Below are 60,948 nucleotides of genomic sequence, written 5' to 3' on the forward strand. Positions count from 1 at the left end.
CTGTGCATGATGACCAAACAAACATCTCCACCTTTGTCTCATCAGTCCAAAGGATATTGTTCCAGAACTTTTTGTGGATTGTTCAGATGCAGTTTTGCAAACAAAGTCATGCACCATATTCTTTTTTTCTTAAGGACGCTGAAAAAGCAATACTTGTTCAGTCTTTTTCTGATTGTGCTGTCATGAACATAAACATTTAATGTGCTAACAAAGGCCTATAGTTCACATGATGTAGCTCTTAGGTTTTTAAACGGTCTGACCTTGGATTGAATTTGCTGGGACACCTACTCCTGGGAAGACTGGCAACTTGAAGGTTCTTCATTTACAAACAATCCTTCTCACTGTAGAATGGTGAATTTCAAATTGTTTGGAGATGGTCTTGTAACCTTTCCCAGATTGATGAGCAGCAACAATTGTTTCTGCGTGGTTATGGCTAGTGTTCCAGAACTTTATAGACATTGTCACACTTTTTGATAATTAACTAAACTTGTGCACTTCATTAGTAACACCTGGCTGCTAATTACTCTCTTAATGATTGTGGAAGTAGGAAGTGTGTTATTTTTTTACCCACCTGGTTTCTGAATGTTGGTGTACATTTTGGAGAAAACAAATGACTACATATTGAAATCTGTTGTGTTTTTTGTTGTCAGCTGAGGTTATCCATCTATCCATCCATCTTCAACCGCTTACTCCTTTTCAGGGTCGCGGGGGAACCTGGAGCCTATCCCAGGAGGCATCGGGCACAAGGCGGGGTACACCCTGGACAGGGTGCCAGTCCATCGCAGGGCAACCTGAGGTTATTTGATTCTTTATAGAAGTTGGTGAGGACCACACAATGGTTATTTATTCCCTGATAAATAAAAACATAGAATTGAAGTATTGTTAGCTGGCTGTGCTCACTGTAGCCTCAGATTCCTGTTCTCGGCTTGCAGGTGTGGAATTTGATCTTCGGCTGTGGTAGCCTACCTGCCTCACGGTTTGACATGTTGTACATTCTGAGGTGTCTTTCTGCTCACCACAGTTATATGAGTAACCTTCCTGTCAGCTAGAACCAGTCTGGCCATTCTCCGGTAACCCCTCTCATCAATACGCAGTTCCAGTAATCAGTTTAATAGGATTTTTATTTTTATTTTTATGAAGAGTACAAAAGAAAAGACCTTCAGAGAAGCTTTGTAAAAAAAAAATTCTGCTTACACACAAACTATGTACTTTATTAATAAAACTGCAGGATTAGTGGTGTAGCCTGCATGTCACTGATGTATTTCATCAGTGGACTCCTTACTCCTTACCCCTCCTAATGCATGGTGCAAGCTTTTTGAATTAATACAATACAAATTATTATTATTATTATTATTATTATTATTATTATTACTACTACTATAATGATTAAATATAGGCTATAATGACTATTTGTAACTAGTTCTAGTCATTTTGAATAAATTACTATGTACCATATATACAGTATAACTATATACTTTACACATATTGTAAGGCTTATATTCTAACTATAATGGTGTTAAAATGAACAGAGCTGATTCAGAGATTTAACACAGGCAGGTAAACAATTACCAAGCAGTAAAACACTGTACAGTTATGGTACCTTACTTAATTCACACCTAATTCCCCATTTCTGTTACGTACCTCCAGATTTTGGCTTTTCCAGGTGCTGTTGCTCTTTTAAATAATATATTTTGACTGGCATAGGTGTAACTCAAAATACCTTATAACTGGTGATTTCCAGGTGGTTGGGATTCATCGACATGCACGAGAGTACAAGGAAAATCAGTGTTTCTGAAATGTTTGTACATCTAGTGGAAATTTTTAGTTTGGTTTCACACATGCAAACATTTACACATAAGGTTTATTAAAAGACTGATATTAGGCCAAATGTATCCAGGAGTTCTACATTGTTTGTCTTTTCCAGAAACAGCTCCACACCCTAACAGTTACAGTACTTGCATTATATGCAACAACAGAAGCACACAGCAGGATGTGAACTAGATACTAGACACTAGATAGGCTTTGTGTCCAAGTAAAGAAAATCTCTGGACTACACAGCTTTCAAAAGGTTTACTTCCAGGGTTTGCTACACTTTTTTTATTTTTTTTTTTATTTTTTATTTTTTTAGTAGCTGACAATGTTTTTCTTTCATTAGGTTTATGAAAAATAAAAAAGTCAAAATATTTAAAATGCCATGAATCACCATTGCATTCACAAAAAAACAACAACAACAACTTGGACTCCTTGGAGGTTGGAAATTGACAGTAAACTATGAAAACTTGCATAACTTGCAGCTTGCCTGTTGCCAAGATAATCAGATCCTTTGCCAGCTTACACCAGGTCCTACTCGGAAGTGCTACTCCCTACCAATAGGAGCTGTTATAACTATGAGCCCTTTCTGGAATGTTTAAATTATGATATATTTATTAACACTCATATGAAGTGTCAGCCAAATTGCATTATGCATAGCGAAATTGTTCAATGCTTTATATCCACACGGTATCATATGTTAATGAATATGTTTTTACATGGTTGTACCATTTAACATACACAATAACATTATACTGTAATTTTGCATCTTGAATGTCTTGAGGCAGCACTATTGAAATGAATGTGAATTTCCTGATTCTTACAAGAGGAGAATATAAAGGAATATTATATAATCTTCACTTTCTTTTTGCTTGTTGGTGGCTCTATGATAAAGGCTTACTAAATTCCTTCACTATTTAGTAATATGAATATAATGATTCCTCAAACAGAAATATTGAGTCATTCAATAAATAAATTACTGCAGTATGTGCATGTGATTATGCCTCATAATTTTACATACATGTGAGATTTGGGCCACATCAATTAATGTACAACAGAATTTTGCCACTCTTTTTGCTTGCACAGTGTAACCCATGAATTGATCACTCGTTCAAGATATCAGCATTTTCACTGCCGTTTATAATCATGAGTAGAATAAATAATGGATAGTGTAATAAAGTGGACTTACACGTGGACTTTGAACTGCATCATGGGTTAATTGATCACATTGTCATGGCAACGCTGTTCATAATATTGCCATTTCTTTTGCAATTTTACACCATGCTGACCAATTTTGATAGTATTCTAATTAATCCTCAACAATGGATCACTAATCCTATGTGTATGTAATTATATCCCTTCATTTAACAGGCATGAAAATAATCTGATGAAACATCTAGGAGGAGAATTGAAAAGTTTGGTTTATAATCCTGTCCAGTTGGTGGCACTATGAGAATGAGTCACTCAGGTCATTTACAGGTATATTTGACTAGTCTCCATCATTTAACATACATATCAACCACATCACACAAGGTAAAGTGGAATTATGCCACAACTTTTCTGTTTGTTCCTTATTTGATCGAGTTGACATAGAAATACCATTTAAGCTATAGAATCAAGGATATCTTGCTGACCAAATTTGGTAGGAATCTGATTAACAGTGTATGAGGAGGATCTAAAAGATTGTTTAATAATGAATCATTGTAATGGGCAATTTGCTTATGCCTCATCACTGAACATACATGAGGATTTTGTGCCACATTGCGTAATGTACAGTAGAGTTAAGCCTCACTTCCTATTTGCGTGGCATGACAACACTGTTTGAGAGACCAAAAATGGTATGACTGGTATGAATCTGATGAGGAACGTTCTAGGAGGATTATTTAAAAGCTTGGATACTGTCAAAATGCACATAATCCAAAGTGGCTGACTTCCTGTTGAGTTAATGAATGTGACGGTGAAATTTGGTTGTCAGCTAATTTCAGTTTGATTGGACATGTGGAGTGTGAGTGTGTGTGTGCGTGTGTGTGTGTGTGTGTGTGTGTGTGTGTGTGTGTGTGTGTGTGTGTGCCTGCTCCTTCCTTCAGATTGTTGAGACCTGATGTCTAAGGTTTTCTTGATTAGTTTCATTCATACTGGTGGTATTTTGTACAGGATTGTGCCTACAGACTTACAATGAAACCACTTGGTAAGAGGCACCAAGAAGAAGAGCTGAACTGTACTGTATTTATTATAATATGAATATGACATCTGTGTTTGTTTGTTTTCTGGGCATATACCATAGTTTTTAGAGAAATGAAACAAAATTACATTTGAAAAGCCATTTACAGTGGGTCTAAGAAAATACAGTGTTTTGATTATATTTAATGCCACTGTAGTAATTTGTTGGTTTCTAATTGCTGTTTATTTACAGAAAATACTTTTTATAGGTTTTGCGCCAGTATTTTACAGTAAAATGGCTGTAGTTATTGAAAAATGCTGATTTTATATAAATATTTATATATGTATATATATATATATTTACATGAATATACCATACTAATTTGATTAACCTACACATTTTATCCATATAAATGTAATTACATATACATTATTAATTATACATTATATATGTATAAAAAAAGATTAATGCTGAAGTCTAGGGGTTAAATACAAATAACAAATAATAATAAAAAAAACACTACTGCATGAGCCTACAGGTGAAATTCTAAGCACAAATAAAATAACAAAATAACAATAAAAATGATGATGATATTAATAATAATAATAATAACACTAATAATAATATTGGACTAATGCTGGAATCTAGGTATTAAATACTTACCAGTGATACTTACTACACATTTTATGACGAATGTGAGGTGATGAACAGAGGTGGTGAGTGTGAGGTGAGGAATACGAGGGGGTGAGTGTGAGGTGAGGAATACGAGGTGGTGAGTGTGAGGTGAGGAATACGAGGTGGTGAGTGTGAGGTGAGGAAAACGAGGGGGTGAGTGTGAGGTGATGAATACGAGGTGGTGAGTTTGAGGTGATGAATACGGGGTGGTGAGTGTGAGGTGAGGAATACGAGGTGGTGAGTGTGAGGTGAGGAAAACGAGGGGGTGAGTGTGAGGTGATGAATACGAGGTGGTGAGTGTGAGGTGAGGAATACGAGGGGGTGAGTGTGAGGTGATGAATACGGGGTGGTGAGTGTGAAGTGAGGAATACGAGGGGGTGAGTGTGAGGTGATGAATATGAGGTGGTGAGTTTGAGGTGATGAATACGAGGTGGTGAGTGTGAGGTGAGGAATACGAGGTGGTGAGTGTGAGGTGAGGAATACGAGGTGGTGAGTGTGAGGTGAGGAATATGAGGTGGTGAGTGTGAGGTGAGGAATACGAGGTGGTGAGTGTGAGGTAATGAATACGAGGTGGTGAGTTTGAGGTGATGAATACGAGGTGGTGAGTGTGAGGTGGTGAGTATGAGGTGTTGAGTGTAAGGTGATGAATACAAGGTTTTTAAGATTATAGCTCTCTCATATATATTGGAATTAAACTAGAACAGATTCGGATGGGCCTCCTGATAAATTCCTCCTCAACAGGATTCACACGCTGCCTTCTATGAAGAATGGCTTCTTTGTTGTCCTCTTCATCCCTCCTCCTCCTCCGGCTTTGGACATGAATCAAAACATGGCCTAAAACATAAGGCTGACCAACCACACAGTCAGTTATGTTGACACTGACGCGAGGACGGGACGCAGGAGTAACAGAAGGGGGTGGGTTCGTCACAGTGGATGGTCTTCTTAAAGGAGACAGCCTCCTCACAGGGGTTGGTCTTATAGGAGATAGCCTCCTCACACCGGTTGGTCTTATAGGAGATAGCCTCTTCACAGGGGTTGGTCTTCTTATAGGGGATGTTCTTCTTAAAAGTTATGAGAATCTCAAAGGAGATGGGCTTCTAAAATGGGGTGTGATTCTCAAAGGGGATGGGCATCTTACTGGAGATTGCCATAGGAAAGGGGATGTGATTCGTAGAGCAGATGGGCCTGGTAAAGGGGATAGGCTTCTCGAAAGTTGTGGGCTTCTAAAAGACACCTCATGCTCATTACGACCATCTTACTCCTCCTCATGCTGGTCAGGCATGTGGACGTCATCCTCATAGTCACTGTCCACGGTGTTGTAGTGGAACTTGTCGGCAGCAAACTGCAGGTCAAATGACATATCCTCCCTCTGGCTTCCTGTGTCGAAAGAGATCGTGAGATAGAAGAGACAGTGAGAAACATCCGGACTTAATCATACATTTACCTCACTGCTCACTTTTTCCCCCCAAAAAACAGAATAAAATACATTTCTGTCTATTACCGTTTTTTTTTTTTTTTTTGCTGATCTCTAATGGTTCTCATCCCTTTTTTTGTCCATCTGTGGCTCCCCAAAAACTCTTCCCACCCTCTTTCTCCTAAATTACACTATACCTAACTTTATCACACACGATGGCTATGAAGAATAAAGCATTGCCAACCAGTTTCAAACCAAGCAACTTTATATTTTTGCCTAAGCTTCACTACACACTGGTCAGATTTATTACTGTTTTTATTTATTTATTGCTCAGTCAGCTGCATTTCCTCACAGCAGTGTGCTCTCTCTCTCTCTCTCTCTCTCTCTCTCTGTAGTGTAGGCTTTAACGCGTTCCACCCGAGTTCAGATCCGCCTTTTACTGAACTCACTCTTCTCCCTTTTCCATCACATATCAGATCGGAAAGGCATTTATCTTTTGAATATTTGAAACGTGGAAATGAAGTGCCTAACAACTTTAATAATAAAGTGTTTATCGGTTAGGGGTAGGTGTAGGAGGGCTTTATTGTCCCAATAAGGTGGCATCCATTTAATAATTTTACTAAATATAGTCATTTACACTCTGTTATTACTGCATCCTGTTAATGTACAACAATACTGAGGTGCAAATAGTATCTGCAATATTTATAAATAGCATCTAACAACTATTTGCACTTGTTGCTAAGAACTGCTACTTTTATATAGTGTAAATAGAATATATCACTATTTATTTTCACTAAGTGTAAAGCGCTGTTTCCTTCAGATAATGACACCATGTATAACCAATAAAAAGCATAGTGGTATTTTTAAAATCTAAACAGAATGATATAATTGGTCAAGGGATGATAGGGGGAATCTTTAATATGACTCAGGAACAACGAGTTGTCTCAGAGAGTGATTTGTTCATTTTTGACCGCGCATGCACTGCAACATCCCCATAGGTTCTGTACAGGAAACAGAAATGATTAGTTCATCTCTCGAGTCTTTGGGTTTGAGTCGTTCATTCATCACATCACAGCTCCACTGCATACAGTTTATTGGTCGGTCACAGGACGAACGAACGACTCGAACCCAAAGACTCAAGAGGTGAACTAATCATTTCTGTTTCCGGGGAACAGATGTGACAAATATGACGTGACAAAAGAATGATCGGATCGGGAGGTGAGGTGAACTAACAGACTGCATAGCCTGAAGAACCAGTTAAGCTAGTAATTAATCATTTCTGTGTCTCATCATTTGGCCTTGGCTGCATTAGCTTATAGTTTATTTTTTATTCCAAATGTGATCAACATTTGCGTAAGTACTAGATGTGTTGGGGGAATTTAACATTTTAATTATATTCTGCTGGATTTAATGAAATGACTCGAAAAAAAGATTTGTTCATTTTGCTGAACGAGATTCAAAGATCTGAGTCAGTAAAATGATCTGAACTTCCCATTACTAGTGTCCAGCAGCCTCTGAATTCTTAATCTGGGCCTGGTAGTCTTAAAGCTTCTTGATTATCTTGAGATCATCCAATGAATCAGTGATAAAAAAAGCACCTTTAGTGCTTGGACCCCTAATAATCCATCCATCTTCTATACCGCTTTATCCTTTTCAGGGTCACGGGGAAACCTGGAGCCTATCCCAGGGAGCATGGGGCACAAGGCGGGGTACACCCTGTACAGGGTGCCAATCCATTGCAGGGCACAATCACTTACACACATTCACACACCCATTCATACACTATGGGCAGTTTGGTCATGCCAATCAGCCTACCATGCATGTATAATAATAATAATAATTCTACCAGACACAATACAGCTCTTCACTTCCTCGGGCCCTAATAACATATAATGGCAAGTTTTTTGGAAAGAAAACACTATACGGTCAAAAGTTTGTGCACACCTGACCATGACACCCATGTGTCCTTGTTGAACATCCCATTCCAAAGTTGGTCTCTGCTTTGCTATTATAATGCACTCCACTCTTCTGGGAAACCTTTCCACTAGATTTTGGAGCGTGGCTGTTGGGATTTGTGTTCATTCAGCTACAAGAGCATTAGTGAGGTTGAGGTCAGGCGCTGATGTTGGGATGTCGAGGAGGCTCCAGTTCATCCCAATGGTGTTCAGTGGGTTAAGGTGCAGGACTCTCGACTTCTTCTTCCTTTACCTTCCTCCAACCTTAACGCACAGGAACATGTTTTTGCTCTTAGTTCCAGTGAACTGTAAGAAAATTGTAATGCTACAGCGTACAAAGACATTCTGTACAGTTGTGTGCTTCCAACTTTGTGGGTACAGTTCAGGGAAGAACCGCATGATGTTCAGGTGTCCACATACTTTTGGCCATGACGTGTAAGTGCTTCTCAAGTGTACAGTATTACAGTGTACCCTCTGATAAAGCAAACCTATCATTACTAGTGGAAAAGACACCATTTTGTCCCTTTGAGGACGCTAAAGCTGGTGTGAGTCCTGTCCCTTTAATTTTCCTACCGGGTTGTGTGTAACATGACTCCAGTTTCTTCTCCTCGGAGCTGCAGCAGCCCCACGGATGTGCTGACGTGTCGGCTTGTGTGTCAGGCACAGCGTGTGCGTTAACCTGACAGAATGACTGGAATCAATTCACCTTTTAATCTTTTTATTCTATTTATCTGCATATGTTTGTCAAAAACGTCGCCAGACCGGCGGTTCTCTGAGTTTAAAAGATGCGCAGATGACGAATGTAGCAGTAAGTACACAGCTAACCGGTGGCGTGTTTGAACTTTTTTTTTTTTTTACCCATTAATGTTAGTCGAGGTGGTGGTACAACATCTCCAAAGCTCCAAATAGAGCGTGTTTTATTTTGTCGTGATATTAATAATAGTCTACAGAACTCAGGCGAGAGTGTATTGTGTTTACAGTTTAGCTCTTTAGCTAACAGCAACAGCTAACTCAGAATTAGAATTTATTAAGGACAGGCTTCTGCTGGAAATAAGCTGCTTGTTTGGCTTTAGTTATTCACCCACATTTTGGTCCAGGTGTTACTCATGATTTGTTAAATTACTGCTCATGTTTACCAGAATTTGGGCTTATTCTAACCATTTGTTACTTTAACCAGCTGATCAGTAACTTATTTTGAAGAGCCACATTAGGTCTTGCAGCTCCTTGTGCAAGCTCAGTGTGTGATATCTGTTAAGTCCTTACAACACATGACTTCTTTTCACTGAATTTGTTTATCAAAAACACCAGTCTGAAATTTTATTTATTTGTGCTGACAGTAACATACTAAGACCATGCATATATATATATATATATATATATATATATATATATATATATATATATATATATATATATATATATATAATATAAAATAAAATAAAATGTCAAAACGATTTTGTTCATCCACCATGCTGCGGGATCGCTCTGAGGTTCTGCTGCCTCCAGAACAACAAAAACAACAGGTTGCTATGTCAAGTACACAGAAGCCGTGATCACGAGAAAACAACTTTTGTTATGTCAAGATCATGAGAAAATTTGTTCGAGTTCACGAAAAAACAACTTATTTTGTGATCACAAGAAAACGATAAAGGAAAATAATAATAACAATAATAATAATGTATGTCCTTTAGGGATTCCATAAAAATACACTTGTGACCCAAAAAATTGTGCTTACCTAAGGCATAAGCTTACCATGTACTTTGTAGAAGTGTCTTTTTCATCCAGAAGTATCTTTTCTTTCTTTCATTCTTTCTTTCTTTCTTCAGTGCTGCTTTGTCGGGGGAAAGCCTCACAGGACTTCGCTGGTCCAGACTGCCGTTTTCTGTCCTTTAAAAAGGGAGAGACTATATATGTGTACTATAAACTCTCGGGACAGAGGTCAGATGTTTGGGCTGGAAGTGTGAGTAAGATGGTTAATCATTCATCACTTGTTGTGTCGTGTGCACACTACGCTGTACGACTGGACAAATCACGCTGACATCGACGCTGACCCATATGCTGGCGATCAGTTGTTTGCTGGACACAAGTGTGAACACTACATGATTGCACATGAGTTGCACACACTTCGCACCTCCAAAACAAAGCATAACCACTTGCTCTGAGGACAGTTAACTTAAACCAAAGTTCGGTGTGAAAGGTGAACCAGCGTGTTAGTCCATTTTCCTTACAGAAAGTGTGCAAATGAATGCTCAATAAGATTGTGCATTTAAGCAAACATAAGGAGCCATTCATGTATAATTTTAATAATAAAATCTTTTTTTTTCTATGTAGACTTCCCTATACTATTTGTTAAATGAAGTCTAGCCCTAAAACTTTGAAATGCTCATTTGTTTATAGAGGTATGTTAATAAAACATATATTTCATACTTTAATTTGTGTCATTAGTAGGCATGGATGAAATGAATTGAACTGTAAAGCTTAGGACAGGCGACATAACAGTAGCAAGAAACTGACACTATTCTGAGACCTGTAAACAGATGTATGATTACACAACTGCATATTATTGTACTTTAGTAAGAACAAAAACTGCCGTTTGTGTTTTATTTATTTATTTATTTATTTACTTATTTATGTATTTATTTTAGGTTGGTAACAGCTTTGGCTATTTCCCAAAGGATTTTCTGAACATTAATCACGTATATACAGAAAAAGAAATAGAAGTACGTGCTGAGGTAGGTGTATTGTGTATTGCTGACCACCATTCATACACTAACATACAGTATGTACTATATGCAAGCTTGTTTCACATACACACTGTCAGTTAGTTTAATGTGCTGTATGAAAATTTGTAATAACCAATCACCCTTTTCTTCTGTGTCATTGCGATAGTTACTTAATATTTCCTGTTTATCATTTCAGTACATCAACATGGTATGAAATGGTTTTCGTAATAGCTTTCATGAAGAGATTTATGTTCTCCATGTTTTTATATGATATTATATTTTTCATATTATTAAACAATTTCGTAGAACTGGAGTTCATTTGGAAACAATGTTTTTCAGGAAACGGACTTTGTCTGCTTTGACACTGGACTAGATAAATTTAAAAGCTATGATATTGATGTCCTGTTAAGAAACTCGTTCTTAAATGAGGTTGATGAACCGAGCGACCAAACGGAAAACGTTCTGGACACCCTCAGTGAGGATGCCGATAAAGGCGGAGAGACGGAAAACGCTAGCGGGGACGTTGTAAATTCGGATTCGTTGCATACAGAAAGTGAAGCTGAACACAGAGTTGACACAGAAGATGATGGGGAATTGCCTGCTTCTGAAGCTGCTCAACTGCGATTGGAAACAGCAGCTTCATATGAAAGGGATAAAGACAGTTATGTTTTCAGTGACACTGGTGAAGATGTTAAAAAGAGTGTTGTGGATGATTCTGATCCAGAGCAAGCAATAGACAAAGACATGCCAGATGAGCCTTCACCTAAGGATGTTGGCGTTTTACAGGAAAGTGACCATACAACACGAGTAGAAGCCTTTTCCAAGTTAGAAACTACTTTAGGCAGAACTTTTGACGCTGTTACCTCAGATGATGAAAACACACAGAAGGTAACCCCCTATGATGATGAAGATCAGAGCAATGACTTGGTCGAGCAACCAGGTGAAATAGAAGAGGAAAGTGTGAAAGAGCCTTCACTGATATCTTTTGACGAGAAGCCCCAATATATTGAGGACAATGTTCCTGATGCAGCTGAGTCAGAAGATGAACACGCTCCATTTCAGAAAGAAGAAATATCTCTCAGTGAGGATGCTGCTAAGGATGGAGAGACGGAAGAAACTATCAGGGACGTTGTAAATGCAGACTCGTTTCCTACAGGAAGTGAAGCTGAACACAGAGTTGACACAGAAGATGATGGTGATTTGCGAGATTCTGAAACTGCCCAACTGCCATTGGAAACAACGACTTCATATGAAAAGGATAAATACAGTTATGACGTTAAAAAGATTGCTGATGGTGATTCTGATCCAGAGCAAGCAATAGACAAAGACATGCCAGATGAGCCTTCACTTAAGGATGTTGGCGTTTTACAGGAAAGTGACCATACAACACGAGTAGAAGCCTTTTCCAAGTTAAAAACTACTTTAGGCACAACTTTTGACGCTGTTACCTCAGATGATGAAAACACACAGAAGGTAACCCCCTATGATGATGAAGATCAGAGCAATGACTTGGTCAAGCAACCAGGTGAAGTAGAAGAGGAAAGTGTGAAAGAGCCTTCTCTGATATCTTTTGACGAGAAGCCCCGATATTTTGAGGACAACATTCCTGATGCAACCGAGTCAGAAGATGAACACGCTCCATTTCAGCCTTCGGCCTCAGTTGAGGCAACAACGGATGACAACATGTGGTCTACTTTAGGGGACAAGGTTTTTAAAATTGTAAGTGGAGGTGAGAGGACGGGTGTATCTGATGGCGGCGATGACGACGATGACGACGATGATGATGATGATGATGATGACGACGACGATGATGATGAGGAGGAGGAGGATGAAACTCACTCTAAAACAACTGAAAAAGGTTCAGATGAGCTTCAGTCCAGTTTGGTTCCTGACTCAGATACAAGTGAAGTAGCAGATGAAATGAAACCCTCCATTAACGACTCTGTAATGAATTCATTAAGTGACAACAAATATGCTGAAGTACAGGAACAAAATGAGGATAAAGAATTAGAAGAGATTAAGGACAAGTTTTTAGATCCGGATGAGACCTTTATTGATGCTGTTGAATCTGAATATGATCCTCCAGCATCACCGTTAGAAGATGTAAAGCCAGTGTTCGACAAACCCATCGAAAAAAATATTTTGAAGCCAATCCCCAGTGAAATAGAGCCAGACAAATCTGAGGTTCTCTTCAAGGAAGGTGCTCAGAGTGTACCTGAGCTTGATAAACAGACAGATGAACAAATAGACACAGTTAAAAAAGAGATTATCAATTTATTTAAAGAGACACTGAGAACAGAAACAAGTCAACCTGACATTGATGAGGAGGTAGAGGAAGAGGAAGTTGAGCAGCTGCTAGAGGATGAAAATGCTATATTGTCCACTAAAACAGAGTTCACTGATAAAGCTGAGGAGCTAGAAGAATCCATTCAAAACACCAACCTTGAAACACAGTTAGAAAAAAATGAATTAACCACGCCTAAACAGCCACATGACAACAACACACTCGAACAAACAAATGAGAACACATCAGAACAGATAAACCATGATGAGAAAACTGGCATGGAGACATTGTTGGACATCTCAGTCTCCTCACCTGATAATGAAATCGACAGTAATGGTGCAGATAAACTTCGGAAGGATTCTGCCCTCAGTGACGAGCTGGAGTACAGTGACAGTGTGCGGAGACTCACGCTTTTAAGAGAGCACTTTAAGGACAAAGAGATCAAGCGCATTTTGCGGCACCTTAGCATTAAAGACCTTTACAAGGTTGAAGCGATGTTCACTCATTTGGATGATCAACTGAAGTCTGCCAGGCAGTCTTACTCAGAGAATACTGAGGGCCTGGAGCATGCACTGGAGAGTATCGTAGAGGTTACAGAAAATGCCATACTTGATGAGGTTGACAAAATGCTGGATGCTCGGGAGCAGAGGGCACAGGTCCTTGGACACAAGATTGACCAAGTCATGATTGACGAGGAAGCTGCTGTTTTGGATGACTTTCAGGAGTTTGCTTTTTATCTGCATCAGAAATACAGTACCAGCATCATGTTAGAGAAGGAGAGCCAGTCACACTTTGAAATGGGTAAGTCTTATCCTTGCAGGTAATTTGCAAGTCATTCTAGTCCATGTTGTCCACCAGGGGCACAACAGTGCAAAAAGTATAACCGTGTGTTCTCCTAACATCTATGCAGTATACATCAGAACAAAATATGTGGTTTACAGAAATAAGTAGTTTAGCCATCCTTATATCTAAAAAAGAGAAAAGCATAGGTGGGATGACAAACCAAATTTAAAAAATTAACATTAAATTAAAAAAAAAAAACCCTCTTTTTGTTACTAAACTGTTAATACGTACAGCAGCCTAATGAGGTTTTCAGCTGCTCACTTGGTGTGCTTTTGTGCTCTACGTTTATGTATTTTTCAATATTAGACCTCTAGTCATGGACCATGAATTACCTGAAATGTAAACTTGACAAAAATGTGCTTTGTGAGCTCATGGTTCAAAAAGACCATCATACCGACGCTTGTTGTGTAGCAGAGAACGTGTCCGAAGAGGTGGAAAATCCAGTGGAAACCATCCCATTGACCGAGGTAACTGAAACTCCAGAGGTTCATCAAGAAGCCAGTGAATTGTTCAATGCGAACAGTCAGGAAGACGAATCCCGTAGCAAGGACGTGGGGCCTGGTGAAGATGGTGGGCATTTCAATAAAAATGAAGACATTCAAGCAGCCTTTCAAGACACATCAGAGATTCAGAGAGGACCACAAGCTATTCTGGAGAATCCTTCAGATATATTAGGATTTGAAATTGATCCATCTTCAGGTTGGTGTTTTTTTTTGTTTGTTTGTTTTTTAAAAAAATTGTTTTTATTTTTATTTGTTGCTTAAGGTGGAATAACTCTTTAATTGTTTAGATAACATTTTATTGTTTCACTTATCAGATTCTTTGGACTCTTCACGGGCTTCTGATTTTACTGACAATAACGCAAACTATGACCAAGCGAGCACATCGACCTCGGATCATGCTAGGGACTTCTTTCTTCTTGCATCTGAATTTCTTGGCGTGTATGCAGAAATAGTAAGTAACTTTTTTTTTTATTTATTTATTTTTTTTAATTATGCTGCTTTGTAGTTTAACATCAGCAGTTTTAATATGTTGGGCATCGTTTGAAATTGGGGATAATTCCCTTTATCACGTAGAAAATGATGCAAAGGGAATGTGTTTACCTACGTTCGTCCAGAAAGGCCACGTGTTATTTATTTATTTTCTTATTTCTCTTGTGATCTCGCAGTAACAAAAGTGATTTTCTGAGATATCGCATCGGTAGCATACTAGTATTTTAGCGTTGAGGCCAGCGAATATATACACTGTCATATATTGGTATTATGGCGATTCTGAAGTAATTAAATCCTATTTCTAAAGATTTTGCTCACTGTTGGTTTTGTGAACCACAAACCATTCAGGCGGCATCTCATAAACATCATGCGGTAACCATGGAGACATGCCAGTCCCTCAAGCTGGCTGGCAAATGAGACTGGTCACCTGTTCAGGATCACTGTAGATTTGCATTCTCAAGTGACAGACATTAATTTGGAAATTTTCTGCCACTGACAAACACACAGCTAGCTTGATTGATTGATTTTATTGATCCGGAAGGGGACATTTGGGGAAAAAATACAATCGGACGCCAGATAATCACCTAAGCTCAGGCTCGAACCCTGGAACTGTAAATCAGCCGCTCTACCACTGCCAGCTCTACAGGGTGGGTCTCATGTCAGTCGCGTATAAATATATACTGTCCCTGCTGGGAAAATCAAACAATAAAATTAATGGTTTAAAGTCCAAATACCATGACAATCCATCAGCTATCCATTAAAACCATTGCCATTAACATTATTGGTCCTTAATGGTATCCAGTAGACATGACATGCCACTAATAGAAGGCACCAAATTACCAGTAGAGACCCACAGGGACCGTTAGTTTCCATTAATACCAATACAATTCCCATTAAAACCGTTACAAATTCTATGAGGGTTTCTATAGGTTTTTTTTCTTCAGCAGTCATTATCGCGAGATCACAAAAACAACAACCACCTATGGGCTTCCGTAGTTTACTGCTGAGCGCGCCGCCATGTTGTTTTGACGTCATGTGTGTTTATATCCGAGAGATCGTGCGTGTTATATGTGCACGTTTCTAGAGTTCCAGACTTGCAATTCCGACCTGAATGACCGTTTTCATTGCACTTTTTTAAACCTGTCGGAGGCGTGTTTTTATTATTCATTTATTTTTTTGGGTCCGAGTTCGACTCGTTTTAGACAGTACTTTTTTTCCGGCTGTATTGCGTGACGTAATGATGAGGTTTTCGGATGTCGACGTGTTGTAGAGTGTAGGGTTGAAGTACAGACTTTAGTTGTGGCTTTCCAGACAGTGTTTGAGCTTTCCAGGGCGGAAATAAACACGTTATATTCAGAATATAAAGCTCGTAAAGACTCGTGGTTTGAGCTGCATTAGTTACAGCACAATCCCGCTTATGCTCATGTTCAGTTTCAGTTTCAGGAGCTGACAGGTTTTGATATACAGACTGGCGGCTTAGCGGTATGAAGTTAGCTTAGCCGGAAATTTAGCGTGCTGTGTTCGCGAATGTCTGTGAGAGCCGAAACAGAAATGGAGTCGGATATAAGCTACACTTCTTCTGATCAGTCCGGAGTGCTGGACCTGTGGACGACTGTTTCTGTCGTGTTTCTGTCGGGATTTCAGGAAGTACGTGTTCTCTCTCTCTCACTCTCACTGCTGCGGTTCACAACACCTAGCTAGCTATACATGAACTGAGCTGCGTGTCCGGGGTTTATAACAACGAGTGATCTCAGTCAGAAGCTCATTTTTAAACATTGCTCAAAGTTAATCTGCCGAGAGCTTCATGTGAAGAAAGGCAGCAGTCTAAAACCTCTAACTGTGATGTGATATGCTAGTCAGAGCAGAAGTGTTACTAGCGTGTATGTTTACAGTTACAGCTGTAGTGTTTACTGTCGTGTAGCAACTACGTGTTTCATCTATAATCTATATCATTATAATGTACTGCATTAGGGCTGAAAGTCCACTGAACCTGGTGTGTGTGTGTGTTGCTGAGTGTTTGCTTAGGTGAAATGGTTCTCAAAGGCATTTGTCCTTTTTAAAGTCCCCATGAAACCAAAATGTAAAACTTTAGTGGCTTTTAGTATGAATATTTTCACCTTAAGGTTATCTATAAGCTGGTGAGCTCCAAAACAATGACAGAATCCGCATTTAGAAGATGCACGCATTCAAAACGTACAGTCTCTGCCTACCACTGATACGGCTCAACAGTTTTGACGACGTCATTCTGCACTTTAGTGTCACGGCAGACTTTCTATCCAATCACATGCTCTCTAGAATCTGGGGGGGCATGATATGTCCCGCCCTGACTTTCTGTTTCAGTGGAAATTACGTGAACATGTCGAATAACATGGCACGTTTCAAGTCACTTCATATGGACTTTTAAATAATATCTATTATCACGTGTTTTTAATTGCGTCGGTCAAGGGTCCTTTCCAGAACCTTCACACTAACTGTTCCTCAGAGGTGGAATGAACTTCTAACCAAAGTTCGGAACCGCAGAATCTGTCACTATTTAAAAAAAACAAAAAACAAACAGTTAAAGTTCCAGCTCTTCCGTGAACACTTAACTAAGCCCTAAAATACCAACCCCTACATTATTTTATTTTATTTATTTATATTTATATATTTTATATATATTTTATATATATATATATATATATATATATATATATATATATATATATATAAAATATTAAACTTCCTCTGGCTCTTGCACCTCTACTCTGTGCACTTTGCTTTTCTAGAACTCAATTATAAATCTTGTATGGTAGCACTACTTGTATTGTTCTCCACTTGATATATCGCGTAGCTTGTATTTCCTCATTTGTAAGTCGCTTTGGATAAAATCATCTGCTAAATGAATGAATGTAAATGAATATATTTTGTTAACACTAGCCAAATGAAAGCGACCAGTTTTTGAAGTGAAATGAAATAACAAACCAGCACTTTTGTGGTACACAAGACCAAAGAGAGAGAATATATTTCCACTAACATATGTACAGTAAAAGTCTCCATTTTAATTCCCTAAACTATGATTGATACGAGTCTGGACCTCTGCTCCACAGTGCGTTTAATTTTACATACCAGTACTGCTGTCATGTTTCACTATCGCGGATAGCTGAATATTATTCGTTCATTAACTCTTACAGGTATTGAAATATTAACGTTAGACAGAAGGCACCCTGCTGGGGGAAAAAAACAAACAAAAAAAAAACAATAGAAACCAACACTTAAATTCTAATGGTTTCCACTAAAATCCCATTATAAACCATCAGCTAACCATTAAAACCATTATTATTATTGGTACTTAATGGTAACCACTAGACATGACATGCAATCATGATGCAATAGAAGGCAACAAATTATCAGTAGAGACCCGCATGGACCGTTAGCGTTTCCATTGAAACCAAAACAATTTCCCATTATAGCCATTCAAAACATTACAAATTCTATGAGGGTTTCTGTTTTTTTTTTTTTTTTCAGCAGGGTAGTAATCAGAAATGGTTAGTTACAGAATATCTAATTTCAGATAACTAGTGATTGTGAGTGATGAACAGTCTGGTTTGATGTATTGGGTTGAGGATATTCCGAAAATTGAGATGTGTGAGATACGACCCGGAAGTTAGTTTACTAGAGTAGGATACCCAAACATCAGCCACTCCAGCTGAAAACCCTTGTCTTCTTTCAGGGTGCATTTGTGTATATTTATATCTTAAACTCACTGAATGTTGTATGCTTACCATTGCGTTTAGCCCTGACCTGAAACAAACGTACAGAAGGTTATGCTTTGATGCTTTTGCTACACAGACATGCCACATGTGTTGCATCTGGTGCGAATTGTAGATAACTACTTTGACCATTTACGACACTATGATGAGATGGAAGCACAATTTCCTAATCCTGAGGTCAAAGTTAATAATACTACTCTGAAGAAGAAAAGCAAATCGATCTCAGTGTTTCAGCTGTTTATCATATTTAAAAGTAAAAAATCATAACCATTTCAGGGTATGGCCAACTTTACAGATTGAAACGTCAAAGTTTTTGTTGGGGGAGGTGACTTTAAATGCAGATATTATAAATATTTATCCAGGATTGTCTCTTCTGCCGGACTGTAATAGCGTGAGCATGCATTATGTAAGGATTACACATTGCATTTATACATTTGAGTGCAAGAATTCAGAGCTAAAAAACATAAACAAATTTCTAATTCAACATTAATGAGTCAATTTTGAATGGTTTATTCTCATCCTTTAGTGGTTTCATCGTGCTGGTTATTTCTAACCTGTGTCCTAATACTTGCGTTCCGTTTAATGCAGTGTATGATATTTAAAGTGACTTGACCTGTCTGATGTGTGTCTTCTAGCTGTTGGCTGCTTTGCCTGAGGAATGGCAGCCGGGTCCTACGTTCCATGGGCTGCCCTGGAAGCCTGTGGTGGTTACAGCTGTGGTGGGAGTTCTCACTGTGCTCGTGTTCATGTGGAGGACCGTTCTCGCTGTAAGATATTTCCTTTTGATCGTTAATAGTTAGAAGGGGTGGGCAGTATAATATCGTTCACAGTAATACCGGTATAACCGATATGATTTCGCCGTATTGCGATATTCTGAAGCCAAGTTTAGAGTGTTTTGATTGTGTTGGAAGTTGAAGTTAGAAGAGCAAGACCAAAGTGCAGTCTACCACATTGAGTTAATATAACAATTTATTTTTTAAACAAAACTATACACATTACACGTTAACTGTACGGACATTACACGCCATCGAAGGAAACATGAATGGAGAGGTGTAGCGGGACATGTTTGAGGAGGATTAATTTCATCTGCCAATAAACTGAATCTGTTGTTTCAGCAAGATAACTACCCCAAACCTACAGCCAGTGGTTTATATATAATATAAAAACCCAAGAAGGCCTTACTAGCCTGATCTGAATCCCACTGAAAATTTGTGGAGGATTTTGAAATTGTCCATTAGTGTGACCCTTGTAACCATGGGGCATTTAAAGCTGATTTTGCCGAGAGGAACAGGCCAAAACGGAACCAAGATGCTGCGAAAAAGATAATTACATCTTACTGCAAACTTCACAAAGCTGCAGTTGCCAACAGCGGCTTTGCATCGGAGTACTAATGTTGGTAATTTGTGGTATCCTAATACTTTTTCCCCCATCAATTCAGTTGAAAATTTATATATATAAAATATTTTTATACTTATTTTCTTCAAGTACAAAGTAAAAATACATTATTTGTGTAAATCTGAAAGTGAAATTATAGATTTTCAAAGCATTTTTCCATATTGTTACAGAACGTCATTAACGCAATGATATCCCAAAACCTGTGACGTTTCACGAAGGCCATATTGCCCATCCCTAATAATTATTAATAATGAAATTTCATTATTTTGTTTGCCATTAATTGACATTGCGTTCTGATTTAACCTGAATCTAACCTGGTCCATCTCCTCAGGTCAAAAACAGGATGTATCTCTGTAAGTATTTTCTTTTATCATAGTCTATCTATGGCTGTTTGGATCATAGTTATTTTTGTGTCCCTTTCACCACATTGTGCCTGGTTTACCAGAGTCGTACTTTTTTTATTTTTATGTTTACCAGTAACTGAAAAGCAACTTGCAGAGAGGATTCAGCAGCTTATCAGTGAGAAATCGGATGTCCTCAACAAAGTAACTGAACTGAACAATGCGGTAAATATATGTATATATTTTGTAATTTAAAAACAGAAGGTTTTTAGTAGTAGTTCAGCACTGATCAGTGTCTGCTCTCTGTATTTATTTAGATCAAGCAATATGAGGAAAAGCTGAATAATTCAGAAGAGTCACGATGTTCACTACAGAAGGAGTTTAGTGAACTCAAGGCAAGTCTCGAAATAATTCTGTTACTTGTGATATTAATGTTAACGTTGGTTAAAATCTAACGATTTTAGCTAACTTTTGCATTGTGTGCTTTAGACACATTACCAACATCTCAACAACCAGAAGGAGAAACTGAGCGTTAATTTTGCTAATATCTGTGAAAAAATTGCAAATACACAGGAACAGAACAAATCCCTGAATGAGAAGGTAACCTTTTTGTCTGTCAGAACTTTCCTTTTTAATCTATCTATGATTGCTGCCCGCTGAAGCATTTTCTTTTTGTTGCAGATATCCACAATGCATGAGGGAATTAAGAAGTATCAGAAAACCCTGAAAGTATATGACGAGGAGCGCTCAAAGGTGTTCTTCATATTTAAAAAAATAAAACCAAAATCTTAAATGTGTTTATTTTGTGCATTTCACCATTATCCCTCTACTGCATGAATTATTACAAAAATCTTTTTATGGATTTTTATTACTTAGAATTAGTTCAAGTAATAAACATATTTGTAAAATATAGCTGCAAGCAGCAACAGCGGATTCCTCCTCAATATTGCAGACCATTTGAAAATTGACATGGTAGAGAAATGTATCCCACAGATTTCAACGCGTTTGGATCAATGGCAGATTTGAAGCTCATTTTTGTAGGTTTCCACAAGTGATCATTGTAAAGAAAAATCAGGAGTCAGTGAGAATTTTGGAGAATTACTTAGTGCTGATACAATACTACTTTAACATTATTTTGAATTTATTTCTGCTGCTATAACATTAATTTGATTTACTCTGTGCTGCTATATATATCTGAATTAAGTCTACTTTGGCTGGATTCAAGACATCTAGTGGACGATAAAGATAGTGTTAAACATAATAAAACTGATAATAACAAAGTTATTAACAAAGATAAAAATAATAATCATTCTTTTAATATCATTGTTTTTGGAGTTATGAGGTTACCATGACACATGTTCTCTTTGTGTGTGGCACAGATCAAGTCCATAGGTTAATGTTCCATTGTTTTATATACACAAGAAATATGTGCAACAGTTGTCAATTCACCAATATGTAAATAGTTCAGTAAATTTATTTTGATTCCATATTGCTTATCACCCTATAGAAAGACATGTATCCCACTCATATGTACCACAGTTCAAGTCAATCGGACCTATGGTTCATGAAAAGATTTTTGTAATTTTCAATGTACTGGAAAATCTATCATCATCATATCTATCATGGTGGACTTTATGGTCCCGAAAGCTTGTTTGTTCCCCATGAGAAATAAGGCATGTATACCAATTTTCAGACATTTTGGACTTATGGGGTGGAGGGTAAATCACACAGACTTTGGGCATGGCCTGTAGAATTAGTAGAATGAGAGCGTGTAGAATGTGACTATGGGCTCATATAGGCCATTTGTGGTGTGGGAGTTACTTGTGGCCTGTATTATCAATGTGCCCGATTTCAGAACTTCTTACCAGTCAGATCTTGAGTTGTTGGGCACTTTAGGGTGGTAAGGAGAATAATAATAAGAATACTAACAATAACAATAGGTTTCCTCCTGATGCAGGAATCCTAAAAATTAGAAAAACAAAATTTAGGAGGGGTAGTTGGTAAATTGTTGCCATATGGCAACAATGTGCAATGGTGGAAAGTGAATCATAAATAACACAAATGTATGAGATTACATTCCAATTACTGCATTTTTCCAGACTATAAATTGCCACCTAGTAAGCATGTAAAGGATATATCTTCAAGAAAGGAATTACAGTTGTAAACAGTATGTGGATGGAATTACTCATTCAAAATACATACAAAAATTAGATACAATCTTTTGGGTGATGTATCTTTTTAATTGTTTTTCCTGAAACATAAAATTTAGAAAATAAGTCTGAAATGTCTGAAATTACTACAGTTTTTCTTACTTGGAATGTGAAAAAATTTAAATATACTATTAGAGAAGCTTGGTTTTGTTTAGTTTTTTGTTTTGGGTTTTTTTTTTTGCTATGTAGACCTGTTTCAGTTCATGAATGCACATACTGTACCACAGTTCCATTATCGCATGTTGTTGCCATATGGCAACAATTAGATTTTACCATTTAACAGAATACTAAAAATATATAAACTTGTTTAAATGACATAACATGAATCTTAACTTCTCAGATAATGTATCCCCCCCCCCCCCCCCAATAGGTTTGTCCTTTTCTTGTTTTATAATCAAGCACAAGTACTCAAGCATACACCCTTTCACATACACGTATTCAATTTACATTTCTTAAAAGAAAAAATGCATAAAAAAACTGATAGTTTTTTTCCCCTTTTAAGTAGTTTTGCTTAAATATTGAAAAATTAATCAAATATTGAGATCCCTCCAATGATGTTCATGTGACTGCAGAAAAGGAAGTGCAAACAGCACTTCCTGGTCATGTGACACATTATTTTTGTTATGTCAAAGTTAAAGCCTCCTTTTTCCAGTTACATAGGAAACTAGTCATTTTGTATGTTGCATATCAAAAAACTGGAGATAAATTAATTATTGCCATATGGCAACACCATGCAGTAAAGGGTTGTAGTCATATCCGGGTCACTTTGTATGTATAAATCATGGGTTCCTTTCCCTTGTTACTACAAACCGCAAGTACCAATTTTCTTATTTCTGTAATAATGATTTAGGTTCATGTCCTCATGGATGAAGCTAAACTCAGAGAAGATGCCTTGAAAGCTCAGGTGCTGTCATTTGAAAAGGACAATTGTGCCTTGAAAGAGCAGAAGAAATCTGTAAGTTATGACACTTGATTTGATCTTGTAAGCAAAGATATTTTTTTTTCCATATATTAATTCTTTTGTGCTGCTGTGTCCCTCACAACAGCTGTTGCAAGATGCCAAAGACTGGCAGGAGAAGCATGAAAAATTGAGTGAGGAAATCAAAGTTTACCATAAAACACAAACGGAGCTGGAGAATGCCCTCGTGCACAAAGAAAACGAAATCGATGTGAGCTAAACGTTGTGCTTCAACCGCACAACATTCATCCACTTGTTTAATAGCACAGCCGAACCATGATGGAACATTACAGACTGTCTTCTCTGCTAATAGGTTCTCTCTGGATGCATTGCTGAATTGAAGAGCCTTGAGTCATTTAATGATACAGAGCTGGAGAATGGTAAGATGACGAGCGTTCTCTGATTCTGGTTTTTAAAAACTGAATTTTGGTTTTGTTAAACTGGTCTGGATATTCAAACTCTGTTCTTTTCAGACAAGAATGGTGATCCACTGAAGTCGCACCTCAAACAGATGATGGATGTCTCAAGGGTATGAAATGATTGCTATATGAATGCACGATTAGTGCACGATTATTTATTATTATTTATTAAATATTGTGGGTGTTTATTCAGATCAAGGCTACGCTTTCAGTCATCGAGGATGAGCGAAATCGCTGGTTTGAAAACTTCATGGGTGAACAGAAAGCAAGACAAGAACTTGAAGGTATTTACCTGACCTTTACACTTAATGTAGAACCTGGGTTTTCAAGCGTTTTTCAAAAGACATTGGTTTGATTTTAATTTTTTATTCCCTCCCCCACAGAGAAATTTCAGAAGGTTGTTCATGACCAAACGAATCTGAAAAGTGAGAAAACCCATCTGGAAAACCAGTACAAGAACCTCCAACAGAGACTAGAAATTACAACTGAATTGTACCACCAGAAAGAAAATATCTTACACCAGTATGTATCATTTGTCCATCTTCATGTTTGTTGACTATTCTACAAGGGTTATCACACTTCATGTGGATTTAGTTTTAGTCTTAGTATTTCTACAAACACATCATAGTGTGCCAACATCTATACTTTAGCTGGAGCATCTAAAAATTTTTTAGAGAATACAGTTGAGGCCAAACGTTTACATTCACACTAGTTTTTTTTTCCACAAAACAATCAAGACAGATTTATTTCAGCTTTAATACACTACATCAGAATTCCACTGAGTCAAAGCTTACCTACACCATCTCTTTAAATAATCTGGAAGATTCCACAAATTGATATTATGACTTTTATAAGCTTCTGATTGGCCAGTTGTCATAATTAGGAGTTAACCAGGAGCGCACTTGTGGCTGTAAAAGGGCCTACCTTTACAGTCAGTGGCTTTTTACCCTTGAGACCCTTGAAAATCCAAGCAATTCAGCCAAAACCTCCAAGTCTGGTTCCTCAATTTCCAAATACAGTGAGGGAAAGAAGTATTTGATCCCCTGCTGATTTTGTACGTTTGCCCACTGACAAAGAAATGATCAGTCTATCATTTTAATGGTAGATTTATTTGAACAGTGAGAGACAGAATAACAACAAAAAAATCCAGAAAAACGCATGTCAAAAATGTTATAAATTGATTTGCATTTTAATGAGGGAAATAAGTATGTGACCCCTCTCAATCAGAAAGATTTCTGGCTCCCACGTGTCTTTTATACAGGTAACGAGCTGAGATTAGGAGCACACTCTTAAAGGGAGTGCTCCTAATCTCAGCTTGTTACCTGTATAAAAGACACCTGCCCACAGAAGCAATCAATCAATCAGATTCCAAACTCTCCATCATGGCCAAGACCAAAGAGCACTCCAAGGATGTCAGGGACAAGATTGTAGACCTACATAAGTCTGGAATGGGCTACAAGACCATTGCCAAGCAGCTTGGTGAGAATGTGACAACAGTTGGTACGATTATTTGCAAATGGAAGAAGCACAAAAGAACTGTCGATCTCCCTCCGCCTGGGGCTCCATGCAAGATTTCACCTCGTGGAGTTGCAATGATCATGAGAACAGTGAGGAATCAGCCCAGAACTACACGGGAGGATCTTGTCAATGATCTCAAGGCAGCTGGGACCATAGTCACCAAGAAAACAATTGGGAACACACTACGCCGTGAAGGACTGAAATCCTGCAGTGCCCACAAGATCCCCCTGCTCAAGAAAGCACATATACATGCCCGCTGAAGTTTGCCAATGAACATCTGAATGATTCAGAGGACAACTGGGAGAAAATGTTGTGGTCAGATGAGACCAAAATAGAGCTCTTTGGCATCATCTCAACTCGCCGTGTTTGGAGGAGGAGGAATGCTGCCTATGACCCCAAGAACACCATCCCCACCGTCAAACATGGAGGTGGAAACATTATGATTTGGGGGTGTTTTTCTGCTAAGGGGACAGGACAACTTCACCGCATCAAAGGGACGATGGATGGGGCCATGTACCGTCAAATCTTGGGTGAGAACCTCCTTCCCTCAGCCAGGGCATTGAAAATGCGTCGTGGATGGGTATTCCACCATGACAATGACCCAAAACACACGGCCAAGGCAACAAAGGAGTGGCTCAAGAAGAAGCACATTAAGGTCCTGGAGTGGCCTAGCCAGTCTCCAGACCTTAATCCCATAGAAAATCTGTGGAGGGAGCTGAAGGTTCGAGTTGCCAAACGTCAGCCTTGAAACCTTAATGATTTGGAGAAGATCTGCATAGAGGAGTGGGACAAAATCCCTCCTGAGATGTGTGCAAACTTGGTGGCCAACTACAAGAAACGTCTGACCTCTGTGATTGCCAACAAGGGTTTTTAAACCAAGTACTAAGTCATGTTTTGCAGAGGGGTCAAATACTTATTTCCCTCATTAAAATGCAAATCAATTTATAACATTTTTGACATGCGTTTTTCTGGATTTTTTTGTTGTTATTCTGTCTCTCACTGTACAAATAAATCTACCATTAAAATTATAGACTTTTCATCTATCATTTCAAGATCATTTCTTTGTCAGTGGGCAAACGGACAAAATCAGCAGGGGATCAAATACTTTTTCCCCTCACTGTAACTCAAGGTACTATGAACATCTGTACAAACAACCGTATGCAAATGCAAAACACTGTGTGTGGAGGAAAAAGGGGTGAGGCTTTTAATCTGAAGAATGCTATCCCAGCTGTGAAGCATGGGGGTGGTAGCATCTGGCTGACCAAATCTAATGCCTTCTGTATGTTAATTATTTAACTTTAGACTTTTATTAGAACTTTTCTTAAGATTTCTTTTTATACTGCGCTGATGCTCAGCTCTACACTCTCTCTCTCTCTCTCTCTCTCTCTCTCTCTCTCTCTCTCTATATATATATATATATATATATATATATATATATATATATATACAACAATTTTTCCTTGCATTTATAGACAGTTTATCGTTAAATGTGACGTGATGCAGCCTGCTGTGTTAACTTTATTACAGTTGTATAAAGGAAGCTTATATGCTCAGCTGGTTGTTGGTTATAATTCCAAACATTTCAGCAGATAGCTGTTAAACATTTTATTTTTTATTATCCTGTTAAACATTATAAACTTATTATCTAATTTTGTAGAGCTCCTAATCAAAATTCTTAATGGTTAACAGTTCTGGTAATATAATTTAATTTTTTTTTAGCAATATGGACACCACTGCTGTTAGCTATCCAACCTATTGTTTTTTTAAAAAAAAAATTTATACGTAGTTCACATTTTAATATCTACATATAGATTTTCAATGATGTTCAACTCGGTGGACTGTAAGGGCCATTCCAAAAGCATCGTTATATCATCAGATATCATTTCTCACAAACCAAGCTTGATGCTTATGCCCATCTCGCAGGAAGTTGACTCAGGAAGAGCTGGAGCGCCACGAAAAGGAAACCAAGCTGTCTGAGGTGGATGGCCGAGCCTTGCAAGCTGAAGAGGAACTGAACCGCCTCAGGCAGAAAGTGAAGGACATGCAGGAAGAATTGCAGCAAAATGAGAGATCTCTTAAGGCTGAGGTCAGGCACTTGCCTGTATTAAATGTGCTTTGATATGTTTGGAAAGTACTTTTGCCACCCATGTATTCATGATTTTCTTTTATCCAATGTGTCTATTTTTAGATTGCTGTTCAGGAAAAGAAAGCCCATGAGAACTGGGTAAGAAGTATAGCGTTGTGGATGCATGTCTTCTCTACTGTATACTGTGTCCTCTATGCACTGCTGGTACTGAACACAAGCTTCTTTTGTGTGTTTCAGTTAAAGGCCCGTGCTTCTGAACGAGCCTTGATAGAAGAGAAGAGAGAGTGTGCTAATCTGCGTCAGAAGTGAGTGGAGTTTGACTTGACGTGGTCTTGCGAAATATCGACGTGGCGTGTTCGGTCTGATCTCATGAGCTTCTTTTGCTTCTCAGGATTGTGGAATGTAGTGACAAAATGTCCGATTTAGAGCACGCACTGTACAAGTCTGGTCCTCTAGACCGTCACATGCCTCCTCTACAGAGAGGTGAGCTCTACTCCCCAAACCCCCGCCCCCATCTCGTCGTTTCCTTGTCATTACTCTTATTGTAATGTTTTTAGTTTTAATCATTGTTTTAATTCAATTTTACTGATGTTTATATTGTTTAAACAGGGGATTCATACGGGCCTTCTCCTGTGAGTGGTGGTGCTCCTTCCCCTCCTTTAATGATAGAAGATCCTTCACGTCCTCCGTCTGGTCCTGTGGGACGAAGGGGTGAGCCTTTTGGTGAGTTGCTTCCCGTCTTTTCCTGTTCCAGTTTCAGTCTTATCCCAGCCAGCACTTTTTTCTTTTTTTTTAATCTTGTTCTTTATAATGCGGTGACATCTTCATTTCATCCCTTTTTTAATTCCCACATCAAATTTCAATATGATGGCTTTAAATGGTGAACGCCTCCAACATCTTCATTCAAATGTTTTTACAGAGAGATTGTGTGTACTGTAATACATTTCATCGCTTGCAATTTAAAAAAATTTACACAGACGCACACAAAAATCAAACAATAGTAACAAAGAGTAGGCAGTTTCTTAGCTTACATTTCCTCCTCAGTTTGTTTAGCAACGCATGAAGTAGTTTATATTTTATTATAGGACTTGAAACGAAAAAGATCGCTTAATGTGTAAAATGTTAAGAGATGCAGGTTGAGTTAATTCACAGGCTGAAGGCACTGACAAGGGCGAGCCTGAGCAAGATGGTGAAAACACCTGTGAGGAAGCTAGTTTCACACACGATGCTGTAACTGATATTGTTGATAGTGTCTGCTCTGCTTGATGCACAAACTGTAGAAGCTTCAGAAGCCAGATCCTAACATGTCTAGGCAAAACACTGATGTGTTAATATGGAGAATTGGTGAAGCAGAGCAGTCAGATTCTGATCTTGAAGACCAGTGCAAGTCTACACACCTGTGTTGCAAGTCTTGGAGGATTTTGCGAGGGGAAGCCGCCGATTTGAGTTGCGGGACTAAAAGAAGGCATGAAAAGGGTTCTATCCTGTAAAGTTCTTCGAGGGCTGGATTCCAGACGTGAACATGAAGGACACTTGGGACGAGCTAGAGCTGCTCATCACACCTCGAGACAACAGTGAGCTTTAAGACACGGAGCATTTTCCGAGCTCTACCAAACCATCAGTGGGCATCAGGACATTTCCTTAATGAACTGTTGTCCTAGCTTTCACTATTCACCCCACCCCCTTTCCACAATTTACGGAAATAACGGACAGTTTTGAAGAAGCAGCTTCACCTGCCACTGAAGGCAGGGAGTGTCAGCTTGCCGCCCCCTTTTCTGGAGTGGTGTAATCATAGCGATGGCATTGTGACCTACTCTTTCAGTGTTCGGTTTACCTCCCTGCCTATAGGCTTACTTTATCAGATGGCTCTTACCCAGTTCTTATTTACCGAGTATACTGCTTTGCAGAAGTATTCTTAACTGATGATTTTGGTTGAAGTGAGAACACTGACTGCGAAGAGCGCTGGCACAGCTTGGCACATGGACTACGTTTTCTTTAAGATGCACCATTCAAATCCGTGAACCTTTCTGCTTTGTGACTCCTCCCAAAAGTCCATAAAATCTGGACTCGCATGCACAGAACAATGCTGACACAGTATTATGTTGGTGTGGTGATTGTAGTGGTCAGCATGTGTAACAAAACACACCTTCACTTTTCCAGGGCCGAGACTGCTCATGGATGGCCATAGCCGTTCGGCTGACCTCGGACATCCGCTGCCGTTTCGACCAGGTATGCATTATTACGTGTTCAGAATTCTTTTCATAAACACTGTAAGAAGGAAAATACCATAAAATCATTGTTGTTGTTTTTTTTCTTTTAGAACTGTCTGTCCCCCGTACCTCATCTCCTTGCACACAGGATGGATCTGTAAGTATCCATCATCCTTACCTGTGCTGATAATTTTGACTTTTCTACATTTTGAACAGTTGTTAAAGAAACTGTAGTCATGCCGTAGTCTCCATAGTCACTGTATGTGTTTCTTCATAAAAAAGCAAATAGCTCCAATAGATGCAAAGGCTGAGGTCACAATGCAGGCCTCCACTGATCCTACAGAGGCAGTGAGTACTTTGGCCGAGTGCTGGGATATATATTAAAAAAAGGGGGTGTGTGTGAATGATCATCATGTTATGCAGATTCAAAAGCTCCCAGTGCTGATTTTTGTGGAACATGTTTGTGGATCCCTAACCGATTGCTTTTTTCTCTCATTAATAAAAAAAAAAAAAGGGTGAATTCAGATAAATTAGGACAGATTTTGAATTTACAAAATTTCTAAGCTTTTTTTGACACACATAAAAACAAAATCCCCAACGCATGATATGTTTCTGAAATCTGCAAGGTGTTGACTAACTAACTACATGTGAAGGAATTCTATTTTAAAAAAGCATGGATAACACTGAGGAAAAACTGATTGAAAACAACATTTTCTTAATGGCATGATTGGTAATTTTCAGTTAATTAGGCTTTTACTTTCATCCTCAATGACATTATTTAATAAAACATTATTTATTTGTATCATACTTATCGATAAATCAAATTTACATTATAGGAATCTTCTCCATGTTCATAAGCAGACTATGTAAAGATTTGGAAGGGTTTAGAAGTTCTTCTTAGTATTTTCCAAATGTATATCCAATCTTTTCTTTTCCTATATGATGCTACATTTTATGAAGTTTCATTTATCAGGCCATAAAAATAAAAATGCTGCTAAGTTAAACTGTTCCAATTGACCTGCCATCCAAATATACCTGAATTCACCCAACAATGCTGATTCTGACTGCTCTATGTGTTAAGAAAATCAGTAAATTCTTTGAAATCACTGGTGTGAGATTTTAATACTGAGGCTTGTGGGACGTCTAACACACTGCTCACTGGTGGTTATCTGCTAAGGGGTTTTTAATTGCATGGCTGAAGTTATAATGTGCTTAGTTTAGTTTATAGACGGCTATAAATTGGGTATAATCTGAGAAGAATCCTACTGTTCGATTCTTTTTCAGATCTCCAAGTCCCAGAGACAGGGATCATTTCTCCCATCTCCTATCAGGGAATCTCCTGTCACAGCTTCAAATCCTCTTCCAAAGGCTTATGCTCCCCAACCAATGGGTGGACCATTTCCTCCACTGAATGGACCACTTCCTCCAATGATGCGACCGCCCAATGGCCATTCACCCATGATTCCTCCTGGGCCTCCATTTGGACCCGACACCTGTTTCAGGCCACCCCACATGGACTCCTACAGACCCCCTCTTCCTTTGCGCCCATATGGACCCATCCCTCCACCCTTTGGTAAAATGTGTTCATATACTCGATGCTTAAGGATAAAACCAAGAGTAGACATTCAGACGCTATTCATTCTTTAAACAACCGATTTAACATGACACACCTGGGCAGTAAGAAACACCTGTCAAAACATCACTTGACAAAATGGGTGGGTTCAAATAAAATGTGCCATGTTCTAAGTTGTTTAACACATCTAGATGTAAATATGAGGAAGTGAAAGCTGAAATTCTGATCCATCATCTCATATTCTTTTGATCTCAAACCCAAATGTCTGCAAGGACAACAATAGAATCGGCTTTGCCGTTCCAATACTTTCAGAGGGGACTGTATGCATATTAAAACACTGAGAACTCAAGAGCGTAGTGGTTGAATGTTTTTAGGATTTATATGGAATTATGGGTGTAACCAGTAGATAAACTGATTAGATTTTTGAATTGATCCAAACAGGGTCAAGGTCACAACTAGGCTTGTTTATATTTCTGAGTCAATAATCTGTTGCAATGTTAGTCTGTGAGACAACAATCCCTATCCCAAATTTATAGTCGTGAAAATAAATAAACCCTCACCTGATTCTTCTTTTTGTCTTTAGTTCATGGTCCACCTCTGAGGGACTTCCCTTCCATGGGTCCACGTCCAACACCGCACGGCATGCATGACTTCCCGCCTAATTTTGCCGGACCTCAAGACTTGCCTTTCCCACCCCGGCTCTTCCCTTCTGGGCCTTTGCCACCCCCTGGCGCCATGGTTCCACCCACAGCTGGTGCCCATGGACCAGCTCCACCTACACCTCTGCAGAATAGGGATGGCCAAGAGATGCCACATGCCACAGATGTACCACCCGAGCAGAGGGTTGCACAGGATGCTCCAACACCTGCAGTAACACAATGTTGAACCAATAAATAAGCCCACCGTGCTCAGTGCTGAACTTGATGACGTTCTGTTATTTTCCTATGCTTCACATTTCAAAATGCATAAATAATTATCATTTACACATTTTTTTTAATCATCAAGAAAGAAAAGGTTCACTTGTGCCAGTGTTTTCTGTAGGTCTGTATAAAGAAACACCTTTCCTGTGGAAATTTTCAAAACTTTGGAGGGTATAAAAACAAATTCGGCTGTGTTGTTGAATTAATGACCACTACTTAACCCAAACAGATGTTTCTTAGTGAACTGTGAGATTTTAGAGACTGAACTATTGTGCTTTTTAACTTGAAATTAAGAGAGAGTAGAGTATTGTGTTTGTTTAGCCAAAGGATTAAAATCTCAGGCGGTTTTACCCCATTAACGAACAAATGCTTCGCTGATATGTTGCTTTTGTTGCTAAGAAATGCATGAAATTTAAATCAAAATGCCTTGAATTGTTAACTCAGCACATTATGCTCATCAAAAGTCCTTTATTTAGTGTGTTTTTATGATTTCTTTTCCTAGTGAAAAGACTCGCTTGCTGTCATATTGACAAACTATTTGTGCATTTCCCTTCATATGTGTTCAATAAAACTGCCATGAATCAAATGAACAGGAATGATATCCGTGATGGGAACTATTCATTAGAGCAGTACTGTCAATTTCCATTTACTACGTCGTTTTTTGCTGGTACATGGTTAACTCCATAAATCACATCAAATGTCAGAATGAAGAAAATGTGTGACTTTAACTGTGGCATGGTGGTTGTTGTTACAAGTAGTTTGTGTTAGCATTGTTCTAGCCAAGATGGGCTGGTTTGAGTTTATCAGAAATGGCTGATCTTCTGGGATTTCCACACACAACAGTCTCTAGAGTTTACACAGAACCGTGTGAAAAACAAAAAAACATCCTGTGAGCGGAGAGTCTCTGGGTTGAAACACTTTGCTGATGAGAGAGATCTGAGGAGAATGACCAGACTGGTCTGGAGCTGAGAGGAAGTATATAGTAACTCAAATATGCACTCTTTATAACTGTATGGAGCAGAAAAGCATCTCATCCAACACATCAAACCTTGAGGTGAATGAGCTACAACAGCAGAAGAAGACCTCAGGTTCCACTCCAGTCCCCCCTCCATGTGCAACTATCCAGTTTGGGTGGGTTTGTGCCCTTGATAGCCTCAGATTCCTGTTCCTTACTGACAGGAGTGGAACCCAACGTGGTCTTCTGCTGTTGTAGCTCATCCACTTCAAGGTTCAGTGTTTTGTGCGTGCTGAGATGCTTTTCTGCTCACCATGGTTATAAAAAGTGATCGAGTTACTGTATCCTTCCTGGCAGCTTGAACCAATCTGGCCGTTTTCCTCTGATCTCTCTCAACAGGACATTTCCACCCACAGAACTTGTGCTCACTCGATGTTTTTTGTTTTTCACACCAGTCTGTGTAAACTCTAGAGACTGTTGTGTGTGAAAACCAGCCTATCTGTTCCCATCAACCATACCAAGGTTAAAGTCTCACTTTAGCTATCACACTTTTCCCCCATGCTGATGTTTGATTAACTGAAGCTCTTGTCCTGTATCTGCATGATTTTATGCATTGTTCTGCAGCCACGTGATTGGCTGATTGGATAACTGCATAAATGAGCAGGTGTTCGTATTAAAGTGGATTCCTATTAGAGTGTATGTAACTAGCATTCCGTCCATCGATGCCATTGATCTATCTATGTCTTAGGAAATCCACTGTTCTATTGGGAATATGTGATGTGAAGGCTCATGTTATCAGTGGCTTGTGAGTAAGAGTATCCAGATACAGTCAGGGGAGGAGATGAAAAGACAGTAAAGTCAGACAGCGATGTTTCATGTTGTTTGCTGCCACTGTTTGCGAGCTTGAGTAATGTTAGATATTGTTGTAAAAAGATACATAAGCAACTAATAAAAAAATATATATTTCTTGAATATATTTATGGTGCAGATTAAAATAATAAAAAATTGTTGAAATTGTGACCAAAGAGAGAGAAGTGTTCCAGAGCCTCATAAACTAGCTATTAACCACAAATACACCTGTTAGGCTACATGCTGTTCTCTATACACATCGTGTCAGTCTGAAGGGATAGATATTCTGATATGATTATGATTAAATGAAAAGAGATTGTTGTGTATAACATGACTACTATACATATTAATCACACTGGATCCAGTCTACAGGCATTTATTAGAGACAACTGGGGAGGTTAGAATTTTTTAATAGTATCATAGAAACAATATTCTGTACATGTCCTCCAAAAACACAGCAAAATCATATCTCTTAAACTTTTATGAAGAGACTTGAGATGTAGGGATACATAGTACATATTTAGATCATTTTGAAATGCTGGAAAACAAGGATAGTGTTGAAAGATTCTGTCTTTATGAATGTACGCTATATGGCCTAAAGTACATTTTGTGGACACCTGACCATCACACCCATATGTGGTTCTTCAACAAACTATTGCCAGACAGTTGGGAACAAAGCAAGCCGTGAAGAAGTGCATAGTGTGTTAAGGTTTGAAGAAGGTGGAAGAACTCGAGTGTCCTGCACAGGGCCCTGACCTCAACCCCACTGAACACCTTTGGGATGAACTGGAACTTCCTCAACCAACATTAGTGTCTCATCTCAACCTCACTAATGCTCTTGTAGCTGAATGAACATAAATCCCCACAGCCACATTACAAAATCTAGTGGAAATCCTTCCCAGAAGAGTTGAGCGCATTATAACAGCAAAATCTGGAATAGGATGTTCAATAAGCACATATGGGTGTGATGGTCAAGGGTGCACCACAAACTTCTGGCCTTGTAGTGAAGTTTGGATAAAAGTGTCTGCCAAATGAATACATGCATTTTTAAAGAAATTACATCAACCATTCTAATGCTACCCTTTGGACTATGATCATCCACCAGTTCAATAGTAGAAAATCTTGTTTTTGCACAGAGAATAAAGGTCAAAGTGTGTCACTCCCTACTAAGCTATAGACGTCTTGCAATGCAGATTCATATATCACAATCAGTTCTCACTAAATTTCAGACACCTGGGAGCTAAACATATGAGTGCTGGCCATTACCATCAAGCCCGAATTCACACACTTTAGAAAACTTCACTAAAAATCTATTTGGGCCACATTTTCAGCGTAACATCAGTAAAATAGGGAGGTGTGACAAATGAAAGGAAAAGGCACTATAACCTGACTTAATCAGGTGTTGGGCCAGCACTGGAACAGTTTATCTTAGTATACAGTGGAGGAAATAAGTATTGAACGCATCAACCTTTTTTTCAGTAAATATATTTCCAATGAGGTTATTCACCTGAAATTTTCACCAGATATCAGTATTAACTCATGAAATCCACAGATTAAAGTCCATAAATTAAGGTGAGGTGGAAGCATCATGGTGTGGGGCTGTTTTTCATCACATGGTACTGGCAGACTTCATATAATTGAAGGAACGATGAATGGAGCCCTTTACCAGGAGATACTTGAGAAGAATCTGGTGCCATCCACCAGAATAGTGAAGATGAGGCGTGGGAGGATCTTCCAGCAAGACAACGATCCAAAACATACAGCAAAGGAAACTCTCAATTAGTTTCAGAGAAAAAAAAATCAAGGTGTTAGAAAAGCCCAGTCAATCTCCTGACTTGAATCCAATTGAACAAGATTTAAAGACAATGTGTTTAGAAGAATGGGCCAAAATCACACCTGAATACAGCGGCCGATTAATTTCTTCATTCAGGAAGTGTCTTGAAGCGGTCATTACAAACAAAGGCTTCTCTACTAAGTATTAAATAAATTTTAGTTAGTATGTTCAATACTTATTTCCTGTGTCATTCCACTTTATTACACATTACTTCATTTATGGATTTAATGTTGTGAATTCTTTATATTTGCAGAATTCTTAAGTTAATACTGATGTCTGATGAAAGTTTCATGTGAATAGCCTCATTGGAAATATATTTACTGAAAAAAATGTTGACGCATTCAATACTTATTGCCCACACTGTAGCTTGTAAAATTGTCTGGAAATGTATTGGAGGGAGGAGCACCATTCTACCAAAAGATATTCTCCTACTGATCACGGTAGTAAAGAGCACTGAGATCTGAGGAGATCATAGCATATGATTACATGCTCATTTCCAACCGTTCAGTGACTTCTCATACCCCAGTGGATTGGTGCATTTTCATTCTGAAAGAGATCATTCTGTGGTATCTCATTTATTTGATTTTTTTATACACTTTCTTTGAAAGTTCCCCAATGAAAGACAGCATGAGGATTTAGTGATGAGAACAATAACAAAATTTTAAAGTTTGTTCTTTAATAGCTACATCATACAGTAAACTGGAGTTTGCTCATGCCATTATCACAGGCAGGGCCGATCACAACACCTGAAGATGTGCAGAGAAGGAGATAGGGAAAACGTGCGACTAAATGGTAAACAGTAAATGGTCTGCAATTGTATAATGCCTTTTAACCTTAGCAGTTCTACAAAGTGGTTCTTCTCATTCACACACACAAGCAAGGTGCTACCCTGCCATCAGAAACAGCTTGGGGTTCAGTGTCTTGCCTAAGCACACTTCAGCATGTGGGCTGGGGATTGAACCACCAACCCTGCGATTAGTGGACAACCCGCTCTACCACCTGAGCCACAGCCGCTCTAAGACTTTAAGACTAAAGACAGTCTTTAAATAGCCGCCTAGACTTCATTATGAAAGCAAGAAGATATACAGTACTTGCAGACACCCCACATGGAAAATGGAAAATCCCCTGAGTGAAATTGAAGTGGAGGGCCCGGTTTCATCACTTAGTATTCCATGTATTTCCTTAGCTGGAAACACCTTAAACTGACAGAGATCAAGACTCTCTTCACTGATGCCTGGAATTTGTTTTTATTTCACTATGGGGAATTAAGAGTAGTCCGCTACTTATTTCAATAACTAGTTGACTAGTATGACTTAGGTCATGAGTCCATATTGTGCAACAGTTAAAGTAAAAATATTTATGAACACCAACTAATAAGGTCATGCATATGTTCATAAATTCTTGACTATTTTAGATTTTTACTATTTTTGAATTTTCCAAATGGTACTCTGAGGAAAACAAGAGTCCATCTGCTATGAAGGTTGCAATTGCAGTAGTAGAGAAGTAGCATTCTGAGTGGTGTCCTGAGGGCACCAAAGCCACAGGCAACCAGGCTACGTGTGCAGTTCTGATCAGTGGTTTCAACCACGAGTGAAAGTAGAAGTGGGAAACAAGGCCTTGTTGGCTAATTATGTTTCTGAGTTGCTGAATTTACTACATCATGCAAAATATCAGCAGAAAGGCTTACAGTACATGGCCAGCTGGGGATTAGTGCATTTTCTTCCAGGATGCTCTCTTGCGCTTTGTGGGAGAACCACAATCATAATAAATTGAGTTGGCATTGATGAAAAGGTTGATTTGCTCCTTTACCAATCTTGTCCACATGTGGTACACCAATTCTGTGTGCTGATGCCACTCTCCTGGGCATGTGTGATGTTTTGACTGCTGCACCATTGTTAAGTCGCAGTAGTTCAGACACTCTTAGTGAGGCTAAACATGGATAGGCCTAGTTGAGCAGCTTCAGTGCAAGGTAAACAGAGGCATTCATCCTTGTGCTGTGGTGATGCTTGGGGTAACACATGACGACACACCTCTCTGTGGTACCACACCACACCTTAACTGATGAGGGAGGCATCTCTCACAAACTATAGTCTGTCCCGCTCGGATTGATAACCCACTTGTGAAAGTCTCACAGTATCAACATGGCCAGTAGAAATACCACTATGGCCGCCTTCAGCAGTCCTAGCATCTGCAGAAGAACCCGATAGCAAATGTAGCAGCCTAACTGAATCAGACTGGTGAGTGCAATGATATCTGCTATGTGTTGAATTGACAGGGTACTCTTCTAAGTTCACTGTGAGACCGAGCACAGTAATGCGAGCAAGGAGGGTAAGACATATCCTGAATGGTGGGGCCGGTTGTCCAAATACAACAGTAGCCTGATACCTTTAGTCATTTCAGGAGACAATTCCATTTGTATACATTAAAAAAAGACACCTAGTGAAAGAGAGAGCCTGAAGGGTAAAAACCTTTAACTGGCAGTTAGAAGGGGTGAAACTGAACATTATTTAAAGAGGCCTAATTTTGTGATCTCTCACTTTTGTTGGAGTTAATGTCCGTGACATATAAACCAGCACAAGACTGCATTTTGACAGAATGAGAATTAAATAAGCCTGCACTTATTTCAGAACCAGCTGATGTCATGGTTAGAAATTTGTGACACTTTAATTGCACACAAGAGGCATCCATTCATCTGTACATGGTGGAAAAGTGGAGTGGGAGTGAATACTTGTGCAAGGCATTGTAATGCTATAATATCTCAAAAGCCAAACCATGTCATTTTATGGCATAAAACAGCACAGCAGAAGTTAATGTAAATGGTTTTAGTTAAATTTTTTGTTTAAATCAAACGCCATTTATTCACCTCTTCTTCTTCTTATTATTATTATGACATATTAGGTGTCAATTTGAGAGTGCATGAATTGAGGTGAGCTAGGTGACTGATTAGTTAGCTAGATTAGTTAGGTTAGACAATATGTCTAGCTACATAAACAACTTAGATGCCATCAAATAACTGTAGCCTGTTGAATGTGTTAATGCATAGTTACTTCATATTTTCCAGTTGTAATGGCAAGTCAAGAACTGTCATTAAGAATAACAATTCCAGAGTGTAATAAAGTCAAAAATTTCAAACATCTCCCTCTAAAGAGCTGACTGAGGATCTGAAAATGAATCTAATTGAAGCCTACAAAGCAACTGTGGAAGTCAAAAGACCAAGAACACTCTCAGACTGAACTGCATGTATGCAAGACAGAAAGGCAACACAAACCCCCATATGATACTGGAACTGCAGGAAGGTTTATCAGACACAGGTTTGGGGTGCTCTGGTCCACTTTGCAGTGCTGCCTGCACAAACATTATCTGCATGGAACCTTTAGTCATCAGAAGGAACCCTTACCTGCATTACAAAAGTGACTTTCTGATGTACGCAAAACATTATCTAGATAACCCCAAGGTATTTTGGAAATAAGTGCTCTGGACTGATGAAATAAAAATGGAACTCTTTGGCAACAATTACCAATGGTATGTTTAGCGGTGGGAAAAAGAAGCAGCATTTGATGAAAAGAACACCTTGCCAACTATTAAGCTTAGGTGGATCCGTTATGCTTTGGGGTTGTGTGGCAGCCAGTGGCACAGGAAACATTGCACACGTAGATAGAAGCATGGTAAATATCAGCAAATGTTACACAGTCAGTCAAGAAACTGAAGCTATTGACTTCTACAACAGGACAATGATTAAAACGTGCCTCAAAATCCACCATGAACTACTTTAACAAACAGAAGCTGGAGCTTTTGGACTGGTCATCACAACCCCCTGACTTGAACATTACTGTGAATATGTAGATCTTAAACATGCTGTGCATGCAAGACGGCCCACAGAAAAGTGGATGAAAACAAGAATAGACTTCTTACTACCTGTGATGTTATTAAGTACTGATTAAGTAAGGAGTCCAAACTTGTGTTTACTTCTTTTCACTTAAAAAATCAACATTCAGGAGCAAATCTCTTTCATAGTGATAATTAACAATGGACCAGCGTTATTAGGTCATGAAGACACACACTGTGGGTGCTTGGCCATCACACTGCCTGGGCAGAGCAAAGCCAGTGTCAATGTCTTCCTTGATCAGTGATGACTTTGAAGGACCAAAGATGAACTAGTGAGAAAACATGCAGATTACATACTCAGTGTTTCCAAGAGTGTTGCTCACCCTTTTACAAATGTTTGGAAACACTTGACAGACACTTGAAGTAGTCTTATGAAACCTCAAGGCTGAAGTCTAGGGTCATAATGTTATATTCTAATAAAGGTGATGGACCAAACTTTAGTCAAATAACCAAAAATGCTGGCAGGTGTGGAAAAGTGCTGTTCCTTATGATCAGTTTTATGCTGACCCATGTGTCGCTCAGTCTTTATGTAGAGTTTGATGGAGGTGAAGGTAGAGTGGCTTCTTCGTAAGGAGATTGAGTTTCTTCCTCTTGAAATCAGTTGGCTTCTTGTACCTAAGATCACGGTCGCACACGTTAGACAATCCCATATCCAAGACTGTGCTACATGTTCAGTATCCACACAACTTTTGATATAACTTTCACTGGATGGAATCTCAGCTATACAAGCATTGCCCCACCATGCCATTAAAACTACCACAGGACAAACTTTATATTAGTATAAAGAAACAATTTTAAAATAAATACAATGTACAAATTACAATGTTAACATTCAGAGGAATCCTTTTACTTTTATATGTACGTACTGTATTACAAACCCACCATCACTGTCTGATTTGTATATATATTTTTATATATATTACTCACAGCTCGATCACAATGGGGCCAGGTTTGATTTCATCCATCTCCATGAAGGCAAAACACTTGGTACTGGTGAACTTCTTCTTGGGCTTGTAGTGTTTGAATTCAAAGAAAATAGCAGCACCTACAAATACAGTAAAACTCAATGTTTTTTACGCAAGATGTTTCTCAAGTGGCCCAGTAGTTTGGTTGGTTTAATGCAATCTGCTCAGCATAACACTGAATCACAAAGGAAAAGGCAAATGAACCGATTAGGAGTGTAATGAATTATGAACTGTAATACGATTAGGAATGTAATGAATGATGAACTGTAATACAAGGTGTCTCAAAATTCTCCATACATAGGAGACTTGTACACCAGCAGCAAGTCAGTTGTGCAGTTGGTCAGCAGATGTTCATGTCCTGGATGTCCACTTCTTCTCAACTGGTCTGCAACACTTCCAGTCTTTTTGAATTTGTTAATAAGTTTGGTGACAGTGTGGTGTGTGATGTGCTTGCCGTGTTTCCTGTTAAAGTCCACCGCAACCTTACGACAGCTTCCCGATCCAGCCATGAGAATGATTTCAAAACGTTCTTTTTATGTCAAAGGACGGCAAAACTAGTCCTGGTATCCATAGTTTGCACGATTTATAGAAAATACTGAAAATGGTTGAATATTTTAACAAAGAAATTTTACTAAAGCAGTTTTTAGAGAAACACAGTATGTCTACGGATTATTTTTAGCATTTGAATGAACAATGGTATAACAAAATTAAAGAAGAGAAGAAGAAAAAGAAAACAAACAAACAAACAAACAAACAAAAAAAACACAAAAGAGCAAAAATATCATTATTTTGACCTTTTGGTAGCTTCTCAAGATGTTTCTGGATCTCCACATCTACATCGAAATGAATGTATGTATCTTCTTTATGTGTTGACACTGGAGTGTCCTGAACAGGGTTTAAATCAACACCATCCAAGTCTGTAGTAGAGGAAAAACATAATGTATATCATATGAGGCAAGTGCTCTACTATTTTTAAGTTCTATACTGTTATGAGGCTTCATATAAACAAACAACAAATTTAGGAAAATCTGTGTCATACCTCGGACACTAATTGTCATGTAAGGTTCAATGCATTGTCCTGCATCTTTTAAACCAATCTTCTCGATTTTCAGAGTGAGCAGCGTCATTCCTGGCTCTGAGGGAAGGCGTGGTAATAAAGTACCTGTTGAAAACAATAAAACCAAAATTCCAAATTTATAAGGGCTATATAACTTCAGGTCTGTGGTGTAGCCTTGGCACAACTTTATATATAGTAGTTAAGGACAATGAGATATGTAAATCATGCAAAAATCATTTAAAATGACGAAAAAAAAAAAAAAGTCCTTGTATTATACTTATATTGTATCCTTTTGAGAGAATCACTTTGAAGCGCTGTTTTTTTATCTTTGGATGTAATGTTAGCTAAGCTATTAAAACAGCTAAATTAGGAATAGCTAAATCAGCAGTGTTCAGTGATGTTATAATATTTGTTATATTCCAAACTGATAAATGTGATTATGTCAACATTAATCAGGCAGCTACTCAAATTAAGCTAGCTCTAGCTACATAAAAAGTATACTAGCTACTATATGAGTGGTCGGCAACCCTTTTCATTGGAGATCTACCTTCCTGCAGGTTTCATCTCCAACCAAAATCTAACACACCTCTTTTAGCTGATCTAGAACTTCTTAAGGAAATGATTAGATGGTCAGGTGGGCACGATTATGGTTGCTGTTAAAGTCTTCAGGAAGGTAGATCTCCAGGAACAGGGATGGTGACCACTGCTCTAGAGGTAAACAAAGTCTAATAGTGAAGCCTAATATTACTCATGTACTTTGTCATTTCCTGCATGTATGCTGGTCTGGTGTAGCAATAGGAAAACAGGCAAACAAATTATGAACATTTGCAATATTTCAAGATTGTGTCACATACAGTATATAACTTGCAGTGAAATGAAAACCTTGCCTACTCCTCTCGGTGGTATGGTTGGCAGCATCATAGCATAAGACAAATGACATGCATGTAAGGGCTCTGTGTTACATTTCACACCAACAAGTCATCCTGAAATTGTATGACCCTTGATTGTGAAGCACAGATCATACCTGGAAATCCTAGTCAGACCAATACTGTCCAACATGGAAACATGTTAGTTAGATAAAAGTATTTTTAGGACTACTGGCTGGATCACCTTACATTTAGCAACCGATATATGGTAAACCTAAGTCAATAAGTAAACTAAAACAACTGCTATCAACTTGAGGCTCAAACATATAGGGCTCTAGATGGCCTGCCATGTTGCCTATTGCTAATGCGAACATGTTTTTTCATCTATTATTACCCCTGCATATACACAGAATCTTTACACCTCTTTAGACAAAGTGCTTCTGAAGCTGTAGGCGATGAAACCAGTTGATATTTGAAATGGTTGATGATGTAATGGTTGTTGTAGTCATCAACAGGGGTTCCAAGAGTTTAGATGAGCTATTTCCCCCCCCCCTACTCCATTGTTCACTCCATTTAATTTCATGAAACATGTAACAAAAGTATTAACAAGCTGTATTACATCTTATTTTGATCATTTCAAACCTTAATAATAATAATAATAATAATAATAATAATAATGTTCCATTACTAGCATATTTTGCCAATAAAAAAAACTAATAAATAATGGTGGTTGGCGTTAGAGAATCAGCTCAGCCATGGAGCAGGAATGGACTGTGAAAAAGACTGATCTTCCAAAACCCCAAATCAGTCATTGTATAGTTGTAAAGGTCAGGTAGTGGTACCAGTATTTTTGGTACCAATTTCAGCAGCAGTAGTGCTCCTTCACCTTCTCCTTCACCTTGACTGCTACTTGTCGCATGAAATCTTTCCCACAAATGGTGTCGTCTTTTACAACGACCCCAGCTGCAATCTACACAAGAACGTCTTTCATGCAACATTTACTGTATATCTAGAACTTGATTTATGTTATGTAACTTTTACGCATTTTATTATTTTTTATAAAGTGTCCAAATACTTTTTCCCCCTCATATTTATAAGTACAAAGTCAAAAGACATTGTGTGAAAAAAAATTGTGGATATACTGTATGCACTGGAGGTATAAATAACAAAATTGTCCAAATACTTATTTCCCCTCACTGTATAAACATTCTAAAGTTTATTATCCTGACTAAAACATGTGTGAATCCACTTCCCACTCATTGGGTTTTACACTGAGCATTTATTAAATTAGAATGCTTCAATGAGCTTTGGACTACTTTTCACCACTTCATGGCTCACAATTAAACACATGCACGAGAAAGACACAAGAGAGAAACTTTGTGCTCTATGCTTACTACTACTACTACTACTACTACTATTATATACACTGTATTTTTCATATATTTATGTGAATGTGAGAAAGGGTATGTTTCTTTATGATCGTCTCATCTAATAACTAATACATTATCACTACAGTAGGAACTAGTTTAAATTAATTGAGTATTGAAGAATCACTTAGTTAAGTAGGGAAAGCAATACCTGGCACCCTTGTAGGGAAGGACTGTATTAAGCCCGTCCCTGTAGCCGTGTCCAGCTCCTCTTCGACATCTAGGTTCTCTTCCTCCCCTGGTGCAAAGATTTTTCTAAGGGCAGTATTCCGAATTAATATCATTTACCATGCTCTCTACCCCACAGCTTAAGAATAACTGGAGAAAATAATGAACATGTCTTATATTTACCTCAAAGGCACTGGTTGGACATCAAAGGGGAAATCTTTGTTGTAAGTAAGAATATTTTTGATGACTGCTCAAAAGAAAAACAATAAAAACCCACCATAAACACAGTGTGAAAAAAAATCCCCCAGAAGTAAGCAATCTTTTGTTCTGCACCTGGATTGCGATCATGTTTTATCCAAGCATGGACTTGTATGTATTTACTACATTTGATGAGATATATAATTTGTAAGCCCCCGTTCCTTGTCCACTGACAAATAATCTGAATACTGGATCATTCTCAGAATCTCGGATGGACGCACAGACAATCAAGCGTGGACTGTGTATTTAAAAATTTAATAATGGAAAAAAAAATTTTTTAAATGGAAAAAATCACCTCTACTAAAGTCTTCAATATAAGTGGTAATACATGGAAAGATGACTGACAGGCGAGTGAGGATTTTGTGTTAAAATGTTAGATTTTTATTAAACATTTCTTGTATAAATTTTGTATACATACTGGGTTCCAGTTTCTTCAGATCCTGTAAGGTAAATTCCTCTTGGGACTGTGTGCTCTAACAAAATAAAAAGGAGGAGAAAGATGCTGAAATGGTTGTGGGGGTTTGAGGTGTACCAGCCCTATGCATAAAATAGACGTTGTCAACTTTTTTTTTTTTTTTTAATTAAGATGGTATGTGATAAGATTGAATATGCAGTACTCAAAGTTTCTATAGAACAGAATTAGGTTTATACCTAAACCTTGGTGTAAATACATGTATTAATTAATTCACTGCTGAGGATGACAATGAAGATTTTTTTTTTGCTCTCTGCAAAACTCCTCATGCATCACCACACGAGTAGTTTATTGTGTTTCCCATAAGAGACGGGGGGAAAAACCAAGAGAAGACTGGCTAATCATTTTGTCAGTGTGTTGCACGTGCTAAACACTTCAGCAGCAATGGACACAGCATTTATGAAATCTGTTTGCATTGCTAGTTGTTGTAATGGGATCAGAAAAGTGAAGAAACAGCTTGATAGAACTTAAGATTTTCATGAAATTTAAAAGTGAGCTCAAACATTTGATAGAACATTTGAATAATACATTTGATAATTGAACATTTGAACCCTTTGGAATGAACAAAAATGTTTGCATGGTCAACCAATTTGAATATCAACTGGCTTTTACAGCCTTTAGCCTCTAAAGCTGCAGCAAGTTGGTGCTTGTGTGATTGTTTGTTGGGTGGTGGTGGAAGCACTTGGAAGTGGGACTCAAGGGGACAAAATCTGAAGATGCCATAGAGTTTTTCACAGAATGGTGCAACAATTATTTACTTATTTATTTTAAATCTAGTGAGCGGCAGGACTCCAGGTGGAAACGCCTTGATGAGAGAGGGGAAGAACAGCAAGGCTGCAGTAGCTCAAATAACCTCTCTATACCATCACAGTGAGCAAAAAAAAAAAAAAAAAAAAAGCATCTTAGAATTCAAAACACTGGCAATGTTATTCCAATCATCAAATGATCATTTTCAGTGAACCTTACAGCCTCAGATTCCTCAGGCCACACTTACACTTACATTAATGTCAAATGGCCCAGACCAAAACAATCAATTTAGTGACCAATAACACAATAGGACAAACTAACCATCATAAATTCAATGGTCATTTTTACTTGCTTGCAAATTCTGTGCAGTCACTGACTCAAGTCTAAAATCCATAGACATCACCACATGCTGGGTTTCTTCCCCAGTGATGATCTGCCCCGATGATTACTGCAGCTGTCTTCACTTCCTGCTTGTTCCTGGGGTGTTTTGCCTTCATGCAGTGAAATGCAGCTCAACTGAATTCAAGTCAGGCGATTGACTTTGCATTGCACGAAGATTGCACTTTTTTTGCCTTAAAAACATTTTGGGTTGCTTTCAAAGTAAGCTTCAGGTCATTGTCCATCTGCACTGTGAAGCTCTATCCAAGGAGTTTTTAAGCATTTGGCTGAACTTGATCAGGTAATACAACCCTGAACACGTCATAATTCACCTAATGCGTTTGTCAGCAATCACATCAATAAATACAAGAGAACCATTCCACTGGCAGCTGTTCACACCCACGCCATAAGATGAAGTGATATGCTTTGAATCATGAGCAGTTCCTTCCTTTCTCTTCCCAACATTCTGGTAATCTTTGTTTAAATCAAAGTTGAACTTTGTCTTATCTGGATGTTGGTCCAGAACTGTATGGGATTTTTTTGTAGATGTTTTTGGCAAACTCTAATTTAGTCTTTCTGTTTTTGAGGCTAATCAATGGTTTATATCTTATGTTAAATCCTCTGTATTTGCTCAGGTGAAGTCTTATCTTGATTGTTGACTTTAAAACATATACGCCAACCTCCTGGAAGGTGTTCCTGAGTTCACCAGTGTGCTGTTTCATTTTAAGAATGTACCAAATAATTGATTTGGCCACATTTCATGTTTTTGCTTTTTCTCTGATGGGTTTGATTTGATTTTCCAGCCTAATGATGGTTTGCTTCACTGGTAGTGACAGCTCTTTGGACTTTGTATTGCGAGTTAACGGCAAGAGATTCCTAATGCAAATGCCACACTTAAAAACCCTAGACCTTTTATCTGTTTGCTTCTAAATGAACAGCTGAACAGCCAAGTATCCAATTAATTTGGTCAATTAAAAAGTTGGGGAACAACATATACAAATACATACATACATTTTATATACAAGTAATTCCTACAACAGTTACTTGACTTGAATGTAAATGCTCTCAAATTAAAGCTGAGGGTCCTCTCATTGCATGATCTCTTTGAATATTGTATATACTGTGACAGACAGCTAAAAAAAACCCAAACATAACTTTATGTCCAAATACTGTATTTATGGATCCGACAGTATTTAATATAAAGGTTATAACTCTGCAAGTTACAGTACACTTTATTTAAAAAAATTTTTTTTTTTTTATTATGTCTTTTATACTGTTTTTTGTTTGATACACACAAATTTGCTATATTAGTTGTAGCCCATTTTCACAGATTGTTTTACCTGTAGTGTACTTTGGGGCATAACAATAAGTGCTAGCATTTTTTTGTGTACATTTTCATTGCTTTCCAGAGGGGGGGGGGGGGGGGGGGGGGGGGGGGCATTAAGACATTTGCGGCAGCACTGAGGGCCATTCCGTTAATAGTGTTTAATCTGGTTTTTGAGGGCGAATGATGGCAGTAAAGAAAAACTACCATTTCTCGGAGAATGAAAGCATAGCCGAAACTATAGCCCAGGAATCTAAGCAATAATATTTTATGACCTTTCTTTAACAGGTTTTTTCTTTTTCCTTTCTGTAAATCAGCAGAACTTTATCATCTTGAGCATTGACCGTCATGAATTTGTCATGCCAAAATCTTTGCTGCTTACAGAAAAAAATTATGTCTGTATTCTCCGATAAATATTTTGTATGTAATGCAGAAGAAAATGGTTTTCTTCACTGCAAGCCACAACTCATTTATCTACTAATTACAATTTGGTGTTTTGGGGGGTTTTTTTTGGAACTGACAAATCTGCAGGTCAGGGATTTGACTAAGTAAACTCAGTTTAAGATTTAGTTTAAGATTAAGTTTAATACTTTTCTACCTCTCTTTGTGAATTGGAGCCAAGCATACAAGTTTGGTTTTCCACAGTGTTTTACCCAACACTAGCTGGCTATCTCACTTCCATTGGCATTGGAAGAGTGAATGACTTCAGACTCCAGCACTACAAACCTTTCACCTTCAAAGAAGGCTCATGTTTTAGGTAGGTAACATTAAACTGCTAGCTCTCTCTGCAGGTAATGTGCTGTGTTCTGATCCCTCAGAGCAAAAACAGTGACACTACAATGCTGATGGGTCATTTTTCTAACACAGAGAGCTTAAATCATCACCAACCTGTAAAGACGCACTTCTCATTTCAAGACATGCTGAAATTTTCCCCAGGGTTTTCTAGTAAAGAAAAAGAGTTTGATAAGATTGACTAACTATACTGTATTAAATATGACAAAATGCATTAGTATGTTACTATGCACATTTCACCTTTTATTTACTCTTACTATATATGTGACAGAAATAAATACCTTTTGTTCCTCTGTGAAATCCTGAGAATTTGAGGACTGGACCTCTTTCTGCAGCTGCCGTGCAAGTCTGTCAAAAAAAAAAAAAAAAAAAAAAAAATTTATACTCAACATACGGTACGCATAAATGAAGCCTAATTAATAATTCATTAACTAATTGAACTAATACATTACATTAAAAGAACAACTTCCAAATATACACCTAATGAACCCTTTAAAGAACAAACTTTTCTTTTCGACCATACACCTCAAAAACAACTTCAATAAATTCCTGGTGAAATACTTGGGTGTATTCCCTGGCCAAATCACATATTTTGCTGATTTTCAAAGTGAAAAGAAGTAAACATCTGCAGCAAATAGTTTTTTAAAATACATTTTCTGCTCATTTTAATGTGCAATTTATATTTGTTGATTCATCATTATTACGGCAACAACCTGGAATATCATAGCAACAGCCTAGCAACGCTCTTGCAACCACCAGGAATACCATAGCAACCACATAGCAATGCCTTAGCAGCCATCGGGAATACCACAGCAACCACATAACCCACAAAACATTTGGTATACCATAGCAACAGCAAAGAAATGCCCTTGCAACCACCAGGAATACCATAGTAACCAACACTCTAGCAGCCACCTTGTATACCAATGCAACAGACTAACAATACCCTAGTAACCCCTTGGAATACCACAACAACCACCTAACAACACCCTAACAACCAGATGGAATACCTATGTGCAGCATAGTCGTAAGTCAGCAGTGTAAACAGCAGTGGAATGAGCACACAACTCTGGGGTTTTGGTGTTCAGTGTGGTGCTGCTGACGATCCCGAGGTGTGAAATCAAATGAAAGTGCTCCATTCATTGTTCCTTCAATGATATGAAGTCTGCCAGTACCATGCAATGAAAAACAGCCCCACACCATGATGCTTCCACCTCCAAACTTCACTGTTGTTATAGTGTAATTAAGGTGATGTGCAGTGCCATTTCTTCGCCAAACATGGTGTGTAGTACGACAGCCAGAATGTTAAATTTTGCTCTCGTCTGACCAGACTACACAAAGTTGTAGCAAACTTTAAACGAGCTTAGTAATGGAGTCTTGGAGGGTGAGCGTGAACAGTAGAGTGCATTGCCTATTGTTTTCTCTGTGACGATAGCACCTGCTGTGGTTCTTGGCTCTTGGGCTACTCTTATGACTCCCTAGTCAGAAATCTTGCGAGGAGCTTCTGTCCATAGCCGGTTGATGGCAGAGTGATGTTGCTTCCACTTGTGGATAATGATGCCAATGGTGCTTACTGGAAGATTAAGAGGTTTTGAAATTCGTCTGTATCCAACTCCATCAGTATGTTTCACAACCATAAGGTTCTGAAGGTCTTAGAGAGCTCTTTGCTTTTACCCATCATTAGTTGTTTCTTGTGTGACACCTTGGTAGCGAAAAGCCTTTTTATAGACCATCAATTTACAAACCCAGCTGATAGTAATTTGCACAGATAGGAGGTATAATTACTTACGGATTTCAGTTGGTTCCTTGCCTTGGAGAACTGCTTTTTCTTTGTGTGTTCAGTACATTTTCCCCTGTGTCATTCCACTTCATTACACATAACTTTATTTATGTACGTTATTGTTGTGAATTCTTTATACTTCCAGATTTCTTGAGTTAATACTGATGTCTGATGAAAATTTCATGTTTATAGCCTCATTGGAAATATATTTACTGAAAGAAATGTTGACACGTTCAAAACTTTTCCCCACTGTAATATGTAGTGGTAAAGTTTACAGTGGCTCAATAAATTGATTAAAAAAAAACACCACCACCACCTTATGTGCATTCTTTGTTCTTCATTTTTTTCAGAAGCAGAGTTGAAAAAAAAAACAAGCTGTATTTTTTTTTTTTTTTTTGTAGTTAAGAGAAGGTAAACATCAGATGTTTTGATTGTTTAACTGGGTGATCATTTGTGTTAATGCATCTGTATTTTTAACCTTTGTAGTTGTGCATGTATGATAAACCATACAATCTGAAGTCTTTGTCCAGCTTGCTATTTAAAAAACAAACAAAACAAAACAAAAAAACACAGGCTTTACAAATGTTCAATTTAAGGACTCTTGCAGTGTAGTGAAAGAACCGGAAACGCTGGAGCAGTAAATACAGAAGAATGCGGAAGTGGTCGTGCAACAAGCCTATTACGAGTTTTAATTTACAGCGTGGATTAGATGCTTTCTCAGGCCGGGTGTCAGGCTGCTTTCGAGGAATCAGACTCTAACTCTTCTGGGTATCTGACACCGGGTTAGAATTTAAAGCACCACAACTGAAATGCTGTCATTTGTTTAAAGCAAAAGAAAAAACAAAACAAAGCATTATTAGCCCCATGCCAACCTGCTGAAGGTAACTTACATCTGGTACTCATCAATTGCCTCCACCAGCTGCCCCCATGAATCAAAGTCCGTGCCCTTTTTTAAACTTGCATGCCATTTCAGGACGGTCTTGGTGACATCTGACATCTTCTCCAGCTGCAGGAGCCCGCCTCAGATTTAACATCGCGGGTCACAGGCTATTGCTGGTCGGTGTTAGTTAAATATGAGCATGAGCTGATGCTCGCACGCGCTGCACCCGAACGGACCAAGCCCTTGTGCGCGTGCAACCGAACTTAACCGAATGCTGCACTCGGCTTTCTTCGTCAGTGGCAGGTCACAGATCGGAATTTCTCGGAAATCAGTGTCATTCAGCCAAGAATTACACGTTTAAAAATCATTTTCTTTCACCCTGGTTTGTTCAGACGCACCCCATGTGAACTACTGTCTTCACTACTGGTTAATTTTCAAAACGGTGTCTTTGTGGCCTGAAGTGGCTTAACATTTAAAAATAAAAGTCCCTAAGTGCTAAGCAAAAAAAAAAAAAAAAAAAAAGTTTCATTATGTAATTCAGTTTCAACTCGTTAACTAATTTCTAAATCCTTTGTGAAAGCCAGTGTGTTCGATATATTTGCGTTTAAAAACAACAACAAAATCAGACCAACTAGGAAAGTTTTCATCACTGCATCTGAATACTAAAAGGATATCAGTATCTAGGTACTTACTAAGTATTTACATTCTTACTGTATATACTCTGAAAAGAATATCTTCCCATCTTGGAGATTATTAGAACAGTAATTGCTGTTTATAATGACGAATACAGAATTAAACACTGTCATTAAAAGCCCTGCTGAAAAAACCCCAGCAACAACAGAAACCCTCATAGAATTTGTAATGGTTATAATGGGAATTGTATTGGTTTTAATGGAAACTGTAATGGAACCCTCTGAGTCTCTACTGGTAATTTCTTGCCTTCTATTGTTGGCATGTTATATCTAGTGGATACCATTAAGGACCGGTAATGGTAATTGTAATGGTTTTAATGGTTAACTGATGGTTTTTAATAGTATTTGTGATGGAAACCAGTAGAATTTCTGTGATGGTTTCTATTTTCTTTTCAGAATGGAATTTTCTGTAAGCAATATCAAAACGGTGGAAACATTTAACACGCTGAGAGAACACAGTATAAAGGTCAGAGTAGAGAATATGCTGATGATAAAAGATTCATTAATTTCATAATAATAATAATAATAAGATGGAGAAGTGTGTGTGTGTAAAACTGCTCTTTAATCACCACCATGGGGCGCAAATGTGTTCATATTATTGAAATAAAACACAATACTAAACAATCTTAAATCAGTCATATTCTGTACAATTAAACCAATTTTTGTTTATATTAAAATACTGAGTACCACAAAATTCAATTACTTCGATAGTTACAGTTGGAAAATAACATGGCGGCCTCGTACATTTGTCTGTTTTTAGCAATATGCTAACCCGCTAACTGTGATAACATGTATATTTTACTCAGACCAGTGAACTATATAGTCAGTGTCATAGATTTAACAAGAGAATATATCTGTATGCTCATTAATATAAAGATACTATTTGTGTATATACAGTGTAACTCATTTAAAGGCAAAGAAGGGCTGCTTCGTTTCCTGTTCACGCTGTGATCCGCCATGTTGAAATGACGTCACTTGATGAACTTGTTTCTGAGTGGGAATTCCGAGTTGAGGGAATGTTTTTTTAAAATTATTATTATTATTGGGGGAATTACGAGTTACGACATTTACGTCAGTGTTTACGTAGACACCAGGAAGAACGTTCCCTATTTTATGTTAGCTGTGTTTATTTTTCTTGGAAGCGGTTCCGATAAAAAATAAAAAAATAAGAGAGAAGAAGGAGAGGTTTGACAGTTCAGTAGCTACTTTTCGCGTTACAGGTGAATTCAGTAGTTAATTCTTAATGAATTGGTTGTTTTTTGTTAGCTTGGTGTTTAAAGGGATGTCTGTGTTTGGCTAAATACGCGGTTGTTCATGTTGCGTAGTTAACCCTAGCTACATTTCATGTGAATGTATAGTATACAATAGGTATACACATCATATATACATGCTTGTCAGTGGATAAATAAGATAGGTATATCATTTTGTAAGAATATGAAAGCATTTATTCGGTTCAATCAACAGTTATAATCTGTGACAAAGAAGAAGAAAAAAAAAACTACTTAGTACTGAACTGCCTGACTATCACATAAGTACATCAGCAATGGCCATGAAGACCTCCTCTAACTTGACAGTTTTATCAGCACAGGTGTGAAAGGCGCTCCACTATGACCCACTGGTTTCACCGGAATCCTCTGAAGGCCACAGCGCCTGTCTCGTTTAATCTGTACGGAGTGGCATCCAGTCCTGCTGCCAATAAAATCTGCAAGTAAGTTCCCTGACTGAGCTGATGTGACCTTAGGTGATGGAATTGATACGACGTTTTGTCCACAAACCAGCTGATGTTGATTTTGTTTGCGCTACAGCGATTTGAGGACGACAAGGGCCAGGCTTCTGGACATGTTCACAGATGCTACGTGCACTCCGGAGATCATGAAGAAAGCCACTGATGAATACTTCTCTCTTTTACAGGGTTCGTTTTGTCTCCTTGTATAATATCTTAAACCAGGTGCTACCAGGTACACGATACGGCCAAAAGTATGTGCACATCTGACCTTCACACCCATAAGTGCTTGTTGAACATCCCATTCCAGATTAATTTGCTGTTATAATTAGCTCCAGTCTTCTGGCAAGTCTTCCCACTAGATTTTGGAGTGTGGCAATGGGGATTTCTGTTCATTCAACTACAAGAGAATTAGTGAGGGCTGACGTTGATGTCGGGCCACTCGAGATCTTCCACTCCAACCTTACACCATGTCCTTCTTCATGGAGCTCGTTTTTTCCAGAGGAGCACTGTCATGCTGGAACAGGTTCCAGTGAAGGGAAATTGTAATCCTACAGCATGGTGAACATATTGGTGTGATGGAAGGGTGTCCACATACATTTTGCCTTAAAGTTTAACCCGGTTTGAACAGCAGACATAAATAAAAACTTGTGCTTGACGGAATTTCTTACCTTATTTACACGACGCAAGAATATGGCGACAATGTGCAAGTCGGCACCCAATTGAAAAGTGAAACACGAGAACAAGCTACTTATAGACATTTACATCAGTTCCCTCATGTATAAGGTTTAATGAATATCAAGACATTTCTGTTCTTGTACCACTTGACCTGTGTAGGGTTCATTGTCTCTCTGGATGGTACTACACAAGAGAACAAACTGCGCTTCATTCAGAACTTTAAGTGGACTGACACTTTGCAAGGAAACACACCAAGGTAACATAACCTACAGAGAACGAAATATAACAAAATAGTACCTCAGTAAATCTCTCTGTCTGTGCCACATGGAAGCTTTTCTTAAATAAGTGTTATTACATTTATCGTTGATTTCCTGTCATGTGTAAAAGTGTTTGCTAGTCAATCATTTAAGGAAATATATTTAATGCAGTATGTAAATTGTATTGCAATGCAGCAATAATATAGAATTGTATTTCTTTTATTTTTCTTATTCAGTTCTCAACAAGATGCTGTGTTTGAGCTGGTATCCATGGGGTTTAACATTGCTGTTTGGCATACCAAATTTGCATCAAGGCTCGCAGGAAAGGAAAAGTGGGTACATTAGTTCTTATATATCCTTTACAACAGAGAATGAAAGTGGGGCTTCATGATTGCTGATGAAATAGGAATTATTGTTTTTTGTTGTTGTTTTTTTTAAATGTGGCCACCACTCAGTGGTAGAGGCATTATGCTTTTGGGGTGTCTGTGCGTTTATCTAAGTTGCAGCAAGGTCAAATGTTTAAAGTAATTTTTCTTCAGTAGCTTCCTTCATGTTCGATGTGAATTTTCAGGGTATTTCAGTGTAGTGGAAGCAACCCCATCAACGCCAAAGGCTACTTGAACTAGAGGTTGACCTATTGATCGGTTTTGCTGATTAATCGGCACTGCTAACTGATTGCTGGAAGTATTGGTTATTGGCAAGAATCCACACCGATAGCGGCCTCTAGAGGCGATCAATCATCAACCAATTTTGTTGTGTTATTTGAAGTGTTTTTTCATTCTCTATTTTTATTTGTTATTTGGATTGTTACTTTTTGGTTCAGTTTGGATGAATATATTTTAATTTATGGGGCAGTGTTGGCTTAGTGGTTAAGGCTCTGGGATACTGATCAGAAGGTCGGGGGTTCATGCCCTAGCACTGCCAGACTGCCACTGTTGGGCCCTTGAGCATGGCCCTTAACCCTCTCTGCTCTAGGGGCACTGTATCATGGCTGACCCTGCGCTCTGACCCCAACTTCCTAACATGCTGGGGTATGCGAAGAAAAGAATTTCACTGTGCTGTTATGTATACGTGATCAATAAAGACTCATCATCATTATTATTTACTTTAATATTCATTCATAGTTAATATATATTCATATTTATAGATTTATTTCATTAAAAAAAAAAGTACACTACATATTCATGGTACAGTTAGTACTGTTTATTTTTGTAATAAAGTTTCTTTGAGTGTTAGGATTTCGTTCAGTATCAATTTTAAAAACTATCGGTTGATTTAATCAGTTATTGGCAGGTAGGTACTGCCCAACTTAGTTATCGGTATCGGTAAAATCCACCATCGGTCGAATTTGAACTTGGGCATTTTTATAATACTTAGATGCACCAGTTTTAAGGAACAGTGTGTATATGACATTATTACATACTTTATACTGACCAGCTCCTTTACTGTAGCAGACAGTGGTTGTTTGTGAATTATAGCATTTGTGCATTTTGAATTACTGAATTCTGGCAAACATTTACTTCACAAGCCATTAAAAAAATCCATACGAGAGCTCCACGAGTGCAATGGATACTAGAAATAGCAGGTCACATGGAACCATGACAATGAGTTCATTGGTTAGAGTGAATAAAGGGGAATAGTACCACTCTTTGTTTTATGTAAAATGGGTGCTCAAGTGCAAATATTGCAGAATTGATGCTTTTATTTTAATCTTATTGCATTGAGGGAAAAAAAACAGGATATGAACATTTTATCTTCTTTTTTTTTTTGTACAGCCCTAATATGAAGTCATGTATGATAAGTGCATGTAATTGTTAACACCATCTACGTAACCGTTTAATCATAGCATCACTGAGGATGAGGCAAAAGATGTTCATAAGAATCTGAAAATTGCGGCTGGAATTTTCAAGTACCTCAAGGTAAATTTTTCTCTGGACAAAAAAATTAATAAATCATGCTTCGATGTTTAGTGTATATATTTCATACCTGCTACTTTTCTAGTAGTAGTTTAATAGTCGATGATGTTTCTCCACTGTAGATGCTTGACTGATTTCTTCCTTTCTTCCTAACAGGAGGTTCAGATACCACGCCTCATCACGCCAGTGGAGAAAGGCAGAGACATGGAGCCCAGGGTGATTGACACATACATTGTGCAGAGTCAAGCAGAGGCTCAAGAAGGTGTAGAAAGAACATTGTTTGTTTGTTTGTTTGTTTGTTTGTTTGTTTTTTTACATTCCCTGTTTACTTTCTCCACCCCCACTGGTGTATTGCAAGAACAAATAAATCATTTTGGGCATTGTATTTCTCCCTTTCTGTTTAGTGACCATTGCTCGTGCCATTGAACTGAAGCATAATGCTGGCCTTATTGCAGCTTTGGCACTTGAGACAGCAAACTACTATCAAAAGGCTGGTACGTTTCAGATAACACAAACAAAGAAGCATAGTAATGTGTAACCCATGTGTTATTTGCATATTGACATGTTCCAGTGAATAAACTCTCACTCTTACTAGATCATACTCTGAACACTCTGAATCCAGAGTGCAGCAATAAATGGAGAAAGTACCTGCAGTTGAAGCAGCACTTTTACATGGCTTATGTAAGTCTTTATTAACATCAGTGCCGATGTGTTACAATAGGGTGACAACAATTAAGCCTAAAATAGCAGAAAGACCAGGGTTCCTTAATCTCATCTGCAAGAGCCTGGCGTGGCTACAGGTTTTCACACAAAAGATTACATCATGAGAGCAGTACTGATGTGTGTGTCATGCACTATAATTTCCCAATCCCTTAATCTCTTTAACTAGAGCCCTTTACAATGTGTTCACAAGGTGAAAAGAGTATTCTCATGATTCTCCGTCTTGGCGTTGATATTTATAGATTGTATTTAAGCTTCAATTCACACCTAAATGTGGCAAATCACTTTTTTTTTTTATCATAGGCTCACTGCTACTATGGACAGACTCTCCTTGCTAGTGATAAGTGTGGTGAAGCCATTAGATCCCTACAAGAGGCTGAAAAATGTGAGTACTTTCAGATTAAAAGCAGGCTATTCCAAGTATATGTTTATTATCATTTTTACATACGACTCTGTACTTCAGATATGTGGAATTATAACTTGGCCCCACATATTGTAAATGGCTCATTTGGGTTGTAATGTAATCGTTTCTGTTTTTGTTTTTTGTTTTCTTTCTTGAGATTATTTACGTGCAGAGGCACTGTGTAAAGAATACCGTCAGACCAAAGGTCCAGGCAGCACTGCCAAGCCGTCTGAACAGCTCTTCTTCACGAAGCTCGGTGGCCAGATCAAAAACACTTTGGAGAAATGTCAGCGGGAAAATGGTTTCATGTGAGTACGGGGACATACATGCTGTACACCATAACACACCCATTCCCACATTCCTATAGAGTTATTATTGCACCTAGTGGTCAGAAATGGGAACTGCAGCAAGTGCTGATAGACATCCATACATCCATAGGGGCAAGTTTTTGTGTGCCCCAAGCTCGCACTATGAACATTTTCAGTGGAGCCAGATTGGGCTAGTTTAAAAATCTTTAAACCTAATAATAATGATGTACAGGACCATTTCCATTGTAAGATATATTGCAAATATTGAGAGAGTGCAAAGAGGAGTATGGAGTGAATAATGGCTATACATCAAAAATTAAAAGGGGAAAAAAAAGTTAATTTTCCAATGCCCAAAATTTTTAAGATTAGTTTAAGATATTTTGTGTGCTTATTGAGATATAGTTGTACTGGACATTTTCCTCAAACCCTGCAACCCTGGTTAATGATATGACCTCAAACATAGGTGAACAAAGGTACGTTTAAAGCTAAAACCACTCAAAGCGAGCTGCTAGACTGTACGGCGGATGACTGCATGTTGTCGAGTCGCAACTGCCGATTACGGGATTTACTAGATAATAATCTATAGCATAAGTCAAATGGGAGAGCTTTTCGACTTGAATTTGTTTGAGGCTATGTCGTTATTAACCAAAATATATGGTCAAGTGCAGCTGCTGCTCATCGACTCTGATTTTATGTAACCTGATTATGTATTTGTAATCAGGATATGTAATTCACTTTACATCTAGCCTATTAATACCCCAAAATTCATAACTAATACCAGCACTTGAGTTTCTAACTGTCAAACTGGCAAGTAGTGAATCACTGGAATAGCTTGTTCATTTCAGGCCTTGTTTGCTTGGTTTGGGGTGTTTGGGGCTGAAAGATGTGGACCTTGTGTGGTCCCTGAAGATCAGTTTGGGGAAAACTGACTTGAGTGAACTGGCCTTGGTTAGATGGTAGACTACAATCTCAGTGACACATGTACCTGGAATGGTGTTCACAGTGCATTTAAAAACTTTTATAGAAAGTATAAAGTTTATAGTTTATAGAAAGTTTTTATTTATTTTTATTTTTTTTAAAGATATATGATTTTGATTGACAGATACTTCCATAAAGTGCCTGCAGAGGCACCTGCTTTGGAGCTGAAGGCAAGTTATGGTCTGGCGGAGCCCGTTATCTTTGAGCTTCCTGCTCTCAGCAGCTATTGTACTCCTGAGGTCTACGCCACATTCGATCTCACTAGAGGACCAAAGGATGACAAGGTATTAGAAGACAAATTAAGCAGATAAAAATCGTCATGTTTGTTATATTTGAAAGATGTAGCAACAATCAAATGCTGGCTAGATCTATTGACATATTTATTCTTTGATTGCTCCTAGGCAACTATGAAACCCAAGCAGGAGGAGGAGATTAAGCCTGTGAAGGAACCTGATCTCAAGCCCCAGAAAGACACTGGATGCGTGATTTCTTGAGCACTAACAGGAACATCTGAGAATGAGAGCGTAGATACTTTTCTGGTTCATTATGTTCATTAACATGATTAATCAAAACTGGCTGATTGTTCATAGCTGTATGAGATCTAAAATATAGAGGTGGTAGGTAATACTCATGTTATTACAATTAACCTTACGTACTGTCATTTACTCCACAAAGTGTTCTACAAGACAAGTGTAGTCAATAGAACATTACTCCAATTTTATAATTATATTGGACTGTCCACTAAACTGCTGAAAGTGCTGCAAGAAAGACCACAATTTGTCAGTTCTACTGAATTAAAAGTAATTATTTTCTTTCAAGTTCAAGCGTTTTATGCAAACTGAACTTTTTTTGTTAAAACATTTATCTAAATCTCTAGTTCATTTAAGTAAAAGGGATGTCGGGTAATATTATAGAATAAGGTGCAAAGGTCACTAATCTGTAGAGCAACTAATGTCAACTAAATTAAAACACGTATACACATTCTTCATAACTTATAAGCGAAATGATCAGTCTGTAAATGGATGCTGGCTATTAAAATATATTACAAATGGAAAAAAGCATGTATTATTTTAACATTAAGAGTTCATTTTAAAAAAATACTGGTAGTGTGCACATTTAGCAAAGTGTAAAATTCTGTTCATTTGCATCCATTTGGCTCATGAAAGGGAATCTCTCTGACAGAAAATTCAATCAAACAGCTGAGATTGTAGTTAGCAAGTCGTTGTAATGGCAACAAGTTCATAAACGAAGAGAAAGGTTTCAAACAATGCGTAACAATAATTCATTCGGCGCCAGTCCACCTAGTTCAGTAGCAGTGGGTCATAACCATATGTGTAACCATTGGACTATTTGGATCAATGCACCATTTTTAAACGGCAACGATCATAAATAGAATATTATTGATTATAATTCATTATAAATGGATTGTTACAGATTATAAATTTGTAGCGGTTCATGGAACACATTTGGAACCCATTTCCAACACGTTGTGGAACCCATGCAATGAAGAAGGGGAGGACACCCAGTATTAGTATAGTGTTCCCAATAAAGTGAGCAGTGGATGTATGTATGTAAAACCCATTAGTTAAAACAATGGTTCTGTAAAAAGTGAGATGTATTATCAAATGTAACTTGGTTTTAATGTTATCTAGTTAATGCAAACATGCTAAAACACTCTCTTGTCAGCTTAAAACTCGCTATCATGTATTTAATGCCTTATACCAGTAAAATGCTTGTCAGTTGTGTATTTTGGGAATTGTTTTATGTACCGTGTGCACTGTATGCCTGTAGATAAATAGATTATAGCTTATAATTCACACATAATTTAAAAAAAAACCTATACATTAACAATAATCTGTGTAACACATTAAAACAAACATTTTCTTTTTACTAAATAGTATTACCTTCACTGTACAAAGAAATTAAATAAATACACTACTAGCCATTGTCAATTTCTACATTTACAGTCAGGCACTTATTTACACAGTCAAACGTAAAGTAATGCTCTTATCATGCTCATTTGTGCCCATGTTTTGATATTTCTATTCCATATACATATACAACGCCAGTTCCAAAAAAGTTGGGACGCTGTGTGAAATGTAAACAAAAACAGAATGCAGTGATTTGCAAATCTCATAAAACTGTATGTTATTCACAATAGAACATAGAAAACATATCAGATGTTTAAAATGAGGAAATGTACCGTTTTATGGAAAAAATAAGGTAATTTTGAATTTGATGGCCACAACACGTCTCAAAAAAAGTTGGGACTGGTACGACAAAAGGCTGGAAAAGTAAGTGTTACTAAAAAGAAATAGCGGGAGGTTAATTGGCAACAGGTCAGTAACATGATTGGGTATAAAAGGAGTATCTTAGAGAGACAGAGTCTCTCAGAAGTAAA

General features: G+C 38.0%; 3 protein-coding genes across 5 annotated transcripts; 2 read left to right on the forward strand and 1 right to left on the reverse strand.

The window, feature by feature from the left end:
* The first annotated feature begins 8,615 nt into the window (after positions 1–8,615).
* On the forward strand, positions 8,616–32,825 carry mia3 (MIA SH3 domain ER export factor 3). Of its 2 annotated transcripts, XM_017494784.3 has the most exons (28): positions 8,616–8,822; positions 9,841–9,974; positions 10,660–10,746; positions 11,077–13,822; positions 14,276–14,563; positions 14,682–14,818; positions 19,241–19,372; positions 20,332–20,353; positions 20,478–20,566; positions 20,659–20,736; positions 20,831–20,941; positions 21,023–21,094; positions 23,402–23,506; positions 23,598–23,720; positions 23,823–23,889; positions 23,983–24,038; positions 24,122–24,212; positions 24,312–24,450; positions 27,370–27,532; positions 27,635–27,670; positions 27,770–27,837; positions 27,924–28,015; positions 28,142–28,255; positions 29,693–29,761; positions 29,853–29,899; positions 30,025–30,090; positions 31,027–31,315; positions 31,899–32,825. In XM_017494784.3, exons 1-28 carry the CDS (start codon positions 8,702–8,704, stop codon positions 32,198–32,200), a joined length of 5,844 nt encoding a protein of 1,947 aa, XP_017350273.1. In that variant the 5' UTR covers positions 8,616–8,701; the 3' UTR covers positions 32,201–32,825. The 2 variants fall into 2 exon arrangements, with proteins under 2 accessions (XP_017350273.1, XP_053543692.1); XM_053687717.1 differs by lacking the exon at positions 30,025–30,090.
* A 6,990-nt stretch (positions 32,826–39,815) lies between these two features.
* aida (axin interactor, dorsalization associated) lies at positions 39,816–50,987 on the reverse strand. The gene is given in 10 exon segments (NM_001201101.2): positions 39,816–40,373; positions 40,686–40,803; positions 41,518–41,640; positions 41,763–41,885; positions 44,225–44,328; positions 44,425–44,488; positions 44,918–44,972; positions 48,309–48,362; positions 48,494–48,560; positions 50,883–50,987. Coding segments are annotated over 8 exon segments (705 nt in total). The 5' UTR covers positions 48,330–48,362; positions 48,494–48,560; positions 50,883–50,987; the 3' UTR covers positions 39,816–40,276.
* A 1,641-nt stretch (positions 50,988–52,628) lies between these two features.
* brox (BRO1 domain and CAAX motif containing) lies at positions 52,629–60,294 on the forward strand. 2 transcript variants are annotated; one of them, XM_017458125.3, is made up of 13 exons: positions 52,629–52,784; positions 53,153–53,272; positions 53,370–53,476; positions 54,125–54,221; positions 54,459–54,554; positions 56,069–56,141; positions 56,295–56,400; positions 56,543–56,632; positions 56,734–56,819; positions 57,162–57,243; positions 57,419–57,569; positions 58,672–58,831; positions 58,949–60,294. In XM_017458125.3, exons 2-13 carry the CDS (start codon positions 53,172–53,174, stop codon positions 59,039–59,041), a joined length of 1,242 nt encoding a protein of 413 aa, XP_017313614.1. In that variant the 5' UTR covers positions 52,629–52,784; positions 53,153–53,171; the 3' UTR covers positions 59,042–60,294. The 2 variants fall into 2 exon arrangements, with proteins under 2 accessions (XP_017313614.1, XP_017313622.1); XM_017458133.2 differs by having other exon boundaries at positions 52,630–52,784; positions 53,148–53,272.
* Positions 60,295–60,948: the final 654 nt, after the last annotated feature.

The sequence above is a fragment of the Ictalurus punctatus genome, chromosome 2 (genome assembly GCF_001660625.3).
Source record: "Ictalurus punctatus breed USDA103 chromosome 2, Coco_2.0, whole genome shotgun sequence".
Classification (NCBI taxonomy): Eukaryota; Metazoa; Chordata; class Actinopteri; order Siluriformes; family Ictaluridae; genus Ictalurus; species Ictalurus punctatus.

Coding starts and splice junctions, on each gene's coding strand:
- mia3 (XM_017494784.3), top strand. CDS start 8,702: ATGACTGGAATCAATTCACCTTTTAATCTTTTTATTCTATTTATCTGC. Junction 20,567..20,658: donor TAACTGAACTGAACAATGCG/GTAAATATATGT, acceptor GTATTTATTTAG/ATCAAGCAATATGAGGAAAA. Junction 28,016..28,141: donor CATGCCTCCTCTACAGAGAG/GTGAGCTCTACT, acceptor TTGTTTAAACAG/GGGATTCATACGGGCCTTCT.
- brox (XM_017458125.3), top strand. CDS start 53,172: ATGACCCACTGGTTTCACCGGAATCCTCTGAAGGCCACAGCGCCTGTC. Junction 53,273..53,369: donor GCTGCCAATAAAATCTGCAA/GTAAGTTCCCTG, acceptor TTTGCGCTACAG/CGATTTGAGGACGACAAGGG. Junction 53,477..54,124: donor ATACTTCTCTCTTTTACAGG/GTTCGTTTTGTC, acceptor TGACCTGTGTAG/GGTTCATTGTCTCTCTGGAT.